Source organism: Protopterus annectens, chromosome 2.part0, assembly GCF_019279795.1.
Source record: "Protopterus annectens isolate FY-2018-M chromosome 2.part0, PAN1.0, whole genome shotgun sequence".
NCBI classification, from domain to species: Eukaryota; Metazoa; Chordata; order Ceratodontiformes; family Protopteridae; genus Protopterus; species Protopterus annectens.
The window spans coordinates 876,650,606-876,722,694 of NC_056728.1; positions in this window are offsets into that span (position 1 = coordinate 876,650,606).

Genomic DNA, 72,089 nt, shown 5'->3' on the forward strand with positions numbered 1-72,089 from the left:
ATTAATTTGTGCATTGAAATAATTAAGTAATGTGACATGCTATTGATCTAATTCTCTTGTTTTTGTCTCCCCCATCCTATCTCGCTTTTATATATATATATATATATATATATATATATATATACAGGCAGCACAGATACCCAGCACATCAGGGTCACAATCTGTCAACTTTGCCTCCACAACCCCTGTACTACCTGATCCACCAGTGTCAAGTAACTCTGCCAGGCTAGGCTGCTGGTGCAGTGGTACCCTCCAAGAGCAGTAGTAGTGGAGGTGGTAATTTTTTTCACCCCATCAGGAGTTGACAGGGCTGGTGGAGTACATTATGGAGAGGGACCTTGGTACCCGAATCAACAGGATTGAAAAGGTTCTGTGTCATATTGCCAAAACAATGCCACACTCAGCACTGACCCAGGCAACAGACATGGGAGACAGTGATGACAGTTTTGAAGGTGAGGACTAAATTCTCAATGTTCTCAAAGTGGCAAAAGCTGAAGATTTTAATTTCAGCTGCGCTAGCAACATTCACTTTGTACAAATGTGCTGAAATCATCTGCTCTGTGGGAATACAGAGTGAAGGAAGAGTAAATGCTCTGCTGTGAAACAGTTCCTCTAACAGTTCTTAGGCTACTGGATGCAATCAACTACAAGTTACTATGTAGTGTGCTAAGATCATTTCCCTCTCTGTAAAATCATGATTTTTTGCAGTGTCACAGGTTTGATTACAGCTGTATGTCAAATTATCATTTCATGACATTGTATCTATGTAGCATATATTTAACTGCAGACATCTGTATTTATCTTGACTTACAACATTTCAGTAATATACCATTTGAATAGTGCAGAAAGAAAGCATTTGCAAAAACATTCCATCACCAACAGGCAGACTTATTAAACCACCCTCATCCTGCTTATGTCTTAATCTTGTTTCTATTCTCCTGCACCTTTTTGGTCCCTACAGCAAGCATTTTATTGTACAGATCATGACAGATTAATAATCAGCAACACACCATAAAAATGGTCCTAAAGGAACCATGAACAATATTGTTGCTATTTCTCGCTCCATCTCTCTCTCTTGCTCTCCATTCTCACCCCTTCTGCTTCAGTAAATTGTCACTGCCCCTTTATGTGATTTAAAGTACACAAAGTAAGGAGTTCCTTTGTGGTGTGATGAGATCATGCTTAGATTAGCAGACTGATATTTTGCATACTTTCAAGAGTTCTAATCCAGGCATTATCAAACTGTTCTTGATTGGCTGACTGACTATTCTATGTGTACCTCTTGCATGCATATTGTTTTGAGCCACCATTATCCCATTTCTGTCATAATCTACATGGATCCTGCCTCACTACCCCCCCCCATCTAGGTATCATCCTCCTCTGTGCCCTCAATCTTTTTTATCTGCATTTACATAATGTCTGGCACCGAGCAGCACTTGCAACTTAGGGGAAATGGAGGTGCACAGCTTATGTCAAAATCTTGTGAGCTTTTGCTTTCATACACATTACTTTGTTGCCCTTCATGGTACTGTGCCTAGCCTTGCTGTGCTATGCACAGTCAGGCTAATCTCTTAAACAGGCTGAAGAGTTGCATGCGCATCACATATGACGTTCCAACTGCAAATGTTCTTAGGTTGCATATTGCCCAGATATTCCTGCCTTCATGACAAATCTGCAAATGATCACGAAACAAGCAAGTTGGTCACAAGTACCTGAAACTGCACTGATAAACCAAAAAAAGGTACAAGCCAGATAGCCAGTCCCAGATGATTGTTTATTCCACAAATCCACAAACCAACACTGATGAATCACACTGCAAACCAAAGAACATTAACGTAGTATAAAATATCCTAACATTTTTGTCGCATTACTTCATCAGATGAATACCACAATCAAAATTGACTGTTTAAATAGAAGTTTAAAATGCTAACATCCAATGAAAATACAAAAACAATTAAAACCTTGTTAAAATTGTGACGTGTTTGAAATATTTTGTTAAATGCTAAAAATATACCATATATGTACGTATTTAAAAGAACTGAGAATATTATTCTAAAAACTGAATGTTCACTGTCAGGACCTAATCAATAAAATCAATAAAATAATAAAGAATTGAATAATATGTAAATCTTGCTCTTATACTTGGTGGCTTTGCAGTTGCCTGCCCCTACTGTGACACACCTCCCAGTCTAGTGTCATTAGCTCATTCTGCCTAATACAGAGAGAACATTTGATAAGGCCTTCTGTTCCTCCTTTTTCCCTTTCAAAAAGTAAAACAAAACTTTTTTTTTTTTTTTTTTCGCCTGAACCTTCTTGTGTTCTGACTGTCCTTCTCAAACATTTTGGAAATATACAGTATATTTCAGAGCATTTGTTATAACTGTATTTGCTATAACTGATTTAAGTATTTTTTTCTGGCTTTTTGATTATTTACTGCTTAGCGAATGCATTTTCGCCTGTTTATACAGCTCTGCATTCTATTTAAACTGTTTTTGTGTTGATTAACTGTTTTTCACTTTTAAAAAGTTATTTGTTGCTTAATTTTACCTGTAGGCTAACAAACTCAAGTGCGCTAGCCGTTTAAAAGCATTTATAGCATTTACTGTCTGTTTTTCCTCTGTTTTCTGCAAAAAAGACAAAAACAAAAAAACAAAAAAATCTTGTTTTCCCGCCTTACTGAACTAGAATAGTTCAGTCTTCAGAGTTTGCTGATCTCTGGGCTTTGTCTTGGTTCCTGTGCTATTCCATATCCTTATTTGGATAAAAGGAAGCTTCTTTGTTCACCAGGGGGAGTGGGGAGCACTGAGCAGCCTATTTGTCCCTAGAGGAATGGTACCAGCCAGAAACTTGTAGTCTATTGGCCATTTTGGGTCAATTCCTAGCTCTTTTCAACCCCCTGCTATAAAGCCCACTTTAGCGTGCTTTTTCGCTTGTATTCAACTCAGCACAGCTCCTCGTGGTGTCCTGCAGAGTTCTACAAGCAGCAGAGAGCAAAAGAGTGACTTTTTCCTGATTTAAGTATTTTTTCTGGCTTTTCGATTATTTACTGCTTAGCGACTGCATTTTCGCCTGTTTATACAGCTCTGCATTCTATTTAAACTGTTTTTGTGTTGATTAACTGTTTTACACTTTTAAAAAGTTATTTGTTGCTTAATTTTACCTGTAGGCTAACACACTCAAGTGCGCTAGCCGTTTAAAAGCATTTATAGCATTTACTGTCTGTTTTTCCTCTGTTTTCTGCAAAAAAGAAAAAAAAAAAAAAATCTTGTTTTCCCGCCTTACTGAACTAGAATAGTCCAGTCTTCACAGTTTGCTGATCTCTGGGCTTTGTCTTTGTTCCTCTGCTATTCCATATCCTTATTTGGATAAAAGGAAGCGTCTTTGTTCACCAGTGGGAGTGGGGAGCACTGAGCAGCCTATTTGTCCCTAGAGGAGTGGTTCCAGACAGAAACTTGTAGTCTATTGGCCATTTTGGGTCAATTCCTAGCTCTTTTCAACCCCCTGCTATAAAGCCCACTTTAGTGTGCTTTTTCGCTTGTATTCAACTCAGCACAGCTCCGCGTGGTGTCCTGCAGAGTTCTACAAGCATCAGAGAGCAAAAGAGTGACTTTTTCCTGATATAAGTATTTTTTTCTGGCTTTTTGATTATTTACTGCTTAGCAACTGCATTTTTGCCTGTTTATACAGCTCTGCATTCTATTTAAACTGTTTTTGTGTTGATTAACTGTTTTGCACTTTTAAAAAGTTATTTGTTGCTTAATTTTACCTGTAGGCTAACACACTCAAGTGCGCTAGCTGTTTAAAAGCATTTATAGCATTTACTGTCTGTTTTTCCTCTGTTTTCTGCAAAAACAAACAAAAAAAAAAAATTTTGTTTTCTCGCCTTACTGAACTAGAATAGTCCAGTCTTCAGAGTTTGCTGATCTCTGGGCTTTGTCTTGGTTCCTGTGCTATTCCATATCCTTATTTGGATAAAATGAAGCGTCTTTGTTCACCAGTGGGAGTGGGGAGCACTGAGCAGCCTATTTGTCCCTAGAGGAGTGGTTCCAGCCAGAAACTTGTAGTCTATTGGCCATTTTGGGTCAATTCCTAGCTCTTTTCAGCCCCCTGTAATAAAGCCCGCTTTAGCACACTTTTTCGCTTGTATTCAACTCAGCACCACTCCTCATGGTGTCCTGCAGAGTTCTACAAGCAGCAGAGAGCAAAAGATTGACTTTTTCCTGATTTAAGTATTTTTTTTCTGGCTTTCTGATTATTTACTGCTTAGCGACTGCATTTTCACCTGTTTATATAGCTCTGCATTCTATTTAAACTGTTTTTGTGTTGATTAACTGTTTTGCACCTTTAAAAAAGTTATTTGTTGCTTAATTTTACCTGTAGGCTAACACACTCAAGTGCGCTAGCCGTTTAAAAGCATTTATAGCATTTACTGTCTGTTTTTCCTCTGTTTTCTGCAAAAAAATATCTTGTTTTCCTGCCTTACTGAACTAGAATAGTCCAGTCTTCAGAGTTTGCTGATCTCTGGGCTTTGGCTTGGTTCCTGTGCTATTCCGTATCCTTATTTGGATAAAGGGAAGCTTCTTTGTTCACCAGTGGGAGTGGGGAGCACTGAGCAGCCTATTTGTCCCTAGAGCAGTGGTTCCAGCCAGAAACTTGTAGTCTATTGGCCATTTTGGGTAAATTCCTAGCTCTTTTCAACCCCCTGCTATAAAGCCCACTTTAGCGTGCTTTTGCGTGATTTAGCGCGGAGTTGCCCATAGAGCACCATCAGGCAGCGCCGGTTAAACAAGGTTAAACTATTTCTGGCCCGTAAAGTCTGCTCTTCAATTTTTCCCTTAAAACTTCTCTACTTGCAATCTAAGCAGTCTATTCTCTATCTCAAAAGCTCAGCACTTGCTCCTAAAGCACTTTTATATAGGTAAAGTACTTGTATACTAAACAAAGTACTACATTAGCCTAGAATCCCCTTGAGTACCCATTTCCTTATAGGTCCCTTCTGACTCAGTTACACAGCAAACTTTTTCACTTTTTTTAGCATGTTGAAGGGTCAGTTGCTAGCGTCCTCTCCTGTTCAGCTGGTGAATCTGGGCATCTTGAAGCAATGTTACAATTGCCTCATGTACACAGACAACCCACTCCTTCTCCCACAAAACACAAATACATGTGAGAGATGCAACTATATAGCCAAACTGGAGGCTGAGCTCTCTCAACTCAGGACTGACAAGACCAGACAGGAGGAGAAGGAAACCACGCACACCACAAACCCAGTTTCCCATAGAACTATCACAACTGCAAAACAAACACATAAACACACAGACATACTCGGAGGCACTGATCAAAAATCTACCAAAACTACAGAGGCCTCCAAAGCAGACACCCAAGCAACTGCCACCTCAAGACATAAGACATGCAACACATAGTTCTCAAAGTCAGTGTGCTAAACAGTCACAGCCCTTAAGGCCAAACACAATGCCAGACACACTTCTAATAGGTGACTCCATAGTCAGACACACTGACGTCCCACTCACCAGACTGAACAAGGAAAAGAACACAGTAAGCTGCCTGTCGGGCGCTAGAATCCACCACATAACACAAGCACTCAGGTCACTCCACAGCAAGTACAAGTATGACTCAGTCATTGTCCATGCCGGTGTGAACGACCTGAGATGTACCTCCCTGGACTACATGAAAAGAGACATAGAGGAGCTCTCAGATTATGTAGCCCAGGCCGGTATGACCCTGACCATGAGCAGTATCCTACCCTCACCAAGAATGATGCCACAATACAGAGGCAAAATGATCAGCTTTAATAATTGGCTTAATTACTGGTGTCATTCTAAGGGGATCCAATGTCTGTCTGCCTGGGATGACATGCTTGACAAGCCACGCTGCTTCGCAAGGGACGGCTTGCACCTGTCACCTCTGGGCTTCCAGATATTGGCAAAGGCTCTGCCACCCCCATAGTGCCTTTTTAGGCAAGGCTCAAATGATAAACCTACCACCCTAGAAAACAAAAATGGAAAAAAACTAAGGGTAATACTGCTCAATGCCAGAAGTCTAAACCTCAAGATGCACGCCCTTGAAGCCCTCCTCAGTATGGAGAACATCGATGTCTGTGCTGTGACTGAAACCTGGTTCAAGGCTCCTGAGAGCACCCCAGCACTATCAGGTTATACCTCATATCATGCGTCCGCCCCAAAATCTGGACCGAACCACAAAAGGAGGGGGAGTATCCATATTCATAAAGGATACCCACACCTCCAGGTTAGTGGCAACGCACAAAGCATCGGAGACCATCCAGGTGCAATTAACCATGGGTAAAACTGCCCTACAGTTTGTAGCATGCTACAGACCACCCTCTCAAACTCAAGAAACCCACACAGCCTTCCTGAAGACACTGGAGAGTATGAATGTCTCTCCAAACACCATCATATTGGGTGACTTCAACTACCCAAACATAGACTGGGAACATTACTCAAGCCCCAACACCCTAGCCCAAAGGTTCCTGGAGTTCATAAACTCAAATGCTATGGAACAACTAGTCACCATTCCCACAAGAGGAGAAAATATACTAGACCTGATCATCACAAACATGGGGACAAAATGCTCCACACCGGAAGTATATCCCTCATTGGTGAGATCAGACCATAAATTAATCTCACTGGAGATCCACATCCGCCCCAACCCCAGCAAAAGACCACAGTGAAGAACTTCTCAAAAGCAAACTTCACACTTCTTAAGACTGGAGTGGTATCCTTCAAGGCCCCGAGCCAGTGGAAACCACAACCCACGCTGCTGAAACCCTTACAAATGCCTTCTACGAGCACCTCCAGGAATGTATGGATCAAGCAATCCCTAATAAAATCAAGACCCTTTCCACCAAAGGCAGGCGCCGGTCTGGTGGACCCCAGCCATAAACAAACTCTACAACAAGAGGAGAAAGCTACTACATGACAGAGCAAAATCCCTAAAAGAGAAGGCATCTCTGATCAATACTAGCACAAAAACTACAATAACTCGTAAATTCATCCAAGGCCAACTTTGAGAGAAAAATCGCTAAAGACACAAAAGACAATCATAAGGCCTTCTTTAGCTATGTTAGAAACCTGGGTGGAAACTCCCAGATATGCTCAGAATTAGTCCAAAATGATACAAAAATCACTGAACCCACAGACATTGCCAACATACTGGCAGACAGGTTCAGTGCAAATTTCTCCTCCCTCCCCCAAAAGGAGAAATATCTATCCCACCAGAGTCTAGCCTCCCAAACATCTCAGATGCCCAGGTGAGAGCTGCTCTCTCTAAAGCAAAAAACACAGCATCAATGGGACCGGACGGTGTCCCCAGCTGTGTGCTACATGAACTCAATGAGGAACTAAACCCACACATAAGGCTGCTGTTTAATCTTAGCCTTACTACAGGATACGTACCCAAAGAATGGCAAACGGCAACTGTGGTCCCACTCCACAAAGGCGGTGCTTCTACGGACCCTGGAAATTACCGCCCCATAAGCTTGATGAGCCTTGTCTGCAAGGCTATGGAGAGGATCATAATGGATCTCATAAATAAAGACATTGGGGACCTACAGACACTGGATCCTACCCAATTTGGCTTTGTCAAGGGCAGATCCTGCCTCTTGAACTTGGTCGACTTTTTCGAAACAGTCACTAAGGCCATTGATGAGGGTAAGGCAGTTCACACAGCCTACCTTGACCTAGCAAAAGCGTTCGATACAATACCCCACTCGGGCATCATAGAAAAGCTCACCAGCTTAGATGTAAACCCATATGTCACAAGATGGGTTGCAAACTGGCTCAAGGACAGAACCCACAGGGTTAGAGTTGCTGGTGCCATGTCAGACTCTAAGCCGGTCACGAGCGGTGTCCCACAGGGCTCAGTCCTGGGCCCCTCTTGTTCGGCATTTATTTTTCTGAAGTACAGGCAAACATAGGGGATTGTGGCTGACAAAATTTGCAGATGACTGCAAACTGGGCACCATAATTGACACTCCATCAGACACAGACATCCTCCAGAGAGGTCTCATAGAAATGGATAACTGGTGCCAGAGCCATGGCCTTAAGCTAAATGCCAAAAATGTATAGTCATACCCTTTGGGAAAAACAAGGTAACCCTAATTACCACATAGGTGGTAATCCATTAAACATGGAAGAAGTTATCAGGGACCTGGGGACCCAAGTTGACAGTAACCTCTCTTTTGACACTCACATTGCCAAAGTGGTTAGGAAGACCTTCTACATTGCCCACCTGATCATGAAGGAATTCACATCCAGATCAGGAGAGGTCATTGTACCCTGTACTCTTCACTTATCAGACCAATGATTGAGTACAACGCCCCATTCGGAATGTACCTTACCCGACACCTGCAGCAGTTGGAAAGACCCCAAAAGTTCCTCACCAAAAGGATAAAGGGGCTCAAACATATGTCATACGCTGCCCGACTGAAGAAACTCCAGCTCTATTCAGTCGCATACCGTCTGCTCAGAGGTGATCTGTGCCTGACATACAAGGCCATGTCCAACCCGGAATTAATGGACATGCTCCACCTCAAAAAATCCAAATCCACCAGAGCCATGAGAGCAAGAGACTTAAACCTCAACATGGATATAAATAGGATGTGCTGGAGGGACAGATTCATCACCCAGAGACTCCCTACACTATGGAACAGAATCCCAGTCCATGTGAGGCAGAGCCCCTCACTGACTCTGTTCAAGAGAAATCTTGATGAGTGGATGGAAGATCGTAGGTTTACCCCGGGAATCATCTCTGTGTCACTGCTGGACAGAGGCACAGCAAACTAATGGGTATAGTATTCTCATCCTAAGGGGTGGTGAAAGCCACACACACTCTGGCTAGGCTTATAAATGCCCTAGGGCAGATAGCCTAGTATGAACCTATGAACCTATGAACCTATAAGTATATGCAATGAAAACAGCTCCATCTTTGGTGAAAGTAAAAAGCATTCTTAGAACATGAATATACTTTTCCAATATTTCCCTGAGTTGTGATATGGATAACAAAAGTGAAAGCCATAACTGTTCAGTACTAAATCCTTAAAACATATTATGAACAAATTTAATGTTGAAACCTTTATATATAGTGTGTGTGTGTGTGTGTGTGTGTGTGTGTGTGTGTGTGTGTGTGTGTGTGTGTGTGTGTGTGTGTGTGTGTGTGTGTGTGTTTATTTTTTTTTTTTATAGATTGTTGCTGATAACACAGGGAGCTAGACTGACCACTGTGGCTCGGTTCACCATACCTCCACAGGTGGCTGCAATGTCACCACCACAGGCAGCACAGATACCCAGCACATCAGGGTCACAACCTGTCAACGTTGCCTCCACAACCCCTGTACTACCTGATCCACCAGTGTCAAGTAACTCTGCCAGGCTAGGCTGCTGGTGCAGTGGTACCCTCCAAGAGCAGTAGTAGTGGAGGTGGTAATTTTTTTTCACCCCGTCAGTAGTTGACAGGGCTGGTGGAGTACATTATGGAGAGGGACCTTGGTACCCGAATCAACAGGATTGAAAAGGTTCTGTGTCATATTGCCAAAACAATGCCACACTCAGCACTGACCCAGGCAACAGACATGGGAGACAGTGATGACAGTTTTGAAGGTGAGGACTAAATTCTCAATGTTCTCAAAGTGGCAAAAGCTGAAGATTTTAATTTCAGCTGCACTAGCAACATTCACTTTGTACAAATGTGCTGAAATCATCTGCTCTGTGGGAATACAGAGTGAAGGAAGAGTAAATGTTCTGCTGTGAAACAGTTCCTCTAACAGTTCTTAGGCTACTGGATGCAATCAACTACAAGTTATTATGTAGTGTGCTGAGATCATTTCCCCCTCTGTAAAATCATGATTTTTTGCAGTGTCACAGGTTTGATTACAGCTGTATGTCAAATTATCATTTCATGACATTTTATCTATGTAGCATATATTTAACTGCAGACATCTGTATTTATCTTGACTTACAACATTTCAGTAATATACCATTTGAATAGTGCAGAAAGAAAGCATTTGCAAAAACATTCCATCACCAACAGGCAGACTTATTAAACCACCCTCATCTTGCTTATGTCTTAATCTTGTTTCTATTCTCCTGCACCTTTTTGGTCCCTACAGCAAGCATTTTATTGTACAGATCATGACAGATTAATAATCAGCAACACACCATAAAAATGGTCCTAAAGGAACCATGAACAATATTGTTGCTATTTCTCGCTCCATCTCTCTCTCTTGCTCTCCATTCTCACCCCTTCTGCTTCAGTAAATTGTCACTGCCCCTTTATGTGATTTAAAGTACACAAAGTAAGGAGTTCCTTTGTGGTGTGATGAGATCATGCTTAGATTAGCAGACTGATATTTTGCATACTTTCAAGAGTTCTAATCCAGGCATTATCAAACTGTTCTTGATTGGCTGACTGACTATTCTATGTGTACCTCTTGCATGCATATTGTTTTGAGCCACCATTATCCCATTTCTGTCATAATCTACATGGATCCTGCCTCACTACCCCCCCCCCCCATCTAGGTATCATCCTCCTCTGTGCCCTCAGTCTTTTTTATCTGCATTTACATAATGTCTGGCACCGAGCAGCGCTTGCAACTTATGGGAAATGGAGGTGCACAGCTTATGTCAAAATCTTGTGAGCTTTTGCTTTCATACACATTACTTTGTTGCCCTTCATGGTATTGTGCCTAGCCTTGCTGTGCTATGCACAGTCAGGCTAATCTCTTAAACAGGCTGAAGAGTTGCATGCACATCACATATGACGTTCCAACTGCAAATGTTCTTAGGTTGCATATTGCCCAGATATTCCTGCCTTCATGACAAATCTGCAAATGATGATACATAACACCTTAACATAACAAATATCTGTTCTGCATTGGATTATTTTATACTGCTAGTTGTAACATACACCTTATGTGATGTTACAATTGCCATTACTGTGATGAAACCTGATCCTACATTCTCCCTTGCCTCATTTGTCAATTGTTCACCTCTTCCCACCCCTTCTGTGTCATCAAATAAACCTCCTAAATTTAAAACTGTTTCCATAAACCATGTTTCCACCAGCAATAACATGCTTGGTCCCTCATGTATATCATAACACACCTGCAACATACATATAAAGATTGAAGAACTGCGACTGTCATGACAAATGTGTAAATTATGACACCAGAATCATATTTGTTATGCATTCCATCAAATTCAGACATGGTTGTATATGTATACTACTTAATTGTGCAAACGTCAGCACAGAACACCACAGAGTACAATTCCCATTCTAAGTTCAACACCTGAAGATCTGATTATATGTATAGTGATACTTTGCCATCAGCAGACCTAGTGAGCTTTTCAGCACTGTGCTTTAGGGAGAGAGCTAATAAAAAGTTACAACAAAGGATTATGTGAGTATGTGGTACAACTTCTGTATGTGTAACTGCAATTTTTAAATGGGAAATATCTGCATTTCACAGTGATGTTGCCTCAGTTAATAAAGTCTGTTAATGTATGTCTGCCAGCAATGGATATACTTGTGACTTTGATGCAATGAAGTGCAACCTTTTCAGATACAATCCATTACTGTTATTCAGAAGTGCACTGTCATAGTCATAAAGTGTTTGTTTGTATTGTCAATGCACATTTTCCAAGCATGAGCCAAGATAAGTGACACTGGCATGCTTAATGGTTAATATTTGCATGCAATCATTCCAGGAAGAACTGTCATGAATGCCTGACTGACAATCCATTGTTTTACAAATTGTGATTGGCATTGACACCCTACTGTGAAACAAGGTACATGTCCCTCACAGTAATACAATGCACATGAATGACACTATATAGATGTTAGCATAGAAGTATGTAATTACATGGAACAAGCACAGCGATGTTCCCTTGGCCTGTCCAAACACATGCATTTGTTCCCAAATCTGTGATGTACAGCAGCTGACGCTAAAAACAGTGATGTCTTAATATTTACAAATGTGCATTTTCGTAAAGTTAAAGTCAGATTTCTCTTGTGGTGCTCACGAGTTATACTGTGTTCTCTATATTGTATAACTATATAGGTTGGAGATTCTAATTTGACATTCGAAAACTTGTGTGTGTGTGTTTGTGTGTGTGTGTGTGTGTGTGTGTGTGTGTTTCTATGACAGGTAAATAAAGCCTCAACAACAGAAATGCTGTGTCCATTTCCACACAGGAGAAGAATTTAACTTTAGACACAGTTCCTTCTGCATTTTATCCCACTTTTACCACAGGCATCTTCTCAGCAACACACTGATGAGGTCATCCTGTCAAAATGTGCTTTTTACCCTTCAGACTCAGACTTCTTCTGTGGTGCTTGCAGCTAATACTGTGTTCTATAGATTGTGTACCTAGATAAGCAGGAGGCCCAAATCTGACTGGGGTGCACTTGTAAGCGTAGCTTCAATGTCAAGTACTTACAGATTCCTGAACAGAGGTGACGTATATACTTCCACTCGGGAAGATTCCCCCATCCCCTTATCCTGCTATTATCACAAATGTCTTCTCTGTGTCACACTGATGAGGCTATCCTGTCAAAACTGCACTCTCTACTTTTCACAGTGAGACTTCTCCTGTGGGGCTTCTAACATTTCTAAATTCTGTAGATTGTGTAAGTAGAGGATGTTCAAATCCAACACTGGTTAACTACTGAGATTGTGTATACTGTCATGTACAATTGGCTCTGTGATAACATTATTAATAACATTATTCCTTGCTGACATTGGACCTGAATGCTTCTCTGTATGATTTATTGTAAATGTTATCTTATAACTGTTTGTTTAGTTGCAAGTATGAATTCTTAACTGTTGTATGTAAAATTTATAAACTCACTGTGGAGCTTTTCTCCCCGGGTCTCCATTGAAAATGAGCCAAAGCTCAGTTGGACTAACTCGGTCAACAAATGTAAAATACATAAATAATAAATAATAAATAAACATCCCAATATAAGGTTCCACTTAGAAGATGTACTTTTCACTAGCAGAGAGCTGCCCTATAAATTTCTCTTACACCCAGGCACTATCCAGTTTAGAAACACATTGGTTACATTGTGGTATAAAAATGAACTACATCACAGTCGCAGCATGATTTATCCTGTGCTGCTGGCTGCTAATACTGTGCTCTTCAGACTGTATAACTGAAGATGAGGAAAGCTGGAATCCAGCAGTGATTGATTACTGTCAGAGTGTGTATTTGTCATGACTGACCACTGTGAGTGTGTGTTTGTAGTATGTATAGATGTGTAATGTTACTGTGGTTTTCAATTACTTTCTTTTTTAGAAGAACATGACCATATTAAACAATATTGTGGTCATCCTTTCAAAAATGCATTGTCACAACAGTAAACCAGCATCTCATGTGGCACATGTAATTCAGGCAGTGTTCTGTACCTTGTGATCTTAGGTAGTCTGTTCAAATTCAGCCATTATTCCTCCGGCTCGCTTTTGTTAGTATGATTGTGAATGTGCATGTAGATAGCAATATTGTCACCCATCTATCTACTGTGTACATGTATAGCTGTGGGTTCCTATTACAAGAATTTCTGCTCATTTTTCATACAGAAATGCTTTATTGGATAATAATGATGCCACTGGATGGTATTTGGCTTTCCCTGAGAAAAGTACTAAGGCTTTTCCTGTAACGTGATAAATGAGACAATGTTCTGTGCGCTGTTACCTTAGTAAGGCATGTTTTCAAATCTGTGATTATCTGCACACATTGTACATGATTGCCATTCTCTTGTTACAATGATGTCTGCATTACACATCATATGTTTTTGGGTATACCTGGCAGCAGGCAATGTTGTGTGAGAAACAGACGTAGCCACATTCTTTTAAAGAAATTACAAGCACACATATCCCCTGCAGTGATAACATAATGTCACTACTTCAAATACCGAAATATCTCACAATTTTAGCAACACTTGTACCATGACATATTCATTCCTCACAACATCATACAGCTTTTATCACACAGTCAAGTAAACAAATCCCACACTGACTGACTGTAAACATTGTTTGTCCTTGTGCTGTTATGCATCATGACATCCACAACTGTTATAATGTGTGCAATTATAGTAAGAGAAGCCTCCCCCATCCTTTTTATCTTGTACAAAGTGTATTCAACACAATCATATGATATAATGACTTCTCATAGGTGGAGTCCTACAGTTCTGTTAAGACTTCTACTGTGGGACATGTATACATGTCATTAATTGATGGACTTATATAGCTTACTGTTCAATTCCAGCAAAGGGCAATATTATGAGTGTACTGCCATTATGCAAACAATACTGCATCAAGTTATTATTCTCAAGTGTTACTTTGGAGAAAGAAATATAAACTAATTTTGTAATATCCTGCCAGTAAAACAGTTGCTGTCCTTCCTTATCACTGATGCAGTATTCATTATTCATGGGATATCCTGCCAAGGTTAGACTAATGTCTGGCCAGCATACCAAAGCCTTTACACCTATAAGGTGTCAAACATCAGATGTATGACCTACGCTCAAGGTATAAGGTACATATGTGACATATGGAAGCCTAATCCTCAGAACTTCTTTGACACCAGTCCAAACGCTACTTTCATCTACTGACCTTTCTAAAGAAAAGTGCCCTGTTGGGGCTCCTTCCTTTTTTTTTTTTTCTCCTTTTAGTTTGTTTTATGTCATCCAGGAAGGGTAAATGTTAATGTGGTAGGCAGATTCCCCATAAAGACAGACATGAGAAGTGCCTTTTTTGTTTAGGTGCTATGCATGACAATATTGAGATATTTGTCAGCCATTTGGCACTAAAACTCTCCACGGTCATTTGTTTTCCCTTTCTATTTATCTGGGAAACCAACATCTGAAGTTATTGACCCAGAGTACCATGCTGAAATCTGCATGCACAAAGTTGAGGTGCATTTTAAAGAATACAGATAAAAGAGCAGGCACTGAACATGCTACTGTCCAGCCTCCACTGAAAATTTCCATTGGGATAGATGAAGGACCTGAGGACCATCTGGTGCTGATGCCTGTTTCCTCTGCCACAACCCAGCTGGAGGCTGACACAGAGCTGCCAACTCACATGTCCACTGAGGCTGTGCATACATCTGGTACAGATATAGATGGGGAACCATAGCTGATTATATCTGAAGGGCCTAGGAGGATTCCCCAAAATTTAGTTAGGGAAGCGGTGCCTGGTACCCTGATTGAATCCAGGCAGGGGTCTGACCCTCGTAAATATGTCAAGACAGATGTTCCTTTAAAAAAAAAACAGAAAACCAAACATGTGACTACTGTGGCTAAGGATCCTGACAAAGAGGGGCAGGACTTTACTCAAGGGCTGTTTAATGCCCTCATGGCTCAGAAACCCCCTCAGGAATTGCCTATCCCTTGCTGCTGTTGCTGCTCCCTTGTCATCCATCCATCTAGAAGACCTGGGAATTCTGATTCTTTTAATGAGTAGTTTGACTCTGGTGAACAAATCTGTCAAAGAAGATTCATTGCCCCCAACTCTTCTTTTAAGGAATTATCCTTTTGGGATACCATAGTCCATATGATGGAACACTTTAAGTGGGATTATTCCCAAGTCTCAGAGGTTCAATAGAAGTATTATGAACTCTTGCAAATGGATTCTCCAAGACCTTCTGCAGTCCTTCCTCTTTTAGCTGCCTTGTTGCACACATTTACAACAGCTTTTCAAGCTTCTGATTTTCAACCTGTGACCTCCTAAGAAGCCAGACAGATTTTATAAAGTGCCTGAGATCACGCATTCTTTTGTAAAAGTCCATCATCTGATCCTGCTGTGGTTTCCATGTCCATGGAGAAACCTTCCAAACTACTTTCCTCTTCTAGTCTGCTGCCTTCTGATAAGGGTAGCTGTGCTATGGAAAGATATGGAAAAAGTCTATACTTCTGCTACTTTGGCTTTTAGGACCATCAATTATCAGGCCCACATGACTAGATATGTCCTGACTCTTCTCTCCCAGCTTGGGGGGGGGGGTCTGGCATTACTGATTCAGACAGTAAGACTTCTGGTCTCTCTTTTTTGAATTCTGCCTCTCAGGTAGCTTGCCATTTGATTAAATGCAGCTGATGCTTCTTCCAGAGCAGCTACATCTGGTTCTGTTGTGAGAAGATATTCCTGGTTGCTCTTGCAGGCTTTACCTGATGACATTAATGCCAAATGTTTGGATTCTCCCTTAGACAACCAGAATCCTTTTGGCACTGCTGCTGCAGAATTGTTTAAAACACTGCAGGATAAGGGCAGGATTATCAAGACCGCAAACATGTTTTTTTTTTTTATTTCTCCAGTACCTAAGTTCCAACTAAACTATCCTTCAAAATCTTCTTTTGTCAATAGGCAGCCTATACAACCTGCTAGAAGTAAGAGGATTTATATGCCGATTTTCCCAGATTAACCACTCAAAATTCTAGAGGCCAAAAACCTTCTTCTCCTGATAAATCTGGCTCTGTCTGACGTTCAGCCTCCCCTGCCCTTGGCCAGATTCCCCTGTCGCTCAGGCTAACCTTTTTCCTTTCTTATTTGACATCAGATAACCACAGATGTCTGGATTCTCTCCATTATCCAAACAGTTATTTTATGGCTTAGAGATTCCTTCCTCCATTTTCTGGCCTTCCTCAGCCTCCTCCTTGGCAGCTCATTCATTTTCCTCTGGTCCTGTGGGATCTGATGAATCAGGGAACCATACAACCTGTTCCCTTGTCTCAACAGGAAACAAGTTTTTATTCCAGAAGGTTTCTTGTACACAGGAAGGAGGGGTTGTGGAGGCCAATTTTAGACCTGTCCTATCTCAACACCTTTCTCAAGGTCCCTTCCTTCAGGATGTTGTCTATTCAGACCCTTTTTGCTGTTTTACTTCCATAGGCTTTTCTAGTCTCCATGGATTTGAAGGATGCTTACCATCATATTACTTTTCAACTTCTCTTCAGGACTTGTTTGTGTTTCTCTGTTTCTTCCTCTCCTTATCAGTTCTCTGCTTTGTCTAGTGGTATTTACCAAATGTCTGGCTCATGTAGTAGCTATTTGTAAACTTCATAGAATTCAAATATTCCCTTATCTAGATGACCTTCAGATTCAAATCTCCCACTTAGCAGCTCCTGTTTCAGAATCTACACTTTTCTCTGCTTCTCCTGTGCATTGTGGGATTCACTCACAATCTCAAAAAGTCAGTGTTGACTCCCTCTCAGGACCAAATGGTTTTGAGTTGCTGGATTTAATCTTTACCAATGCTGGCTTGTCTTTTACCTCCCAAGGTCTTCTGTTTGACTGCTTATTTCCAGTCTCTTCTTCCTCTTCCAGTTCTTCCTGTATGGGAATTTTTCCAAGCCCTGGGGTTCATGGCATCCACCATTCCCATGGTTCCTTTTGCCAAATTCCACATGAGGAAATTTCAATGGTATCTAAAGACTGTTTGGCTCTAGCACTGCCACCCTCTGGCATTTCTAGTCTCTCTTTTACCTATGTCCCAAACCTGATCTTCACTGGTGGATTCAGCAGATCTCCCTTAATCCAGTTTTGACTTTTCAGGTTCAACGTCCTACTTCAGATCTGTACACAAATGCTTCTCATCAGGGTTGAGGAGCCTCCTCCAATAATCTGAAAGGTCAGGGTCTCTGCTTTCATCAATAGATGTCAGACCACATCAATAGCAAAGAGATGAGGGCTCTAATCCTAGCTCTTTAAACATTTCAATCCCTTTTGAGTTTCAGATCCTCTAAAGTATTTACAGACAATACCAAAGTCATGTGGTACATCAACAAGCAGGCGGGCACAAAGTCTTACCTTCTTTGCAGGCTGGCTCTCCAGGCTTGGGAATTTGCAATACAGCATCACTTGTTTATTAAGTCTGTTTACATTCCTTCAGAGCTCAATTTAGTTGCAGACAATCTGAGCAAGTCCAGTGCATATCATCATGAATAGATGCTTCACAGGTAGATGTTTCTGGACATTGTACATTGGTGGAGTACTCTTCAAGTGTTTTTTTTTTTTTGTTGTCTTCACTATGAACAGACAACTTGCTCAGTTCTGTTCTAGACTTCCAAGTCCTTTGGTTTGTAAAGTGAACATCATGTCCTTTTCTTCGAAGGGGATGGTCCTATATACCTATCTTCCTCTTCTTCTACTACCCAGGATCTTGAACAAGATCATGGGAGCCTCACCCAAAATCTTGCTGGTGACTCCTTTTTGGCCAAGACAGCACTGGTTCTCCCTTCTGTTTCACCTGGCCATGGGCAGTCATCTCACATTACCTTACAGGATGGATCTCCTCACACAAGACAAGTGGTATCTCATTCACTCTCACTTGTCCACACTCAAGCTGACACTTTGGGTGATAGGGTTTTGATTCCTTTCAGTAACCAATTTTCTGAGGACATGCTTTGGGTTTTGTAAGAAGGCAGAAAACCCACTACTAGAAAATCCAAAGTGGCTAAATGGATGAGACTTTCGGTTTGGTGTCTCAAGTATGACCAGGACCCTTTTTCTGTGGTGGTCCCTATGGTCCTTTCTTATTTGTTTGAGTTGATCAATACTGGTGTGACACTGGCCCAGCAATCAAGGAGCCTCAATACTCACCACTAACAGCAGTGAGGGGCATTCATATAGGGAAAGGATAACAAAGACACACACAGTAAAGTACAATTTCCCTTAAGAGCACACAGAGATCACAGTCAGTCTGGGGCTGATTTCTCCCTTCCACTCCAGGTCCCCAATAAGACTCCCCACTGGCACAGCTATAAGGTCCAGATCTCAGCCAACTGGACAAGCTAAAACCTCCAGCACCCTCTCTGTCCAACCAGTGCTTTGTGTCCCTGCCCAAGTAGCTGACACATGTGAGATTATCAGCGGATATAGCTCCAGGTTTAAATGTGGGTGTTTCATTAAAACCTGTGTTGGTTAAGTTACAACACACTAAACTGAAATGATTTATTTCAAGTTATTTTTAAATATATGTTGTTATAATTGTGTCTTTAAGATTTTTTATGAGTTTTTTATGATTCATTTATCATATGACCTTGGCTGCGGGTCATGTGATGTGTTGGGCTTGTATTTAAAGCATGATTTTACTATGCCTGTTGTCTATTATTGAAAAAGGGTTCTTATACCTGAAAGCTTTGTGTTGTTGATAAAGGTGTTTTCTACTCAACTGGTGTCGTCAAGTAGCTGACACACACACACACACTTTGAGAAAAGAGTTTATACAACCACACAGACACTCCTGGGGAAGGTTGGCACAGGTTCTCCAGCTGTGCCCCTTTTACCCAGACTATAAGGTAGAAATTCCTGCCACCACCCAGATAATATTTATCAGCTATTCAAAGGCCCTTAAAAGGGTGTTCAATTATTACTGTGCAATATTATTATCCAAATGGTAAGTGTGACTGAACAGTCAAGGCTTATTAGAGTGACTTGGTACGGTATCACTATATACACGCAATGTACTTTTAGAGCTTAAATGATCTGTACACAAAACAACCACAGTTGAAATGTTTAAAAATATTTAATAATAAGTAATAAAAACACAAGACAATACTTCTTACTACACAGTGCCAGTCAAGAGTTCAGAGATCACAGAGAAATACTTAAAATAATACGTTAGAAAAGTTCTAACATCAATACAGAAAAACACTTTGTCTGATCTTCCTAATTCCTAGTTATATCTAAGAGAAAACACAGTTCTAAATAACTTACATATAGAACAGGCAGAGTGGTGAGTTGAATGTTCTCAAGACAAAATGTTCTGAGCTCTCTGATTCTCTCTCTTTACATTGATAACACAGAGCTGCTTCACATGACATCATTCTTCACACTTCTCTGGTGTTCCCAGGCTAACAGAAACTACATTTACATTCTTTACACCTGGTCAGAAACCAGAGCAATAAAGGACATTTATACATGCAAATTCTAGCCATTAACTCTGGTCTTAAACAATAGGCAGGATGCCTCCCTCTAGACATATCAGCTCCGAATTGTGACATCAAAGACAGTCATGAAATGCTTGACTTAGCTTTCTTAAGGCAGAATGCACTGTTGTTACATTTTTGCAGTTCAATATCCAATGCAGTCTTTTCACATTTAAGAGAACAAGCCTGTGGCTTACATTAATATTTACAAATGACAAAATTATCTACAAAATTCTATCTGGCTAGGCTGGCAGCCTACACCTATCTTCACAACTGGTTTGACATTTTCTTCTGTTAATGCTCATTTGTCAGCAATTTCTGCCTGTCTACCTTGGCTTCTAGTTTAGAAGTCAAAGTATTCCTAAAAAGGTGGCCTTAATATCAGGTTCCCCATGTAAGCCTATTCCTCCTTTTTGGGATCTTAATTTTGTTCTTTAAAAATTTACTCAGTCACTTTTTGAGCCTGCTTTTTCTTCTTCCCTGCCACATTGCACTGTTTTGTTCATGGCTCTTACTTCTGCCAAAAGTTTCTGAACTCAATACCCTCAAAGAGGTTCCTCCTTTTTTTGTTTTTCTCCAAAGACAGGGTGTCTCTTCATATTAATCTTTCTTTTATGACCGAGGTGATTAATGATTTGTCCTTTAATCAATCAAGTCATCTTCCCTCCTTTTTTCTTTCTCTATAATCTGCTAGTAAGAAGATACTATAGAATTTGGATTTACATAGATAAAAAGCATCAGAAGATATAAGCAACTTTTTGTTTCCTTGCATGTTAGGAAATTGGGTTTGGCAGTGCCTAAGTAAACCTTCTCCTCCTGAATCTCTAAGGCCATTTACTTTTGTTATTCTTTTCATGGCAAGCATCTTTCCTCTTCAGTTTGTGCTCATTCTACCAGGGCAGTAACCTCTTCTGATGCTTTTTTCAATCTGGATACTAGGTCCATCCTGGAAGTTGTTACTTAGTCTTCTGTTCACACTTTTACCAAAAATTATAAGTTGGATGTCATTTCTAGGGACAGGGTAGGATTTGCCAGGACTATCCTTCATGGGTTTCTGGAGGGCTCTTCTCTGCCTTCATACTCAAATATTTTACAGTAGCTTTTGTACTCTGAAACAGTAAAGAAAACTGCAACAGTGATAAGGAAGGACATAGCACAGTTGTATAAGATTTTACCATAACAGCATCCTTTAGTATTCAGCCCCTCCATCCTGCCCCTTTTTTATTTTTCTGGGCTCTACTGCTGACCAAGGGGTTTTCTCTTATATCCTTATTTCATTCTGTTTTCCTTCATGGGTGGGCATGTTATTGTTTCTCTAGGGTTGCTCTGGTTCTCCTAGAGCATTTCATGTCTGAGGATTAGGCTCCTTTATGTCACATATGTACCTTATACCTTGTGTGTACGTCATACAGTTCAGCTATATAGGGAGAATTGCAGCAGACACTAAAAACAACCACAAAGCCTTCTATAGTTATATCAAGAATCTCCACGGCAATACCCAGGTTTGCTCTGAGTTACTGTAGAATGGTACCTCCTATACTGAGCCAACAGATATTGCCAACATAATGGCCGACAGAGTCAGTGCCAACTTTACGCCCCCCAAAGGACCAATCACAATACCGGAGGAATGCCAGGCACCCAGCATTACTGCAGTACAGGTTAAAGCTGCATTGTCCAAGGCCAAGAATACAGCTTCCATGTGACCTGAGAATATCCCTGGATGTGTTCTACATGAACTACAAAGTGAATTGGCACCACATCTGTGTGCCCTGTTCAATCACAGCCTCACCTCAGGCTTTATCCCTACTGAATGGTACATTGCAACAGTCACCCCTCCACATAAAGGGGGAGCAACTACAGACCCTGGGAATTATTGCTCCATTAGCCTGACGAGTCTAATATGTAAGGCTATGGAGTGCATCATCATGGACCTAATTAACAAGGTTATAGGGAATCTCCAAACTCTAGATCCCACACAATTTGGTCTTGTGAAAGGCAGATCATGCCTGCTCAACCTTCTTTGAGTCAGTCACCAGAGCTGTGGATGAGGGCAAGGCAGTTCATGCAGCCTACCTCAATTTGACCAAGGCCTTTGATACCATTCCCCACTCAAGGAATTATTGATAAGCTCACCAAACTAGGCATCAACCCCTAAATCACTAGATGGGTTGCAAATTGGCTCACAGATAGAACCCACAGTGTGAAAGTAGTGGACTCAAAGTCAGACTGTCCAATAGTCACGAGTGGAATCCCACAAGGATCGGTCTTGGGTCCTCTCCTGTTTGGCATCTACTTCTCAGAAGTCCAAACCAACACAGAGGGACTCTGGCTGATGAAGTACACAGATGACTGCAAGCTGGGAGCCATTATTAATTCCCAAGTGATGTAGACAGCCTACAGAAAGGCCCCACTGAGACCAATGACTGGTGTCGAAACCATGGCGTTAAGCTTAATGCCAAAAAATGTGTTGTCATCCCCTTTGGGAAAAACTCAGTTCCCACTAACTACCACATCGATGGGAGCCCACTGAACTTTGAAGGTGTTATAAGAGATCTGGGGACACAGGTTGATAGCAACCTCTCCTTCGACCACCACATTGCCACTGTAGTCAGAAAGTCCTTCTATGTGGCAGATCTCATTACCAAGGGTTTTGCATCCAGGAAGAAAGAGGTCATCATCTTTCTCTACCCTTCCCTCATTAGGCCAATCATTAGGTATAATGCCCCATTTGGCATGTACCTCACTAGATACATGCAACAGCTGGAACGGCCACAAAAGTATCTCATGAAGAGGATCCTAGGCCTTAAACACATGTCCTACATGGACAGACTCAAAAATTCCAACTATTCTCTGCCTCATATCGTCTACTATGAGGCAATCTCTGCTTGAATTATAAAGCTATGTCTGACCCAGATCTGTTAGAAATGCTACATCTAAAAAAATCCCAATCCCTCCACACCACACACTCCAGAGACCTAAATCTCATTACCACAATCAACAGAACATGCTGGAGGGACAGGTTCATAACCCAGAGACTGTCCATGCTCTGGAATAGACTCCCATACATGTCAAGCAGTGCACCTCACTGGCTCTCTTCAAGAGAAATCTTGATGAGTGGATGGGAACTAGAAAGTTCACACCGGGGATCACTCCAGTGGCTCTACTTGATAGAGGCACTGGGAACTAATGTCAGGCAGCACAATGCCATGGCACTTCGATGGGCTAGGCTTGTAAAGGTTCCAGGGCCATTAGCCTAGTATACACCTATGAACCTATACATCTGATGTTCGATGCCAGGAAGGTGTAAAGGCTTTGGTATGCTGGCTGAGTGTTAGGCTACCCATAGCAGGCTGTCGAAGAGTAAAGAATACTGCAACAGTGAGAAGTAGGACACCTACTGTTTTGGTAAGATCTCACACAGCTGTACTTTCTGTGAATGTGATGGTGTGAGTGCTCCCTTGCAACATGCATCCAGGCATAAGTTGTAATGCATATCTACACAGATGCAGTGTGCTAAACAACAGGAACAGCTTCCTTGGCAAAAAAACACTGATGCTGTACTGCTCACAGTTGTGTGAACATTAATATAGTTATCTCCCTGTCATCATTCTGACAAAATCATATTGTACAACTTATCATCCAATGTCCTTTATTACTTCACACAATAATTTCATGCTGTCCTTCTGATGAGATCTTAAACTGAGCCCCCCCCATCTGCTTGGGTTGGTGGTAGCTCAGTTGGATATAAAAGTTCAGACGACACCTATTGAATAGAGTAGGGGAAGCTGCCTGATGCCCTGGCCATGTTTTCCCTTGTAGTATAAATACCACCTTGGGTCTCCCATGAAAAGAGGCTACTAGCCTAGTGGGACTAACCCGGTCAGCAAAAGATAAATAAATAAATTTATTTGTGACAATATCCGTTGCTATGTTGTGTGGCAGATGTAGTCAATACACAGCTCTGTAGAGTGTGTATTGTGATAGGCAAGGGTTTGAAGAGTGTCAGATGACTGTGTCAGACAGGAGTGACTTAAGCAAAGAAAGTATTTATGGCACAGTCAGAGGGAAACATTTTTAAGGCATCACCCTCTGCGATAGGAGATCCATTCCCATTACAATAGGGAAGTGCTGAAAGCCCTTCAGTTGTGTTCACCATGATACACACATGGTATGCTTATCTCTGTGGTGTCACAGGTTGATACGCACCTTTCTGATGTCTGTCCTTAGATGTGTTTGAGTTTGGAAAGATGCAAATGTTGAGTATGTCACTGATTGCTCACAGGTGTTACTTAATTTCTAAGAATGCACTGTATTGCATATCTTCCTCCAAACATTTATGTATTACTGAAATTGTTTTCTTCACACTGTACAGCTTTATAGGACATGAGGACTTATATTACTGCATGGCATTATACAAATTCATCATAAAGTGTAACTGGGCCTGTGTTAGGAAACTTGTGTATTTGTGTTGTTTGCATACTGTCATGGCACTGTTTGCTACAATTTATTGCAAGCATGCCCAGTATAATCATGTAGTCGTTGCGCCCCATTTACGAATGGAGACCTTGAATTACTGAAACATCATCAGATTTGTCTGGTCATTTGTCACTCATGTATTTTGAGTGTTATATTACTGTTTAAGATGTACATTAATGTACAGCACATGCTTGTCTAATACACATTTCAAGGTAATATACTCCAGTCTATGGTTACAAAATTACAACAATTGACAAAACATGTCCCTTTCTGATGTGCATGGCACAAGAGCTGTAGGGCTCAGTTTTTCTTATTTATACACGATGAAGTGGAGAATACATCACTACTGTCAGTTAGTGCACATACTTTCCCTGTATATACATGTCATATTGAATAACTGTAGCCTATGAGAACAGACCCTAATGTATTCACTACCCTTGCTTGTTATCTTGGCATGTTATCAACATCCATATCCCATTTATTTCCCTTTGTTATAATGGTGCATTATGTCTCTGTCACATCCATTGTTAGTAAGTCCATTTTTAATTATGTGCATGGGTCAAGGATTGTGAACAGAATTAAATATTATTACATCAATATGGAAGTAGTGATGTTTAAAATGTTTCTTTGTGACATAATAACATTTGATTGCATAAACTGAGTACATTTCTCTGTTTACCCTCTCCTTACATATGTTTGCACTATTAGCACTGTATTTTGTGTACATTCTCCCCACTTAATGTCATCTGCATTTTAATTCTCATAATCAATTTGCCCTTCCTTCATATAAACTGTCTCTGAATGCTCGGAGAATAGGTTTGCTTATAGCAAGCCATGTTGTTTACACTGTGTGCTTGTGCTTCCCTGCACTGTTTCATGGTTGCCAACACTGCTGCTGACCATGAAACTGTGTTTGTAAATATGGGAAAACAATAACCAGTATGCACGAACGCTACTGCTCTTAGTGCTAATGTGCTGTTATTGTGTAGGCTTCATGCCACAATTGTTAATGAATTCCATGGGTAATCCCAAGCTGTTTTCCTAAGTATGAAAGTTGCTGCATCATTGATAAAGATTAGGATGACTAAGTATGATTTAACTCTTAGGTTAAAGATGCTGGTATCATTTACTGTGTTAATTAGAAAGGGTCTCACCATATGTGAAGAACAGAATGAGTTTAGGTTTGTCCATTATGATAGTTAAGCTATTGTCATAGCTAGTTGGATTTCGCACCTTTGTTACAAGTTGTTTGATTAGCATATTCATTTAATCATTGGGTATGTTTATTTGATGCTGGGTAGTTAAAAATTCTTGGATTTTTTTTTTATCCTGGAGTTTAGTAAAGAAACTCTCATATTCCAAGAATGTACTAATGCATATAGTAGATTACTACAATATTATATAATATAATTTATATTTCATACCACTGATATAAATCATAAGGTACGCGTGCGCGCACACACACACACACACACACACACACACACACACACACACCTCTGCATAGACACTGTTAGAATCAGAGAAGTGAAAAAAATCTTTACAAATGCTGAAACACTGTGAACATCCCATCAGACCTGCAACAATGACAGTACATATATGTTTAAACAATGATATGCATTTCAGATCTTTAAACCAGGTTTCAGTAATGGAACAGATATCAACATCCTCCAAGCAGAAAAAAATCTAAATCACACATCGTTGCTTTTATTAATCATACATAATTGTGTTATTTCTAACTGTAAGGTGTTTTGAGCTTTAGAGAAGTGTTGGCAAATATATTATGACTAATTATAAACTGAACATGTTTAGATGCTCAATTACACAAATGAATCGGGCATTCCTGTGTCAACAAGAGGCTGCAGGAGCTTAAGTAATATTTTCAAAGTAGAAGTCTCATAAGGTCTGTCAATTTTTCAGCCATGTTATCAAGCTCACTTTTTTGAGAAAAAGTTCATCAGTGAGCATTAGAAAGGAGGCCATGCAAAAGCAATGGAAAAAAGGCAGAGATGATCGCAGGGCAGCAGAAAGTTTTGTTTTGGGTCCAAACTAATATAGTAACAGGACCTCTGCTAGAGGGTAAGCTGCAAGACAAAAGAACATGCAACTACCTGAGACAAGATGCCCTGGAGCTGGATTATCCATCGTATTACATTTTTAATCTAGCTGGAACCTAGCTACTATAAAATGTAAAAATAGACATTCTAGTGTGGAGTACATTAATTCTGGGACTTCTCCCTAAAACTAAGTTTTAGCTCAACTATTCTGTGAAATTGCATCTGGGAAGAAGTCTTTCATCTCCAAAACTATGAACACTTGGCACTTTTTCTGCATTTTCAGAGAATTTTAATCATGTTCCTCATATCAGAGCCAATGTCTTAGGTGTTCTTGATATGGATATCAAGATTTACCTCTCAAGCTTCACTTTGCTCTGCTCTTGTATTTACTGTCTATCCTATCTCCCTGCAACTAACTATCAACTTTCAACAGCTCCTGTACACATTTAGAAGGTCTACCAGAACCACCTTAGCCTTTCCCTGAGCTCAAAGTCTCCCACATCCATGCTGGTGAAGACATTGGGTATACTGGTGCCCAAGCCCCCTGTCAGCCTGTGGCAGTATTACAATCTTCACAATGGCTACTTCCAAGAGATTCATGTGTGCTTCCTTACATGTACAGTCTCCTGACACTTGCATCTCCTGATAAAGTGGTAAACCACATCCACGTTGGGGATACTGGTGCAGCTTCATACTACTGCTATGGAGAATACCCCAGTCCCCTGTAACCCTGTGACAACCTTAAAATCTGTACAATGGCTACTTCCAAGAGATTCATGTGCAGTCTCTCGACACGTGCATCCCCAGATAAAGTGGCAAGCCACTTACAGCATTAAGCTTTCCCATCTTTTGGTGCTGTTATTGCAGTGAGCCAAGGTAGCTTTATTCCCCCAGGATGGGCAAGTTGGCATTGACCACTCACTCCAGTCCATCCCACCAGGTACCACCAGTAGCTGTGCTGCTAGTCAAAGATGGGTCATCTGGGGTGTAGGCAGGGCAATATCCCTCTGTGCCATGGGGCTGGGCAGCTTTGCTTTGCTGTTAAGGTGAATTTCTTGGCATCCTTATCTCAAACATATACCAAGTTAGTTGTGATTAGAAATCTAATCATAAATATCTACGTTTACATGCATTCCCCAACTAACAATCATGCAAGTGATGGTAGAAATCTTGCTATTAGAAATAAAGCTCTTGGAACAGCAAGGTAAGGCTTAAGCATTTTCTTTAAAAGAAAACTAATATGATCTCCGTAGCCGTCTCCACCCCGAGGCAGTTAGTCTCAATGGGGACATTTAAATATTCTTATGCAGATTTGATAAGCCATATAGAACAGATAACAGAAAATTTGTGGCATAAAAAAATCTAAAATTTAATTTGAAATATTGTGCCATAAAAGAATATCATATATGTACAGCCATTGATCCTTTCAAACGTTTTACAGTTTTGCAAAAAAAAAAAAAAAAAGTATTAATGTAATTAACTACATTCATAACAATAAACCCAATTCCCTTATCAGCAAGTCTCATTTCCAATGATGCATCAGGTTTCCAATGCACTATTTGTATCAAACTGTAATGCAAACAAACTGCATCTATTGCTGAACAGAAGCCTGTTTTGAATAGCAGTGTGACAGGTTTTAACATATGTGGCCTATTCAGAGTTACACAGCATACGTCATAGTTTGTGGGTGGCACTGCTAGATCTAGTAGATGTAGTTAGCTTATAGCTCATTATCTTTAATAACATTGCCAGCTAACCTAATAGTACTGTTTGCAGCACCATGTCTTTGCATATTTGTAAAATGTAACTCTTCTAAGAAATATTTTATGATCAACAAAATATCATTTAATGTGAAAAAACTTCCTCAAGATATCAATGGAAACAGTACTGGACTGCAGAATTCAGTAGCAGACGTCCATGGATCTATAAAGGAATCATAACATCTGTAAGGGATTCAAAATACATAGTACATAATACACATTCAGATTTAGGTATCAGAAAATTCTTATGGTACTTCTATTGTATTGCACTGATGACCCTTGCAAAAGCATATCATATTTCAGTAATTTCTGAAGAAATAATCTGGATTCAGACTTCAAACACAGCCAGCGAATATCATGTAATATTGCTAAAGAAAAATCTGAAAAAGGCAAAGCAGTACATTAAAGAACAGTAGTTATTTTTAAAAATATATGTGAATGGTTTGCTAAAATACAAATTACACAAGAGATTTAACTAATAATTCAGTATCAGAAATCATTGAAGTACACCTAAATAAAATCATGTTAATGTGACTATCAAAGAATGAATTTATTTACAAGCTATGTTTTTACTGCAATCTGCAGCCAGTGTGGAGTTAAGGAAAACAATAGCAGCAAATAAATTAAGCCAGAATGCATTCTGTCTGACCATAATATCCAGGCAAATGAATAGTATAAGTGGCAGTTGGACTATAGGACACATCTGATTTCCAAAATGTACCTACCGGGAGTATCTAAGCCAGAATTCAGAAAATAATCCTTTACCCTAAGTTGATACCATAATATAAACAAAAAATAATTGATTTCAACAATTATCTGGTGTCATTCTAATGGGCTCCCGTACCTGTCAGCCTGAGATGACAGGGTAGATAAACCACTCTGCTTTGCCAGAGATAGTCTTCATCAGTCACCTCTGGGATGCTGGCTAAGGCCACACAGTGCCTTTTTTAGGCAATGTCACAACAACAAAATTCCTGACATAAAAATATCATCAAAAATCAACCTCACCCTTGGATGGGTAACTGTAAATTCACCCCAGGGGTTCCACCTGTGTCCCTCTTGGACAGGGGCAAATGGTGCTGATCCTGGAAATAAGGGTAGAACTTGGTTACGCTTGTAAGGGCCCTAGGATCATTAGCCAATTAACTTCCTATGATCCTATGATCAAGGTTATGCTGCTAAATAATAGGAGTCTAAACCTAAAACTGCACTTGTTAGATTATATGTATTTAGACAATTATAATAGTGCATATACACTTCTGCTTACTAGTATATATGTAGTAAAATACAGACATTTAAATGTATGTACATTTCTGTTTGTTACCATATATACACTAAAGGGTTAAACTTTCCTTAGAAATATGCATGGTTCGGCATCCAAATCTATGTGATACAAATGTTCTGTAACTGGTACAGTTTCAAGGAGAAATGCTGATAAGAATGACTTCTTAAATTCCTGAGAACCAGGTGCAAAGATGACTGGAAACAGCAACACTCCTAGGATGAACAACTCCCTAAGTTAAAATTGTCACATAACTCACCTTGAAACAGAACACAATGAACAGACTGCATGACATCAGACAAATTCCAAAAGTATTAACATTGAAAGACTGATTTCATGGACAGGATCCGTATGGCACAGAAAAGTGTATAAAAAAAGACAGTGACTGAATGGTGTTAGATCTGATTTTTGTTAGATCTGGTACATGTAGGAACATATTTGTTCTGAGGTAGATGGAAATCTATCATCCATACTTGCACTGAGAAACTAAACCTGAGACAAAACTGTAACAGTAGTATTATGTGTCATCTGTTACATAGATAAGTTATTTTATTAGTAACTGTGCATAAGTTAATACGGGTCTATATTATAAGATTGACGTTTGAAAACATCGAACAACATATGGTCGACACCATATGGTCGATGTCTTCAAACATCGAACTTATAAAAAGACAAAGAAATAAATAAAAGAAGAAAGTACCCTAATGGGTTTAAGCAGGGGGGCAAGCGCCCCTGCACCCACCACACCCCCCACTACTTAAATATACCAACTCCGAGACTGCACTACATTGCAGTAAATGGAAATCTTCCCTTACAGAGATTTCCGTTTACGCACTCAAGATTCTGAGCATTCCGATATTCTCGTGTCGACAATGTCAGATTCAACATTGTCGGCTTTCGAGAATATAATATAGACCCGTTAATACAGTGCTCAGAAAGTTAACAGCCTAAAAGGCTCAGTACATTAATCAGACTTTGGTTGCAGCAGCACAAACATCTGCATTTCCTTTTTCAGCGCTCACTGGAAGTAGCCCTCACCTTAGAAGATGCTGGCTTCTGTGCAATAGCAGATACTTGGTTTAAGGCCATGTAAAGCACTCCAGCCATACTAGGTTATAGTGCCTTCCATAAATTCGGATCACAAACTGAAAGTGTGAGAACTAAAGGAAGTGGAGTATCAATATTCATCAAAGATGAATACAACTCTAGTTTGGTTAAACAAAATTATTCCCTTGAACTAATCCAAGTCCAATAGACTGTAGGCAAGACCCCTCTCCAAGTTATTGCCAGTTATAGGACTCCCTCCATGAACCAGGATACCCATACTGCACACTTGGATCTACTTGAATCACTCAATATATAAGCAAAAACCCTGGATTTAGGTAACTTTAACTACCCGTAGGTTCATAGGTATGTACTAGGCTAATGGCCCTGGGGCCTTTACAAGCCTAGCCCAGAGAAGTGCCCTGGCATTATGCCACTTGCCATTAGTTCCCAGTGCCTCTATCAAGTAGAGCCACTGGAGTGATCCCCGGGGTGAACCTTCTATTTCTCATCCACTCATCAAGATTTCTCTTGAAGTGGGCTAGTGAGGTGCTCTGCTTAACATGTTTGGGAAGTCTGTTCCAGAGCATGGGCAGTCTCTCGGTGATGAACCTGTCCCTCCAGCATGTTCTGTTGATTGTGGTAATGAGGCTGTGGTCTCTGGAGCATGTGGTGTGGAGGGATTGGGATTTCTTTAGTTGTAGCATTTCTAACAGAGCTGGGTCAGCCATGGCTTTGTAAGTCAAGCAGAGATCACCTCTTAGTAAACAATATGAGACAGAGAATAGCTGGAGTTTTCTGAGTCCTCTTCGTGAGGTACTTTTGTGGCCTCTCCAGCTGTTGCAGGTGTCTAATGAGGTACATGCCAAATGGGGAATTATACTCTATGATTGGTCTAATGAGGGAAGAGTAGAGAGAAATTATTACCTCTTTCTGGATGCAAAACTCTTGGTAATGAGATGTGCCACATAAAAGGACTTTCTGACCACATTGGCAATGGGGTGGTCAAAGGACAGGTGGCTGTCAACCTGTGTCCCCAGATCTCTTATAACACCCTAAATTTTCAGTGGGCTCCCATCAATGTGGTAATTAATGGGAAATTAGTTTTTCCCAAAGGGGATGACAACGCATTTTTTTGGCATTAAGCTTAAGGCCATGGTTTTGACACCAGTCAGTGGTCTCAGTGAGGCCTTTCTGTAGGATGTCTGCATCACTTGGGGAGTTAATAATGGCTCTCAGCTTGCAGTCATCTGTGAATTTGGTCAGCCAGAGTCCCACCGTGTTTGCCTGTTCTTCTGAGAAGTAGATGCCAAGCAGGAAAGGACCCAGGACCAATCCCTGTGGGACTCCACTCATGACTGGTCAGCAGACTGACTCGGAGTCCGCTACTTTCACACTGTGAGTTCTATTTGTGAGCCAATTTGCAACCCACCTTATGATATAGGGGTTGATGCCTAGTTTGCTGAGTTTATCAATAATTCCTGAGTGAGGAATGGTATCAAAGGCCTTGGCCAGATTGAGTAAAGCTGTATGAACTGCCTTACCTTCATCCACCACTCTGGTGACTGACTCAAAGAAGTCAACCAGGTTGGGTATGATCTACCTTTCACAAAACTAAACTGAGTGGGATCTAGAGTTTGGAGATTCCCTATATCCTTGTTAATTAGGTCCATGATGATGTGCTCCATAGCCTCACATATCAGACTCATCAGGCTAATGGGGCAATAATTTCCAGGGTCTGTAGTCGATCCTCCTTTATGGAGAGGGTTGACTGTAGCAGTGCACCATTTGGTAGGGACAAAGCCTGAGCTGAGGCTGTGAGTGAACAGAGCACACAAATGTAGTGCCAGTTCACTTTGTAATTCATGTAGAACACAGCCAGGGATATTGTCGGGTCCCATGAATGCTGTATTCTTGGCCTTAGACAATGCAGCTTTAACCTGTGCTGCAGTAATGCTGGGTGCCTGGCATTCTTCCAGCATTGAGATTGGTCCTCTGGGGGGGGGGTGGTAAAGTTGGCACTGAATCTATCAGCCAGTATGTTGGCAATATCTGTTGGCTCAGTATAGGAAGTACCATTGTGCAGTAACTCCGAGCAAATCTGGGCATTGCCATGGAGATTCTTGATATAACTATAGAAGGCTTTGTGGTTGTTTTTAGTGTCTGCCACAATTCTGCCTTCAAAGCTGGCTTTGGAGGTTTTGATGACAGATCTCAACTTTTTGTTGAGGCTAATAAGGGAATTTTTCTACTATTTGTATTTCACCTTTTTCTGCAAGAGTTTCTTCCTTCTGTTGTAGAGTTTATTAACGGCAGAGGACCACTAGACTGACTTCCTTTTTTGGAGGAGAGCATCTTGGATCTGTTGGGTATGGCTAGTTCTATGCATTTATGTACATGTTCATACAGTGCATTGGTGTATGATTTGGCAGTCATGCATCTATTTTCCATTGGCATGGGTGCCATGAAGTTAGCCACCTCTGTTTTTAGTCCAAAATCAGCTTTGGAGAAGTTTTTCATGGTGGATACCTTTGCAGGGGGTGTGGGTGAGATGTGAATTTCCATGGTGATTAGTTTGTGGTCAGATCTAACCAGGAAGGAATTGGCTATTGGTGTAGAGCAACAGTTGCCCATGTTAGTAATAACCAGGTCAAGGATGTTGGTTCCTCAAGTGGGAATAAGAATGAGCTGGCCCAGGGCATTGGAACTGATGAATTCCAGGAAGCATTGGACAAGTGCACTGGTGCATGAGTAGTTTTCCCAGCTGATGGAGGGGTAGTTGAAGTCACCTAGTATGAGAGTGTTGGGTTGGATCCTAATAGTTTCCAGGGTGCTTAAGGAATGTGGTGTGAGAGTCTTGACACATGGCTGGGGACCTATAGCAGGCTATGATCTGAATCGCCATCTTACTGAATGTTAGTTGTACCTGGAGTATCTCAGATGCGTTATGCTGGGCTACTAGTCTGGAGGTGTGCATATCCTTTATGAATATGAAAGCACCACCACCTTTGGAGCTTCAGTCCATGTTCTGTGGCCGAAAGGTGTGGAATGAGTTATAGCCTGGTACTGCAAGGGTGCTTTCTGCTGCTTTCAACCAGGTCTCCGTTACAACACAAATGTCGATGTTTTCCATTTTGAGGAGTGCTTCTTGAGATTTAGACTCCTAGCATTGAGCAGCATGACCCTCAGATTGCATTTATTTATAGCTGTTATGGTGGTAATTTGGTGTTTGGAACACCACCTAAAAAAGGCACTATATGGGGTGGCAAAAGTCAGTACCCAGAAACCCAGGGGTGACAGATGCAGGCCATTCTTGGCAAAGCATTGAGGTCTGTTAATCATGTCATCCCACGCAGACAGATACTGGATCCCCTTAGAATGACACCACAAACCTAGCCAATTGCTTGAAGTCAATAATTTTCTGTTTGTACTGTGGTATCATTCTGGGCAATTGTAGGATGCTGCTCAGGGTTAGGGTCATACCTGCCTGGGCCAGATAATCCAAGAGCTACATCATGTCTCTTTTCATGTACTCCCGGGAAGTGCATCTCAAGTCCTTCACACCCACATGGACAATGACAGAGTCATGCTTGTACTTGTTGTGGAGTGACCTGAGTGCGTGTGTTATGTGTCGGTTTCTGGCACCTGATAGACAGCTGACTGTTACCTTCTACTTATTCAACCTAGTGAGTGGGACATCAGTGTGCCTCACTATTGAGTCACCTATGATTATTGTATTGGGCAAGCTATTTTGCCTTAGGGGTTTAGGTTGAGGGGCACACTGTGTAGGTGAGATATGTGTCTTGTGGTTTGTGCTGTGTTGTGGTGGTGGAGTGTGTTTCTGCCTTGGAGGTCTCTGCTGTTTGGGCAGATTTCTATTGAGAGCCTCCATGAAGGTGGTTGTGTGGTTTGTGTTTTTATGTGAGGGCTTTTGTTATAGTAGAAAGTGAAGAGATAGAAGATAATGAGATAATTCAAGGTTCAGAAGCTAAAGGGGTGGGCCTTTACTAAGTTCTCACTATAAACAGTAAAATGAGCTGATGTAATGTGACTGGGGGAAGTGTCCAGTATCAACTTTATACCAGAGGCGGGCAACTCAAAGCCACCAAGACTTAAGACTACCACAACAACTGGACAGGTGGGTGGGAAAAAACAGTTGTACAGATTACAGAGGTATGTATTAAACAGAAGTGCAGAAGACAATTGAAAACAGACACTTATCTTTTTTCAATATCACAGCAGGTCAGTAAGCCAGTCTCTCTGCAGCTTTGAACAGCTTGAGCAAACAAGTATATCTGATTTAAAACACTGGCTATTAAGGGAAGAGAAACAGAAACCAGCCCAATTATCCAATCAAAAAAACAGTTTTGCAGGAATGCCCTTAGCTAGATTAAACCAGTCTGATTTACTTCCTGCCAGAAACAAACAGCTAGGCCCCTCTAGACAAAGATTTCACTGTAAGCTGAAAGGGTCACAACAGTAACAAATATTCAGCGCTATCACACAACAAAAAGTAGACAAAAACAGATGCACCAATTGCAAAAACAGTTATACAGATTACACAGATATGTATTAAAACAGAGTGCAGAAGGCAATTGAAAATAAACACTTATCTTTTTCCAATATCACAGCAGGGCAGTAGGCCAGTCTCTCTGCAGCTTTGATCAGCTTGAGCAAACAATCCATTCATAGACTGGGTACATTATAAATGTACTAACACACTTGCCCAAAGGTTCTTGGACTTCATCAGCTCCAATGCCCTGGACCAGTTGGTTGGCAATCCCACAAGGCAACCAAACATTCTGGATCTGGTGCTCACTAACATGGGTAATAGTTACACCACCCCATGTGTGCAGCCCTCTCTAGTGAGGTATGATCATAATTCAGTCTCATTAGAAGTAACAGTAACATCTGATACCCCATTAACAGCAACTAGACTAAAAAAATTTCTCCAAAGCCAATTACAATCTAATATGTGACAGCATTAATAACTTCATAGCCCCTGCCATCACTGATGACATGGACGTCTATACTGGGATTTACACCAATGCCTTGTATAAGCATCCATACAAATGTATCGATGCAGCTATACCTGATAGGACCAAAACAAGATCCTCAAGAAAGAACAAGCCTGCCTGGTGGACATTCGCTATTAACAGGTTATACAATAAGAGAAAGAAATTGCTGTCCAGGAGCAGGAAGGAATGGTCTCTGAACTGGAAACATTCCCTCCTTGGCTCAAACAAGCAAATAAGACACCTCATAAGGCATTTCAAAGCTATCTATGAATTCAAATTAGCCTCTTTTGCTAAGGATAACCATAAGGCCTTCTTTAGCTACGTCAGAAACCTTAAAGAAAAAACCCAGATCTGCACAGAAGTGTGGCCACATATACTGAACCCTTAGAAATAGCCAACCTGCTAGCTGAGAGGTTAAGTGAAAACTTCTCCCCCCTGTCCCTGTCACATATCCCCTAAAGCATCACTACCACCTGCCCTTCACCTAGTATCTCTAAGGAGCAGGTCATAAATGCTCTCCCCAAAGATAAAAACACATCCTATTTGTTACCTGATAATATTCCAGGCTACGTTCTAAATGGATTAAAACAGGAACTAGCTGCACCACTGGGTACTCTTTTTAACCACAGTTGAACACTGGTTTTGTACCTGCTGAGTTGAAAACAGCAGCTGTCATCCCATTACATAAAGGAGGCACATCCACTGACCCTGGGAACTATAGATCCATAAGCCTGACCAGCCTAATCTGCAAGGCTATGGAAAGAATAATCATGGACCTTATCAACAAATATATAGGAGACCTCCAAATGCTTGACCTGACCCAGTTTAGCTTCATTAAAGGGAGATACTGCCTCTTGAACTTGGTGGACTTCTTTGAGACAGTCACCAAAGCCCTGGATGAAGGCAAATCCGTGCATACAACTTACCTGGATTTGGCCAAGGCCTTTGGCACTATTCCCCACTCAGGCATCATTGATAAACTCACCCAGCTGGAAAGCAACCCATATATTGTCAAGTGGGTTGCAAACTGGCTCACTGATAGAATGGACATAGTTAAAATAGGTGACTCTACCTCCACCAGCAGACACATAACCAGTGGTGTTCCACAGGGATCACTGCTGGGGCCCCTATTGTTTGGAATCTACTTCTCGGATGTATAGGCTAAAACAAAGGCCTATGGCTGACAAAGTTTTCTGATGATTGCAAACTGGTTGCAGTCATCAAGTCCCCAAATGATGTCACCATCCTACAAGAGGGACTTACATAGACAAATGACTGGTGCCAAAGTGATGGGCTAAAACTCAATGCAAAAAAAATGCATTATCATCCAATTCAGCAAGGCCGACATCCCTGCAGATTGCCATATTAATAACAACACCCGAAGCATGCAATCAGTGGTGAGAGATTTAGGCAGAGGTAGACAGCAACCTTCCCTTTGACCACCATGTCCCCACAGTTATAAGAAAGACTTTCTATGGCACCCACCTCATAACTAAGAGCATTGCATCCAGAACAGAAGACGTTATAACCCCCCTGTACTTCTCACTCATCAGACCAATAATAGAGTGCAATGCTACCTTTGGTATGTACCTTACCAGGTACCTGCAGCAACTGGAAAGACCTCAAAGGTTTCTTACAAAGAAAATTCAGTGTCTTCAGCATATGTCATATGTTGACAGACTGAAATCCCTGTCACTATACTTTGTGTCTTATAGACTACTCAGAGGCAATCTCTGCCTTGCATATAAAGCAATCTCAGATCCTGCTCTAATGGGAATACACATTCGTAAATCAAATGGTATAAGATGCACTCACTCTAGGGAACTCAACCTAGTATGTGACATCAACAGGACTTGCTGGAGAGACAGCTATGTCTCACAGAGGTTATCTCTCCCCTCAAACAAACTTTTAATTCAGGTGAAGCAGAGACCCTCACTGATCCTATTTAAGCGTAATTTAGATGACTGGATGGGAAACCGCAAATTCACCCTGGGAGTTTCATCTGTGTCCTTCTTGGACATGATCAGTAGTTGTTGACTTAGTTCCGCTTAATGCCTTGAAATTCTTGGAAACAGTGGTTGTACTTGGCTAGGCTTGTAAGGGCTCTAGGACCATTAGCCTAGTAACCTCCTATGGTCCTATGAATATATAACTTAAAGTGAGAAAATGAGGGGAAAAAATTTAAGATTTGTGGAAGCCATATATATATATATATATATATATATATATATATATATATATATATATATATATATATGTGTGTGTGTATGTATGTATATTGAAAGATATATATACATACACACACTAACACACACACACACACACACACACACACACACACACACACACACACACACACACACACACACACACACACACACACACACACACACTACGTTCACGTGCTCTCTGAAAGCAGCAATTCAATTTAAAAAAAATGGTGTTAGAGGAGAATTTCTGTTTACTGATACTGGTTTTAGATATTTCTTCTATATGTGACAAAATATCATGGTTCAAAGGAGCAAGAAACTAATCTATAGAGGTACTTACTAAGCATGCAGCCCAGGAGGCCATTGAGGAGCTTAGCCCAGATCACAACAGGACCAGAGCACTGTCATGTCAAGTGATTAGCTCCCTCATGCACAATAGGCAAAAACGGACTGAGGAAATTAAACCCTACGTAACAGAAAGCACCTTAGAAATTTAATCCAGTGCACTAACTGCCTGACTAGAATAACATGCTGCAGACTTATAAAAGAACTTCACATTTTGAGCATGCTTTGAAGAAATAACACTGGATTCAGACATAAAGCATTATCAACAAAGCTTACATAAAATTTCTGCTATATAAATGGCATTGTAATACGAAGCACTTGTCAGTTTATTGCTACCTGTCTCTCTTTTCACAGGATAGTCCTGTCTTGGCAGTTGTATCCTATAAAAACATGAAAAAACAAATGCCTTGATATCTTAGGAAAAAAATATTTCTTCCTTCCAAAAACTGCAGTATAATTATAACACCGTATCATGGTAATATTTATACCTTGTTAACTGATGTACAGCACTGATCCACATGCATCCTTTTCAGCCTCAGTGAAGGAGCACTGTCTGATTAAGTGACTTGTTCAGAGTCATACAGTTAGGCAAATGTACACTGAGGAAATTAAACCTTGGACTATTAGAAAAAACTTGTTAACAGCTCATAGCCTTTATCCTCTGCATTAGCTACCAGACAGTAGCATCCAAGCCTACCGGAACAGTTAAAATTCACAAATGGGACGTACAATTATGATATTAAACTGAAATATGTCTTTTGTACTAGTTGTGGAAATGGTCTTCTGTTTAAGAACTGATGTTTACATATAAAATGTCCCATATGGGTATCTGTAGCCATAGATATAGATATAGGGGTCTACCTGATAATGCCGACATGCCAAAACACAGACAACGAAATAACTGACACCACAAAACCGAAAGTTCAAAAACACGACACTTCACATGCCCGACAAACCACAATCCCGACAATCAACAAAACAAATACCTTTTCCGAAAAACACACACACAACACAAGCACACCAAACACCTTACAAACCTACACTAAACCTTACATATGCACTAACCTAAAGACAAACCCCAACCCTAAGGTCCATCACTATCGCACACTTACCTTACCCGCACCCTAACTCACTTAATCCTACCCTAACCCTAAAGTCCATCACTATCGCCTTACTCGCACCCTAATCCTAACTCAATTAACCCGCCCCTAAACTTAAATTCCGTCACTATCGCACACTTACCTGACCCGCACCCTAACCCTAATGTCCACTATCACACACTTACCTTATCCACACCATGACCCTAACGTCTGTCCCTACCACACACTTACCTTAACATGTCGGTGTTCTCAGCGTCGGGATTTTCAACTGTCGGTCTTCTCCATTGTCGATCTTCCGGTGTCGGTGTTCTCGTTGTCGGCATTTGAAGCTTTCGGTTAAATCAGGTAGACCCAGATACAGATATAGATATATAGATATAGATATGGATATAGATATACCCACACACATTGACAGAGATAAATAGATAGATAGATAGATAGATAGATAGATAGATAGATAGATAGATAGATAGATAGATAGATAGATAGATTATTCTTTTTGTCCCATTTTTAAAGAAAATTTACTCATCAGAGCTGCAGCGGTTCCCACATAGTTTCTGCTGCAATTCCAAGGATCATCTCTCTGATTCTCAGAATGGAAAGACAGTGAAAAAGGAAAACATATACTATGTCCAAGGTCATGGTACTCATGAGTATTTCCCCCTACTCTAAGGTAGAGCAGACTTTCAATTACCATACAATAGAAGCAATGATACTGGTGCAGGAAGCATTTCTGCTAGCTACACTAAAGCACTTTAAAGAAATAACAGCAAATTTCACAGTTTATTGTTATGATAATTTATTATTCTTTTACATTCAGGGTTCATAAAATTGAGTCGTATAACTGGTATAGGAAGCTGTTGTCAAAGTATTCACTCAAGTGCTTACACCAACAAGCTGCCTTTTCTGATACGTTGGAGAGAAAAAAGAAGTTATGTACTCATCATAACATTCCATCAGTATTGTCCATTTTCATTATTCTTATCTGATGGGTTTGGATCCGAATGTTAGATCTGACTCTGCTATTGCAAAAGTGGTGGCAACGTAGAACTCTTAAGCTTCTGCCTTACCCAGAATGCACCAACTCCAAATACCTCAGATCTTGTTTGCTGGCTATAGAATAAAGAAATAACTGTCATACAAATAGACATAAATGTAAATATAGAAAAAAAAGGCTAGACAAGGCCTTATCTGGAACTTTATCATGCTTGGAGTATACAGGAATTTTATATCCACTCGGTCTTCCAGAAAATCATAAGGATGGGGGTTGGTGGGAGGGGAGTTGAGGAAGAATGAAAATGGACAACACAAATGGAATGCTATGGTAAGCACATAACTTCTTTATCAGATGTTATCAATTTTCATTCTGTCCCCAACTGATGGGACAGAGTCCCCAGCTAGCTAAAACCCCAGGTGGACTCAAGGAAGGATATTCCTAAGTACCATTGAGCCAAATGAGGCTCTATTGCTTGATACCACATCTAATTTGTAATAAGTGATAAAGGTATGGGGAGAAGTCCAAGTTGCTGCCGCACATATTTCACCATCAAAGCTCTGGAATGAAAAATAGAGAAAGTTGCTATGGACCTGGTTGAATGAGCACGTATCTGCCTTGGTAAAGGAATATTCAGTTTTTTTGTAAATAAAGGTAATACAGCCTGTAAGCCATCTAGCTAGGGTGATTTTGGACACTGGTTTACCCAGTCTCACATCTGCAGATGAAATAAATAACCGATCTGTAGTTCTGATATCTTTTGTTCTATGTAGATAGAAGCACAGTTGCCTATGAATATCCAATAGATGAAGTAAGTATTCATCTTTGTTCAAGTAATTTGGAAAGAAAACTGGTAAACTGATTGACTGGTTAATATGGGATTCTGATACTATTTTGGGCAAAAAGGATGCATTAGTGCATAGTGTAACCCTATCTTTATGAAAAATTAGATATGGGAGCTTCACAGATAAGGCCTGAAGTTCTGAAATTTGTTTGGCAGAAGTAATGGCCAATGACAATAACGTTTTCCAAGAAATAAATTTAAGACTACAGTCATCTGTGGTTCAAATGGTGAATGGATGAAGGCTTGCAGTACTAGATTAAGATCAGAGGGGTAAGATCTTTAAATGGAGGTTTCAGCAGGGGCAGCTCGTGCTATTGGACTGCAGGACTGCAGCTCCCCCCAGCTGTAAAAAAGAAAGAAAAGAAAAGAAAACCAGCTGTAAAAAGGAAAGAAAACAATAAAAACAAATGCGAGTCCCAGAACTTCACTCATGCTCACTCACTGCGTTTCCCAATATCCTGACTGCTGGTGAACCAGTCCGGAGCATGCACCCAGAATCCGGACTACTGGTGAGACAGTCCAGATTAGGAAGACAGCATTCAACAGCAGAGATCCCACAGGTCTATGCAGTTACAACTGCATAGACTGGAAGGCGATCAGACTGCAATGTCTGCAGGTTGGGTAGCAGCTTACTGTCGTGGGAAGGGGAAGGACTTTGCTCTCATGGGCTTTTTAGTGTAGGAATGGATGAACTTTGCAGTAATGGAAGGTAACTGGGCTTTTACTGCAGGAATGCAATGGACTTTGCAACAATGGAGCTGGGCTAGCATTTTATCAACAGACTTTGCTACTCAGGTAGGGTGTGTGTGTGTGTGTGTGTGTGTGTGTGTGTGTGTGTGTGTGTGTGTGTGTGTGTGTGTGTGTGTAACACTTTGTTACACAGGTAAGGTGTGTGTGTGTGTGTGTGACTTTGCTTCAGGTAGGGTGTGTGTGTGACTTTGCTACTCGGGTAGGGTGTGTGTATGTGTGTGTGTGTGTGTGTGTGTGTGTGTGTGTGTGTGTGTGTGTGTGTGTGACTTTGCTGCTTGAGTAGGGTGTGTGTGTGTGTGTGTGTGTGTGAAATGCTCTAGTTAAATATACCTGGTGGCTAGAGAGAATTCAGGAAATATACCTGGTGGCTAGACTCAAACCCTGTACCTTGGGAGTAGGTAGCAAGAGCTTGAATTCCTTACCCACCACTACTTGTAAACTTTTTGCTTCATATTTTTGTTCTTGTGAAATTTGTAGTTTTCTGGATTTTTAATTCATTAAATGATGACAGGTATTTGAATTTCAGATTTCATATTCTTCAGAAAGTACATGGTAACACAAAACCTTTTAGTCTAGCAATGTTCTGTTTATAAGATCAATATTTGAAATGTGTCCCTATTTTTGGGGCTGTATTCCCCCATTATTGGCTTTGTCCAGGTTTTTTGTGCTAAGAGGTTGACAGCTATGGTGAGAACTGAATTCACCGAATATGTTTGGGAGCTGTATTACCCCATTATTGGCTTTGTCTAGGTGTTTTTTGCTAAGAGGTTGAGAGCTATGATGAGAACTGAATTCACTAAATGATAGCCATTTAAGTTTCAGCCTACCTGTCTTTCCAGAAACAGCTGATGTGGCATAATGATATGTTGCTCTGACTGTAGTACACAGGGTCCTAGGTTCAAAACTTGGCAGTGAAATGCATGGTGGTAATACAGCATTTTATTCTACCAACTTTCCAAGATCATGCAAGCAATGTTTAAAACATATCCCTAGTTTTTGGGCTTTTGCCCTCCTCCAATAAATGTTAGTTGTTTCTAGATTTCTTGTCCTTGAAAGTTGAGAGATACTCTTGAGTGTCGGGTAGATTTTACAAAGAGCTGAGAGCTTGAAGATAAGCTTAATGCTGCTTATGCTGAATCTTTTGTTGATGCAGAAGGCTGTGGGTTCTACTCCCACAGTATATAGATGCATTGCTGATACTGTACTGTGTTGTACTTTTAAAGGGGGTGGATGCTGCAGTCCTGAGAATATCCTCTTTGGCAGAGATACCTAGTAACGATGAACCTGTTATCAGTTTGTCATCCATTCCCTATTGCAATATTACTAGCTTATCATTTTTTAATGTAATTTTTTTTATTTATTTTATCAAAGAACACATGTATGTTTCCTGTGCAAGGGGCCTATGATTTGAAAACAGCCCAGAGTTAATCTTTATTTGCCACTGGCCAGATGTATTTTCTTTGAATGTGGGTTTCAATGCTGTTTCAATGAATGTGAGTTTCAAGGGCAGAGGAGTTTTAATGCTAAGTCTATTTTCATTGTGAGACTTGCATTGCTTTTTTAGCAGATTTCTATTAGCGTTTGTGAAATAAAATGGAAAATAAAACTTTTAAATGAAATCCAAATCATCGTAAAAGTAAAGAAGTATGCACATTACAGTGTTTATGGTAAATGGGGGTGAAATAGCCAAGTAATGGGACATTGGAATAGCTGCAGGGGGAGGCCCCATTCAACCATGATTTTGTGAGGGGGGGAGAGCGGCAAACTAAGACAGCCCCAGCTGAACTATACTTCTCAACTGTCCAGATTTTTGCTTTTTATTTAAGGATTTATCCTCATAAAATTTGTATTTTTCTGGCAAATCATTTAGGAATGAAGTCACTAAATAATGAAAGACATTGAGTTTCAGACTTCATATTCTTCAGAAAGAATGCATGCAAAAGCAAGACTTGTTGTTCTGTCAACTAAGTTTATACAAGAGCAATTTTTAGCACTGTTTATATGTTCCCCCAATGTGTTTGGCCTTGTCCAGATTTCCTGCATTAAGAGGATGAGAGCTACATGCAAATAAATCACTTTATACAATTAGCTATATCAAAACCTCTCAACTGTCCCCAATTTTGGCTCAAAATGTTGCTCTCCCACTAATACTCCCTCCACAAAAGGCAAATTTGGAAGAAAACCTGGAGGGTTTACAATTAATAAATAATTGTAATGATCATTGTTATAGATTACTTTTAATTTCAAAAATGCATGTAAGTTCTCTTATTTTGTCAGCTGCTCAAGTTAATAGTTCTAATATTTAAAAAGTGTCCCTTCTTTGACAGGTCTCCAGCTGTACTGTATGGCTATTTTATATTTTTACATAACATTTTTGGTCCATTTTTCATACAATTGTGGTTTTCTGGCAAATTAGTGGCAAATCATTAAAAATTGAAGTTGGAAAATAATGACAGACACTTGAGTTTCAGATTTCATACCCTATTCTATTATCTTTCTAAGTTTATAAGAGCAATATTTAAAAATTGTTCTTATTTTTCGGCCTTTGTCCCACTTCTGTTTATGACTTTGTCCAGATTTCTTGCTCTGAGGTTGAGAGGTATGACAAATGAGTCAGGGTCATCACCATCAGCCAGAGACATTTCAAATTGTGACATACTTGTTGTGCCCCACTCCCCCACGCAGTGACTCCAGATGTGTCCAAGCAAGGCAAGGAGCAGTTATGCAGTGTAAGTGTGCAGAGTATCCCCTCCCATGAAAGGTAAACATAAGTACTACAGTGGCTTTTCATCTGTCCTGATTTTGCAGAATGTTCCGGTTTTCTGTCATATTTTATACTGTTGATTTATGCTTCTTCTTATTCAGAAAATGCATGTTGTTGCAGTACCTGTTGGTGTGTGTTTAAGTTGCAATGCTTTAATGACCATCAGGTAAGCTTGTCTGAGACTGTAAGATGCAAGTAAGCTTTAATAAGCATATTGTTAACGAATTACCAGCATTGAAAGCCTTTTTGTTGTTGCCATGCAGAGAATATTTACATAGCTAGATAGTCTATAAGCCTTAGGTATTGAAATGCATATGACAATATTTGTAATAAAGAATAGGATTACAGTATTTTCAGAAGCTTATTACATTTGTTGCAGACTTGCAGTCATCTTTGCAGGCTTTACCCATAAACTATACTGAATGCCAATCTATCATATTTGGACCATAACATGTGCAGTAATCCTTTAAGCAATTTATTTTGAGCTTGTTTCTTGTTTGCTGTTCATTTTTTACTTTGATCATGTTTTCCCCATGAAACAAGTAGATAGTTGTTGTCAGGCAGCAGGTCTTTTTTGGATAAGAAACATTTTTACAAGTGGGGGTATCACAGAGATTGCTACTTTTAGAATGTTACTTGGTACTTTTATAACACTGAATATAAATTATCCAAATAAAAATCCATGAATATTGCAGCATGGCATCAGCTAGATAAAACTTTAATACTGACAAAGAACACACAGAGAAAAAAACAAAGTAGGTCAGTAAGCGCTTTCACATGGATCCACCATGCTTTGTCAGACTGTCATAACATCACCCAAATTGATCATCTATTTAAAGTAAAAGCCTTCTACAGGTTCTATTAATTATTAAATCAATTGTTATAGCAACAACTTCTATCAATTAATGTCCACATCCTTCACTTACAGCCTAAGTAAAAAGCTGAGTACTTAAAAGTAAAAGCATTTCAAATAGTTAATTAGTCACACTATAAAACATTATATGTATATAACTTACTTATACAATTTTAAATAAGTAATCTATATTAAAAACTATATAAAAATATATTAAAAAATATATATTTCCTTTTAATATATAAATAATCAACAAATAATTAGTTTATCAGCTTCCTATCTTTAAGAAAAAGGCTTCAAACTAACAGAATCATTTAACCCAAAACTTTTATCGGCTTGTAGCCATATTATACATTTTTGTTCAGCTTTTTCGGTAGTATTCTTAATGTCTCTCATCCTTATATCTGGATGTATAACTTGCATCACAGTGAACTGAAACATATGTTTCTTTCCTGCCTGTATGGTGTGTTTGGCCAGTGCCCTTCTTGTATCTTCTATTCGTGTATAGTACAAGTGCTCTCTAATTCTATCTTTTAACTACCGATTAGTTTTACCTACATAAAAATTAGGGCACTGTGTGCAATGGGCCAGATAAACAACATTACTTGTACTACAACTGGCAGAGCATGAGAACTTAAATTCTCTCAATGTCTCAGGATGAACAAAAACTTGGTTTACATGTATATAGCTGCAATAATTGCACTTACTGCAACTATATGTACCTGTTCTGCTCTGCCTAACATTTTCCATTGGTGTTCCTGTTTTGTCACATAAACGTCTCTTAAGTGATCGCATATTCTTATATGTAACTGTAGGTTTATCACCTACCACATCCTTCACCTTCTCATTGATAGTCAAAATATGCCAATTTCTAAATAGAATATCCATAATTGCTTTATTATCTGAGGTGTAGGGAATACATACCCTGCATTTATTATGATCACAATTCCTCTTATTTTTCTTTCTTTGGACGGATCCATGTGAAAAATACGGTTGTCCGATTCCCTGCCTTTGTTCTCTAACACTCTCAATGGTTTCTTGACATAAACCTATACTATACCCTCTTTGTGTGAATAAAGCCTGTATCTCTTGTTCTTGTTTAGAATAAATGGTGCCATCGTTAGTTAACCTGGATACCCGTAAAGTTTGTCCTCTTAATATGTTTTTAAAAATATGTTAGGGGTGCATGCTGCTTTTTTCAAGTAAATTATTTTTCTTACACTTCTTCTTAAAGGGCATAGTTAATAATCACCTATCAACCAACATAAGTTTGACATCTAAAAAATCTATTTCAATAGTTGATTTATGTAAAGTAAATTTTAGGAAACGTAGTTCCCTGTAAATATTCTATATACTCTATAAGGTTGGATTCTAAACCTCTCCATATGAAAAAAATATCATCCACGAATGGTAATAACTCAATAAATATCTAGTATACTGTTCATTTGTATGTGCCAAGGTTCCCTCCCAGTGTGCCATCACTATGTTGGCATAAATGTTGGCACATGGAATATCCATAGCTACCCCAGCTTATTGATGATAAATAACTCCATCATGCATAAAGATATTATTTAACAGAACTCCATCAACATACATTGTGTACTGATATCATTCCTACTGAAACTATTATGTCGACCCAGAAATTCTCTCATATACTTTATCCCAATGTCATTGGGTATGCAAGTGAATGGAGAGAAAATATCTAGGGTAACAAAAATCACAGTTTGTTCAAGTGGCTGCATCTCTGTATCTCTATATAATGATGTAAAAAAATTCTCTCTATCTAATAATACAGTCTGTATATTAAGTAACAAGGGATGTAATATTTTTTCCAAGTAAATGGAAATAGGTTCAGTTAACCATCCATTGCCCAATACTATCGGTCTATATGGTGGATCAACAACTGATTTATGTACCTTAGGATATTAAAAATAGAAACGACAGGTGTCTCAATGAGAAAATATTCATACAGTTCTTTTGTAATATATCTACATGCCAAACTATCCATAAGTTTGTTATGTACTGCAGATATGATATTTTTTACTTCTATTGTTGTTATCTTAAGATATGTATTAATATCTGCCAGCAAAAGTTTCAAAGCTCTGTCATAATATGAACTATTGATTATGACTATTCCTCTGCCTTTATTGGCTGGACATATTTTTATATCTTGACTGCTCTCTAATTCATTAAGAGCTATATTTTCCGCTGCTGTCAAATTATAAAATCTCTTGTTGTTAAAATTACTACAAGTTATACAAGTCAACTAAATCATGCTCACATGCTCTAAAAAAAGTTTCTACATGTGTGTCAAGATTGGGTACATAAGTGCTTTGTTTTCTAAAGTTAAGGCATTGTTCAGTTTGTGGAAACAACATTTTCAGCATTACATTTCTGCAAAACATTTTTAAATCTACTACAGTGTCACACAAATTACTCCTTGCCACTGGAATAAAAGAAAGTCCCTTACTTAGTACTTTCAGCTGATATTCTGATAACATAAAATCTGAATGGTTATAAACTAAGTGGTCTTTTGTGTCCAAAACCTCTTCATTGTCTGGACATTGTTGTGTTTGCTCGAGGATTTGCATCGTTTCCGGCCTCGGCGCTCTGATCTCATTCTCTCTTAATGGTTTGTTATGGGCAGTGGGAAAGTTAAAAAACTTGCATTCCCTAAATGCTTAGAACCTTCTTTTAGTCTTACTGCCAGTTCAATGTGGATTTCATTAGCAGAAGTCTCCTTTTCCTCTTGATTACTAATGCCTGCACCTCAACAGTTCTCTTTGTTGTCTCTGTTGTCTTCACTGGAGGGCCTACACTTTCTGTATTCATATGTCCCACTTCCGTGTTATTATGAATTACTGTCTCTTGTATATTAGCATTGCCATGGTTACCGAACACATTATTATTATCTTGCCTTCTCAGCCAAGAGAAGACATTGCCTGCTTTAAAGTCTCTGATGTCTCTCTCTATTTTGGCAGTCTTTTGAGTTTGCAATTTTTTATCTACCAAAGTGGCATCTGAAACTGCCTCTTCTATGACTTTGTCGGCAATCTGTTGTGTAAACGTTTCATATAGGGAACGCTTCAGCACATCTAGTTCCCTCAATAAGTCTCTTTTTAGACCATTGTGTGCTCAGTTAGCATTTTGATGTAGCTGAAGCTTGTCTCCATATTCAACTGCTGCCACTTTGTCAACAGTTCTGGATAAAGATCGCTGTATGTCGGCATTTTTACAATTCTTACTCCATGAGGTATCACTTTAAAGTGAAGGCAAGCCTTAAAGTGCCTTCTCTGCCACTATCTTTTCAGTTTAATTAAGCCATCTTCAAGTTCTCTACTCATTTTTATATATTCCTGCACGTCATAATCAGCATTGCCTTTATCACCAGTCCCATTGCTTAGTTCCAAAAATAACAATGGGTTGGTGTCAATGTTTATAAATTTCAAAAACAAATTAATGTCTTTAGTAAATCCAATTCAATAGCTCATTCTGAAGCCATGCTCCCTGGTAGTGCAAAAACAAGCACAAATGAAAAAAAGATGTCACTGTCAGGAATAAAGCTTCTTCATTTTAGTCCATAAAAATCCAAATAAAAATCCACAAATACAGCAGCACAGCTTTAGCTAGATAAAACTTTAATACTGACAAAGAACACACAGAGGAAAAAATTAATTAGGTCAGTAAGCGCTTTCACATGGATCCACCATGCTTCCTCAAACTGTTATAACATCATCCACACTGATCATCTATTTAAAGTAAAAGCCTTCTACAAGTTCTATTAATTATTAAATCAATTGTCATAGCAACAACTTCTATCAATTAATGTCCACATCCTTCACTTACATATAACAAGTGTTTTATAGTGTGACTGTATAACTATTTGAAATGCTTTTACTTTTAAGTACTTAGCTTTTTGCTTAGGCTGTAAGTGAAGGATCAATGTGGGTGATGTTATGACAGTCTGAGGAAGCATGGTGGATCCATGTGAAAGCACTGACCTACTTTGTTTTTTTCTCTGTGTGTTCTTTGTCAATATTAAGGTTTTATCTAGCTGAAGCCGTGCTGCTGTATTAATGGATTTTTATTTTGCTTTTTATGGACTGACACGAAGAAGCTTTATTCCCGACAGTGACATCTTTTTTTTTCATTTGAATATAAATTATAATTAGAACCACAGTTTAAGCAGAAGTTTGAGATGAGTGCTGCTTATTTTTTTATACTTCATTTTGACTGGCCTTCCAGTAATGTATTTAAAAAGTAATTTATTTTTTCATGCCTCACAACTCTTTTGTTTCCATTTAGATATTAAGTAAGCTGTCATGTAGCCAATGCATTGAAATATTTTTTTTCTTCTACAATTCATTTTGTCTTGATTGGCTCTCATAATGACAGTTTGGCAGTGGCACCCAGGGCAGGTATTTAATTAAAGTCCCAGTTTTTGTGTTTTTTGGCATTGCTTCACCCCTTTCTAATTGGCCACACCCCTTCATATTAGCCCCACCCATTCAGTTGTCTCTTGCAGCCCAGCTTTGATTTGAAGCCACCAGCTGCCACTGGGTTTCAAAAGGAGTGTGCCTCACATAAAGGTTTACAAAGTTTATGAGAAGTGAGTGACAAGCCATCAACTCCACTATGGAAAATAGAAATTGCTGCCAACTGAACTTTAACTGTTGAAGCACTGGCTGCTTGACTAAAAGGTATCAAGAAGTCAAGAATGTAGTGAATCAGGGCAGAAAATGGGTCAATATCATGTTGAACAGCCCAGTGTATGAATCTGTTCCATTTACTGGCATAAAGCTTCCTTGTTGATGGTTTAACTTATTTACTCTGGAGCAGCTCAGAAAATGGTGCCTGCTTACTTCCACCATAGGAACAACAGTGCAGCCTGAGCTCATTTTCAGATAATCCATTTGTAATATCATACAGAAAACAAATATTCATAACTCTTTATCCATAAGAGCTAGACTAAAAATGTAAATGCGAAAGTTGTTCAGCCAACACTGAACTTTCCAATAGTATAAATGTTGATAGTGTGTATCTAAGTCATTATTAAATATTTGTCACGGAATGCAGATATTATGTATATTTTTTTACCTTTTTGGTAAAACAAATCACAATATCTTGGTGAATGTACCAAGTAGACCCATACAATTTGTAATTAATTTGTTTGTATGAATGTCAGTGTTTAAATGATACCTTAACCATTATCGTGTGATCGTCACCATACTCCCTTGTGAAGATATGGGCATAATAATGAGAAATGTGTCAAATGTATAATTTTCATAATCCTACAAGACAAAACAAACTGTAATATCTGTACATGTGTACAGCAAACAAACACAGTTCTTTTACCATATTGTAAGGAGTAATACTGCCTTCAAAATGAGGTATTACTTAGCACATTGACATGCTCCCTAGCAAAATTATTTACCAAACTAAAAAAGTCATAATTTTCAAAACCTAAGTCCTACACAGACTGTGATATCTGTGCATGTTTACAGCATACAGACACAGTTCTTTTACAGTGTTGTAAGTACTAATATAGTCTTCAAAATGAGGGATTAATTAACACATTGGCATGTTCCCTAGCAAAGTTATTTACCAAAATATGCAAAAATATCACAATTTTCGTAACATAAGACCTAAATAAACGGTGATATCTGTACATGTGTACAGCATACAGACACAGATCTTTTACCATGTTGTAAGTACTAACACTGTCTTCAAAACAAGGGATTACTTAGCACATTGACATATTCCCTAGCAAAGTTATTTACCTAAATATGAAAAAATCATAATTTCCATCACCTAGGTCCTAAACAAACTGTGATATCTATACATGTGTACAGCATACAGACACAGTTATTTTACCACGTTGTAAGTACTAATATTATCGTCAAAATGAGGGATTACTTAGAATATTGAAATGTTCCCTAGATCATTATTTACTGAGATATGAAAAAAGTCATCATTTTCATAACCTAAGTCCTACACAAGCTGTGATATCCATACATAAATACAGCACACAGACACAGTTATTTTACCATGTTGTAAGTACTAATACTGTCTTCAAAATGAGGGATTACTTAGCATGATGTCATGTTCCCTAGCAAAGTTACAGTAAAAAATGTTTTCATGAAATGTAATAGACTTTCACTTACCATACTGCTCCTACTTGGCCATGGTTGTTTTCCATCTTTTGTCACTAGGTACATGTTGCCAGTATATCATGCATTGCTGCCATCACTCCATTGTGCAGATCAGTCAAGAACAGGTCAATGCCATCTTCATTTAGATGAACTCTATCATTTCTGAAAAGGTGAACATCTTCTGCAGTGATGCTTTTATGGCTGACTGCTGATCTGCCAGCCCTGTGCATTAAGCCATGCATGAACCCATTCTGTAGCTGGCTGCCCATTAGCTGTTTGCATGTCTCCAGTTCTGGTGAGGAATTATGTTAGTCCACACAAAATGACAATGTGGCCACCAATACTGCATGCGTTCAAAAATACCCCTTTTTTTGTAAACCTTAGCTCTCCAAGTGGATGAGTGATGACATCATTCCCTCCAATGTGCAAGACAAGAATGTCAGGCTCAGGATAGATGGAACACTTCTCTTCCAACAACTGCAGGAGTCCACCCCAGTGCACCTCTCTTCTTGCAATTCAGTGTATCTTCACACTAGATGTGGGGAAGCTCAAGTTGCAGTATTTGTTTTTTCTGGAGGCATGGCTGGCAGCCCAGTGAACATAGGAATGGCCATACACCCACACTCTCACTTGATGTTCCCTTGCTCTTGAAGCCATGTCATTGTCACAAGGTAGAAGTACCTGCACAGGGAAGAAATGCAAGTTGGTTACTGATAATGTTTGAGGGATTTATTGCATTGCTACTACACACACACACACACACACACACACATATATATATATATATATATGTGTATATATATATATATATATATATATATATATATATATATATATATATATATATATATATATATATATATATATATATATATATATATATATATATATGGTCTATATTATATGAGCGAAAGTTTAAAAACACGAATGCTGTAAACAGTGAAAATGCATAACATTGAAACCTTTATTGTGGGGTGGCTCTGCCCCCCAAACCCCCTGCTAATTATATATATCAACTCTGAGATCGCACTACATAGGTTCATAGGTTCATAGGTAGGTACTAGGCTATTGGTCCTAGGGCCTATATAAGCCTAGCCAAATGGTACTCTGGCTTTTGCCACCCAAGAAAATTATTTTCCTGTACTCCTGTCAAGCAGAGCCACAGAAGTGATCCCCGGGGTGAATTTCCTATCTCGCATCCAATCATCAAGATTTTTCTTGAAGAGTGCTAATGAGGAAGTCTCTGGGACAGGAATCTATCCCTCCCGCATGTTCTGTTTATTGTGGTGACAAGGTTTAGATCCCTAGAGCATGTAGCTTGGAGGGATTGGGATTTCTTTAAGTGGAGCATGTCCAACAGCTCTGGGTTTGACATAGCTTTGTATGTTAGGCAGAGATCGCCTCTGAGTAGGCGATATGCGACAGAGTAAAGCTGGAGTTTTTTGAGACGGTCTGCATAGGGCATCTGTTTGAGGCCGGTAATCCTCTTTGTGAGGTATTTCTGCAGCCTTTCCAGTTGTTGTAGATGTCTTGTGAGGTGCATACCAAAAGGAGCATTGCACTCTATAATGCGTCTAATGAGTGATGAGTAGAGGAGAACAATTACCTCTTTTTTTCCTGGATGAGAAACCTCTTGTGATGAGGTGTGGCAATGTGATTATCAAAGGAGAGACTACGATCCACCTGTGTCCCAAGGTCTCTTATCACACTTTCAGTGTTAAGTTGATTACCACCTATGTGCTAGTTCATGGGTACAGAGTTTTTACCAAAATGGACGGCAATGCACTTTTTAGCATTGAGCCTGAGGCCATGGCTTTGACACCAGGGATCTGTCTCAGTGAGGCCCTTTTGTAGGATGTCCACATCATTAGGAGTTTTGATTATGGCTACTAGTTTGCAGTCATCTGCGAACTTTGTTAGCCAAAGACCTTCTGTGTTAGCCTGTACTTCAGAGAAGTAGATACCAAACAGGGAAGGACCCAGGAGTGAACCCTGTGGTACTCCACTTGTCACTGGTCTGAAGTTGGATTTAGAGTCTGCTACTTTCACAGTGTGGGTTCTGTCAGTGATCAATTGGCAACCCATCTTGTGACATAGGGATTTATGCCTAGTTTAGTGAGTTTATCTATACTTCCCGAGTGGGGGATGGTGTTGAAAGCCTTGGTGAGATCTAGACAGGCTGTGTGAACCACCTTACCCTCTTCTACGACTTTGGTGACCGCTTCAAAGAAGTCTATCAGGTTTAGGAGACATGATCTGCCTTTTACAAACCCGAACTGGGTAGGGTTCAGAGTTTGGAGATTACCAATGTCATTGTTTATAAGTTCCATGATGATACATTCCATAGCCTTGCAGACCAGGCTACAGTGAGGAAAGGGAAAATTTCCCGATCTTCACTGTTTTGCGATCTCACAAAACATATATCAATGTCCAGCATTTTCGCTGTTTACAGAGCTCGACATTTTAATCTTTCGTTTTTTTAATAGGGACCCTGTGTGTGTGTGTGTGTGTGTGTGTGTGTGTGTGTGTGTGTGTGTGTGTGTGTGTGTGTGTGTGTGTGTGTGTGTGTCTGTATAATATGCGTTACCTTGTTTGCCTGTTTGAATCTTCACTGCTATCCACATAGGCATTATTCTTTAGCTAAGATTCATTATTTGCAAAGCTGATGCAGAGGTACATACCAAACAACCAGGAAAACAGCAACTCACATACACTATCAGATTGGCAATAGGCACATATCACTGTAAACATATTCATTCTTTCCATAGCCAACATACTGCAAGAATGGATGCTGACAAAGGGATACAGAAAGAGAACATGTAAAGAGAAAAAGCAGGATCAGGACCACCACTCCACTAATGAACTCAGGACAGCATGGGACTTCTGTGGCACTTGAGGGCATCTGATGTATCCCATAGCTGTGCTGTCTATCCACTCAGACTGCTGATACCAGCACTGTTTCATGACCTCCTTCAATCTCAGCAGTCTGCCTTACCTCTGCCTTTTCTCTTTACATGTGTCCATTCAGCAATGGCCATAAAGAATCAAAGGGGAAAGTAATGTAATGTTTCTTGCCCTGACCTACATACATTTACTTTACCAGAGGGGAGGGAGAGTGACAGAAAAGTCACAGAAAGAGCACATGAGAAAAGAAAAAGACTTACTGAGACTTTTTCTTTTTGTAGATGTGCTTTTGGAAGGGGCCAGAAGGCATTGCAGTGACACCCTTGAAACCATGCATATCCAGGAAAACAGCACAATGGGACTGAGCTGAAGAGTCTCCAAGTTCCCCACTGCCATACAGAATGATCCTAAGATTCCTGGTGTTTAGGTGTAACACACACAGTACTCAACACCAGAGCTGAAGAGTCTCCAAGTTCCCCAGTGCCATATGAATACATAACTTGATTTCTCTTGTACATTGCATAGTGTGCCTTTCCTGCTGTAATCAATCCACAAGACCTTTATGGCCATGGTACTCCCTGAAGCATTCAACACAGAGGCTGATCTTCCAAGTTGGGCATCCCCATGATGGTTCAGCATGTTTACCCTTGCTGGCACAGTTTTTTGCATCTTGATTTCTGTTATTTTACTGGAAAGTGTAAGCCATGCTCAGATTTGCTCATGTCTTCTGGGGTTGTAATCTCAGTGCATCTTTATCTCTTCTTGTAACTGGCAAGGAGGTGCAAGCCTAAGTTCCTTCAAAACTGTAACTGTGTTGCTGGAATAGTGCATCCAGAGCATGACAGTCACTGGTGGTTGTTACTTTCATGAAATATAATGAAATCATTGACTATGGCCACATCCCATAAGAATGAGAACAAGTACAGCCACCATTTGCAGACCTTTCTGGCAATTGGATAATGTGTCCTGAGCAGATCTGCTTGGTCCACCCCATTCATGTAAGTGCTGTACAGGTTTACAACTGGTGGACATGGCACCAATGCCTTTGTTCCATCACGCTTTCTCCTGCATGTGCTGGAGTCTGACAAGGTTGGGTTACTGTTAATTGGCAGGAGAAATACTGGGTTGCTATCCTTCCATTTAGTAGCCAGCAGTGGTCCACTCTGCAACTGCTTGTAGTACTCTCAAGGTGCTTTACCAATGGCCTGTCTGTTGAATGTTAGAGGCCATCCTGACCGATTGGTACACATGATTCCACAGCAGTATAGACCATCTTGCAGCAATTTATGGGCCAGCAAGACAGAGGTAAAGAAGTTATCAAAGTAAATGTGATGCTTCTTGCCAATCAGTCTCGTAATTAAGTCAACCAAACTTGATGTGCCAGTCTGACCCCTGTGTTCTGCTCTGCTTTTCCAGTGTACACCTGGAATTCACACACATTGCGAGAGTCTGCCAACACCCACACCTTAATGCAATACCTCTCTGGCTTACCAGACATAAGCTGTCTAAATGTCAAACATCCACAGAAGCCGACCATGACTTTATCTTCAGCCACGTCATAATGCACATTGTACTGTGTCCTGTATGCATGAAGTACTGCATCCAGTATTGGCTGTACATGATGTAGCTTGTCATGACCCACAGAGCCCTGTGCTAGGCTCTAGTGGTTGTCGCTGCAGTGGAACTATTGTTGATATTTTTCAAACCTCTCTTGGGTCATGTAGGCAGCTATTGTGAAGTGAACATATACATGTTGTGTTTCACATAATGTACTGCCTGTATTCTGGAACATGTACAGTAGACATGTATATTCTGACACCTAGAAATGTGTGTATGTCTCCAGGACAAATAGGATTCCACTGCTTATCAACCTTGCCTACTGCAGCCTGTCTCTGTGCATCATATTGATTGGCTTCATTGGCAATAAGGGTGTACAGCTCCTCTGAGAACATCAAATTCATGAAGTGCATCTCTGTACTATCCGAGTCGAAGTTGGTTACAGGGCCTACTGGATCCACAAAGTCATCAATCTGTACTGTTGTGAGGCATTTTTCCCACATGATCTTACATAGTGGGCATGCTTGGCATACCTTACTGTATAGACTGGAACACTTTGAAATGGAAAGTCCCATACGGTTCAGGGATGGCGCTCTCTCAGTGTCAGCAGCAACGGTACTGCATGAACTTGTTAGTGAAGTACTTACAGACGTTCCATGCTGAGGCACAACCATATCCTTGCTTGACAAGGAGCTACTTTGACTCAGATCTAGTGGATTTTCTCCATCCCAATCCACATACTCTGGACTACTCTGAACCTCATGTACAGTGGGAGGCAAATCCACATCCTTGCCACCACTTGCACTGTCCTGGACTGTGGATGGCTTCATAGGTCTGCCACTAATATCCTGCCCATTCTTGAATGCAGATAGACAATTCATCCTCTGTGTCAAAATTGGAATGCACTGGGTGACCATTGGTGTGTGTGCCACCCTTCCTTAAGAGTGCAAGTGGTACCTCATCCTCACTGTCATGGTCAGTTTCTCCATTAGTGGTCAGGTCTGCTGTGGCATGTCATGGTGGTCTGTCTGGAATGTCTGGGAAAGGAGCATCATCTGTATCACAGGCAATGGCCTTTTCACTTACACATGTGAGTAGAATCTCATTATCTGTGTCGTAACTCTGGTTGGTATTACATAGTGGGTGGAGGTCCATACTCATGTCTGAACCATTGCTACTACCATCAAAGTCTGTTTTCTCACCCAAGTAAATGTTGCTTAATTTCTCCTCAACAGATGGCATCTTTATTGGGGATGTGACATCCATGCCCTGGCCCAGCAATCAAGGAGCCTCAGTCTTCACCACCAACACCAGAGAGGGCATCTCATATAGGAGAAAGGGTAACAAATACACACGGTAAAGTGCAATTTCCCTTAAGAGCACACATAGATTACAGTCAGTCTGGGGCTGGTTGCCCCCTTGCTCTCCAGGTCCCCAATAAGACTCCCCACTGGCATAGCTATAGGGTCCAGATCTCAGCCTATCTGGCAAGCTAACCTCCAGTACCCTCTCTGTCCAACCAGTGCTTCATGTCCCTGCCAAAGTAGCTGACACACACACTTTGAGATAAGCATTTATACAACTTCACAGACACTCCTGGAAAAGGCTGACACAGATTCTCCAGTTGTGCCCCTATACCCAGACTATACAGTGGTAATTACTGCCACCACCAGCTAATAATTATCAGCTACCCAAAGGCCCTTAAAATGGTGTCCAATTATTACTGTACAATATTATTATCCAATAGTAGTGCAACTAAACAGTCTTAAGGCTTATTAGAGTGGCTTTGCACAATAAACTCTATAAATATGCAATGTACTGTAGAGCTTAACTTATCTCTACATAAACCAGCAACAGTTGAAAAGAGTTTAAAAATATTTAATAATAATTACTAAAAACACAAGACAATACTACTACACCACAGTGCTAGTCAAGAGTTCCGAGATCACACAGCAACTTAAAATAATTCAGTAGTACAGTTCTGACATAACAGAAAAACACTTAGTCTAATCTTTAAAATTCCTGGCTACTTCTGGGAGAAAACACACTTCTAATATACTACTTACATAAAGAGAACATAAGGCAGTGCTGAGTTAGATGTCCAAGATCAAAATGCTTACAGTCTCTCTCTGAGCAATAGTTTTTAAAATCACTAACAAACATTTCTGCTGGGCTCTCCCAGATTACATCATTCTCATTTAGTTCCCATTATATCATTTCTTTGACACTTAGCCTGGAGTTCCCAGTCCAACAGGCTACATCATTTAGCAAGCTAACACCTGCTCAAAAAGCTACAGCAATAAATGACATTTCACATGTACACTATAGTAATTATTCCTTTAGTTAAAACAATAGAAAGAATGTGCTAGATCAGACAGGCTGACTCCGAGCTCTACAGATCAAAGGATAGATTTGAAATAATTTTAACTTCAAAAGAAAGATATGAAATGCTTGACTTAGTTTTCTTTACACCAGATGGCAATGTTGCTACCATCTTGAAGTTCAACATTTTAGTATTTTCTTTCATTTGAGAAACAAGCCTGTACTTTACATTTATATTTAAAAATGCCAGAATTATGTATCAAATTCTATTTGGCTAGGCTGGCAGCCTTCACCCTTCTCTACCAGTCTTCACAGGAGACATGTTGCTTTTCACTGGAAATTACAGCTGAAAAACACAACAGTATAGAACATTCTGTTATTTACCTGCAATAGGCAGCTGAAAAGCAGCACAGCAGAACACTATATAGTGACTGGGTGATCCAGGACATTACTACAAGATATGATGTTCAGTTGCAGTAGCTCACAAGAATATGAACCATAAGTCTTTCCCTATACCTAAATTCCACACATTGGAGCACCTTCTGTGTGAAGTCTGCATGTCCTCCCCACAGTCGAGTGACGTTTAAAGACATGCAGGTAGATGCGTGCGTGAATGGGTGTGCCTTCTTTGAAGGTTGGGCGTCGGGCTGGCAACTCGCCACCATAAAAATCCACTGCCAATCATTAGCAGACTGGAGTTCTGCTGTGGCGACTACTAACTGGGAAAAGACGAAAGACAAACAACGACAACAACAACTGACAGAGCCTGGAATATTTCCCAAAATATATGGTTGCTCCATGGTGGTAGTAGTGTGCATGTAATAACATTTATTTCACTGAGCCAACCGCTGAGTAGAATCAGAAACAGAAATAACAAAGTCAGAAATAACTAAATTATCTGGTCGATCCATATAAGACTTACTCCAAAAGTAGTAATTCATTTTATCTCACCTAATCATCCCTGTGGTTAGAATAAAACACAGAAGTGAAAAAGGTAGAAATATTGCCCCAAATATCTGGTTTAGCAAGGCCAAAAATCAACAATAAAATATATCTCACTAAGCCTTTCATCCCAGCCGAACATATTTTGACTACATGCTCAGTACTGTTTCTTGACCTAAATGCTGTAGCACACTCTTGTGTCTGTAAATACATATTTTTGTTATCATATCCTCATATCTGAAAATATGTTTTGTTTATGTCTTATGAACATGTCTTATGTGATCCTGTTCACCTGGGCTGTGCGTGCAAGTGGTCCATTGATATCTGTGCACTAGCCTGGTAAACATAAAGTAAATAAATAAAATGGCAAAATGGATTGTCCAATTCTACAAAAGCATTTCCGTGACACACTAATGTATTATTTCCCCCAGTAACCCCTTCAGTTGTGTGTGTTGCGTATGTACAAGCACCAAAATGACACAATAAACTATTTTGCCCAGTGGTCACTTCAGCAGTCTGACCATGTATGCAGAAGCACTTCTCTGATACATAATGAATTATTTCCCCAAGCAACATCTTCATTAGTATGTCCAGGTATACACCGCACCAATATGAAACATTCACCCAAGAGACCCCTTCCATAAAATGTTGATGTATGCACAAGCACAAAAATGATAGCTTTCCCCAAACAACCCTTCAGTAACATTTCCAGGCATGTACCTGCACCAAAATGAAACATTCATCCAAGAAACCCCCTATGTACAGGCAGATAATTGCTGCACATGACCTGTTGAGTAGACATTCAGTATAGTCCTGGTACAGGTGCTATGTAAGACTAAGTCATTACCATCTGTTAGGAAAAGACCAGAGTAATTCAGTAAAAGTAGTATAACACTTGTATATTACTGAGCCCCTTCACTCACCTAAATTCCACACAAGACTGACAAAGCCAGAAATATTGTTCAAGATATACGGTTGTTCAATGCTGGAATTAGCATACAAGTACCCTCTTATACATGTACTCACGTTTGGTCAACTAACTAGCAGTATTCAGTAGAAAAAAACTGTTTCAGATGATCTTACTCTGGAGAATCAAAACATATGTGCAGAACCTTTGGCTATATTTATCTGTTAGTGTTATCCAGCATTGCAACATTTTGACAGACTGTTATTTATCAGCAGTGTTCTTCAAGATAGTATTTGGATATTGTTAACATCTGTTCATTGCAAGTGCAGATATTTATTCCCATCTCATTATATTTGTTTACAGTTAATGCAAGTTTATGCCTGAAAGTTGGATACATAAAAATCTATATCATAATCATCTCTGAAAAATGAGCCAAAGATAACTTATGCTGTTTACACCACATTTGCACTAAATAAAATATTCTAATAAATAATAGACCAGGACAAAGAACAAGTTGTGGCACCATGCCATGACTATGCCAGCAAAGCTGCATTATATCACATAATATAGAGCCAGCTCTCAAGACAATAAAATGCCCAACTGGATAGATAGTTGTTTGCATCACATTAGGTAGGCACCTTTATTTGCATATAGCATCAGTCTATATAACCCCCGTTTTTGGTAGCGCCATCATACCATGCAAAATATATTCATTTCCCTAAGGCATCCAAAAAAACTGCTTGATATTAGGAGATCTGAACTTTCAGTAGGTAAGTGAATAATTCTTCCTGTATCATGCACAACTTGCAGCTACTTCTGCACAGGACTTCAGACTGTTTCTTGTACTTGATGCAGAATTTTTTAGTAGATGATCCAGAATTTACTAATTGCATACTTATTTCTGTCATGTTCAATTTCCCAACTTTTTCCTATTTTGTATTATTCATACATTGTAAACCAGAAAAATTAACTGGTCCACGGACCCTTTTCAGCAATGACCTGGGCTACAATGGCAAAGGCAGCAACTAGTCAGAAATTCACTTAATAACAAGTTAGAAATCCATGGTGTGAAGGGACATAACAGACACACACACACAGACACACACACACACACACACACACACACACACGCGCGTGCGCGCGCGTGTGCGCACACTCAATTTGGACATGCAGCATCTCAGCACAGGAATGGGATTATCCACAGGGTACTGGGCATTTTGCTAATAATGCTGACCTATACATTCTGTAAAGAGGCATCCTATTGTCTGTTTATCCACCTGTTAACTGGGGCTTTCAACTGCTTGAAATGCATTTCTGTGACAAACCATTATAACACATCATGGTAGCCAGTCCAACCATGGTCCAATTACACCACGGTTGATAGACTACACTCCTCTGTGCCATATAATGGTCATTCACAGAGGCCCATTCACAAATGTAGGCCTTACAAGTTTTTTTTATAACAGTTAATTCTCCTATAAACAGTGCTACAACAGTAAACATATGTATGGGTTTCCACCACTTATTATAACTAGTTACACCAAAAGAAAACACTGAAATCACAGCATCTTAGAGAGCAGTATGAGTTACAAAACCTGAATGGTGTTGAGCAGATCAAAAAAGTAAAGATATCAACAATTCCTTTCTCTGAAAGCACACATAGCAAGTTTATTTCACAAAATATGCCATCGTACACAGTGCAGAGTAGTCTGGTACCAGTAAAAGATAGATTTGAGAGATCACCCCCCCCCCACAAACAAAAAAGACACACACACACACACACACACACACACACACACACACACACACACACACACACACACACACACAGTCATTAATATTTAATGATTATATTAAAACTAACAAAGCAACATATTTTTGACAAACATCCAGCGGCGCATGAAATAATGTCATGGTTATAGCGCTACATAAATAGATGCATTTACCACACTCCCAAATAAATGTAGTGTATTGTTCAAAGGCTGACAGCTCTGAGTGTAATGGAAGATTTTACTATGTAACTTTTTTTGCATTATAATACCCTGTTTGCTTCAAAACATGGACAAATCTAGACACAGCTTTACAATGTTGTACTGTGGATATTTCATTTTCCTGGATTTGTCTGTGCGTAAAAAATAAAACCGCATATTTTACTGAGAAAGTATGTCATTAGACTAAAACTATTGTTCACAATAGTGTTATTCCACTCAGGCTTCAAAATAAGCCCAATAGCATTAAATGAAATTAATTAAATGCTTAATACAGTAAAGAATATAAATGTTACAGCCACATTACCGCATTATCTACTGTAATCCTATCCAGCAATATAAATCATCAACTATTACATTTAAGATGGTGTATATGGGAGAGTAATCCCAGAAGGGACAAACTGAACAACCCTGACCAAATGCACACTGATTGGTCAAGTGCTTGGTTGAAGAGCATTCGTGAATGTACAAAAATAGACCACGAGTAAGGTGAATTTTTATATGATACCTTAGGTTACCACACTTGCCATGTCTGACTCCGTTTTAGGAACATCAAATTGTAATAAACATAAACGAGATGAAATTTCAAAAGGGAAAAAATGTGCTAGTATGACCTGCAACTGACTGTCAACATATGCAATAAACTAAATATTAAAGCAATTAGAGTTTTTATTTCAATAACTGTCACAATTTAAATTGCTGCACTTTACTACAAAGCCAAAATATTTAAACTGGAAACAACTTTTTGCTGATTCACTTCACTTATCAGTCTTCTGTAAAGTATTAAATATGACAAAACCACAGAAGGAATTATGGCATGGGGGTGGGCATTACCAAAGCATATATTGTGTTTTGACTCGCTTGCATTTCCTATGATACTTTGATTCTATGATCCCATAACTACCTCACGCAATGTTCCAAACCCTGGATGAACTCATTTAGGTGTAGACTGCACTGGAAAATGAATGGATCTACCAGTGACTATCACCCCTGTCAGAAAGCCTTTGAACTCATGCAATCTGGATCACAGTCAGGGCTTCATTCCTCTGTGCCAAAGAGCTGGGATACATGCCTTTGTATCTTAACTCATTCAACTCCAGTGGCTCCTACATGTGTATGTCTGTAATAGATCAGCTGAGTGAATCTGTTGTGTTTGCGTTTTTTAAATACTGGACATTTAACACTATTGTACTGTTGAATATTTGATGACATTATATGCCAATGCAAGTACTGGACATTTAATACTAATATATTATAAGGGAATTGATGTACTGATATAAATACTGGACATGTAAGGATGTATGATATATGTTTTAATTGGCTGCTATTGTTCTATGCTATGAGCTTGGGTCATGATTGAAAAGGGTCATCTGACCAGTTCAACCATAGATCATCAAATAGTAAATAAATAAATAAATCTTTCACACAAGCACATCTGTCTATATTTATGTCAAAATTATAAAACCACATTAAATACATGTCACTGGAAGCTATCAGTTTAAAGTTTTCAAGATAGGTAACATAGCTGCCACTGATGCACAACCTTTGTCTGCAATGGTTGGAGAGCTATTAAGTGTGGCTAATACACTTAACTGTGAAAACAGTTATAATGTTCATATATAGATATATATATATATATATATATATATATATATATATATATATATATACATATATATATATATATATATATATATATATATATATATATATATATAGATATAAAAAAAGATATAAATAAATACTTTAAAAACAAGGCAACATGGACAGGACTGCCTGCCCTTGTATGAAAGCTCATAATTAGGTAAACAAAAATTCTTCTGACATAAGAGTTTAATCTGATATATTCAATTTGTTTTCAAAAAATAAAATAAAGCAAACAACTAAAGGGTGGTCTAATACAACTGAAAATATCTTAATGCATTGTGTAAACACATTCCCCGGGATTCATGAAGCTTGCGCCAGGCGCAGGTGTAGAGTCGGCAATCTAATACCAAATATGGCCACCGAGCGATTCAGGTGCGAGCTGTTTCCAGATGCACTACCTGCATACGCCACAGCAGCACAGCTCCCAGTGCATGTATGCTAATTACCCCATGTGCAGCAACGTAGCATGCAAATGAAGGTATATAGCGATTCAGGAAGTGGTGCAAGCATAGTGTAAGCATGCAGAAATGTAAACCGAAAAAAATGATTTACATTTTTTCAAACATAAAATCGGAGCCATGACAGCAGACCAAGCTCACGTATTATACTGTTAATATATGCCAATGGCTAAATATATAGCCATTGGCATAAAAAACATGCACAACATATAAAAAAAAACATTTAATGTCATGCCCACACTAACGCGAAGTAAAATCGCAGTGCATCTGTGAGCAAACGGGATCACAATGAAAATTTATTTATATGTAATAAAACTGCAATGTAACACATTTCATGAATTCCCCATAATAGTCAATGGCATGCATGCTACACCACACCATGGCACAAGGGTTGCTAAGGGGCTGTGACAGTGTTCTGCATGGTAACTAGGTATTAGTAGTCAATGCCATGCAAATGAGACAAGTAATACTGAATCACAAAAATCCCCGCCAATGTAAGGATGTACCTCACTGCGTAGCTGTACAACACAGAGGTGTAGCCTGGAGATAAAGATGACATCAAGAGAGGGGTGCGCCACCTTAGCTGTAATGTAAGCACATTGGAGCATTGCTAATCCGGTTTGTCTGTTGCTAAGCAAAGCCACAGGATAGGGGTGTGTTGAAGTAGCCATAGCTTTGCTTAGTTGAGAGCACACAAGGTAACTGAATGTGCATGTGAACGTGGATGAAAACATGCTCGAAACCCGGTAAACGGCTGTGCGCAGCATGCACTAGAGCTGAAACAGGAAGGATACGGGAAGAAAATAAGGAAAAGCTGCAGCATGGTAATTGGAGTACAAATGAGTAATTAACACCTAGGAACCCACAGTGGGCCATTGACAACAGCTAAAAAGGCTGCTAGCAGCTACCTGCAGAACAGGAAAGGGGAGGTGCCGTACTGCAAAGAAAAGAGAACTGTCACAGCAGAACAAAGCAAACTTGCAGTAGATCAGCTGCATAACACATTTCGCAACACAATCCTGGGCCTTGAAAGTACAAAACAAGAAAGCCAGCAGCTGGATGCATGCCTGACAATGGGAGGGGAATCGGGTTGAAAAGTGAAGTAAAGGGCAATAGATGAATCACAGCAGTCAAGTGTAATTCAACACCAAAGGCCCCACAATAGCAGCACCTGCTGTAAAATCCATAATTAAGATGCCCTGCAGCTGGAATCGCACATACACAGCCAATTATACCAGCAGCATCCATTGCACAATATAGTGTGAAAGCACCTCACACACACTTGTGTATTCCCAGACACTCTGCACCATTGGTGTATACAGATGGGGAACTTTTAATATGTACATGTTAGGGGCTGCCATAGCTTCAATTCACCAGCATGTGTTGGAGACTGAAGGTGGTGTGGAGGATGATGCTGACAACCATCTCAGACACCAGAGGAGTAGAAGAGTGTTCAGACCCAGGGTAACCTGCCAGGGGCTGCATGATCTGGAGATAGTACAGCATTACAGGGTGGACAAGGACGCCATACAGCAACTTGTTGAGCTGTGCCGGCCACGCCTCAGAGCCAGAAATAACAGAGGGGAACCCATCCCAGTGGACATGAAGGTATGTGTAAGCTTGAGAATACTAGCCACAGGGACCTTCCCACGGCCAACTGATGATATCATGGGGATCTCACAGGCATCAGCATACAGGGTACTCCACCAGTTCCTGGATGCCATGTTACCACATGCCAATGAGCACATATACTTCCCCCGAACACATGAGGAGTTGGCCAGCAATATGCATCTCTTCCACCATGTGGCAGACTACCCGGAGGTACTGGGTGCAATAGACTGCACGCACATACACATCAAGTCACCACCCAGTGAGCAGGGTAGGCGCTACATAAACAGCAAGGGATACCTCTCCATCAACTACCAGGTCATGTGCAATGCCCAGGACATTATTATGGATTTGTGTGCTGGCAGCCCTGGAAGCTATCACGACTCCCACATCTGGCATGCCTCACAGCTGTATCAGGTATTTGCCGGGGGGACATCCCATATGGCCACCTGGTGGGGGATGCTGGCTATGCACCGGAACCGTGGATGATGACTCCCATCAGAAATGCACACACACCCATGCAAGAACACCATAATGAGGCACACGCAGAAACCAGAATCATCATAGAGCATGTGTTTGGGATGAAATCACGGTTCCGTTGCTTGAACATATCTGGTGGAGCCTTGCAGTACTCTCCAGGTGTGTGAGCCCACATCTTCATAGTATGTGCCATGCTACACAATATGATCTTGTGGAAACAGCTGCAGCAGGGACAGAATGGTGAAGGCCCTCACAGCCCACCACCATTGCCAAGGCCCCACAGGCACAGAGGGACTCAGACCATGAACACCCTGTGCCAGCCCCAGTAGGCAGATGGAGGTGTGCCCAGTATGTCCATGCCTTGGCAAAGAGGGAACATATAGCACACACACTGACAGTATAGGCACCTATGGACTTACACCCTTCTCCACCTGCACACACAGTAAACATGGATGGCACACACACACGACCACCTGTAAATTGTCATGTATAGGTGGTCTACTGTGTGCATCCTACATAGGCAGCTCTCAACTATTGTACACACAACTGCCATTGGCACAAGGTAAGTCAATATCTGAACAGTAAATTAAGCTATCAGCATGTGTCAATACTGTATATATAGGTTCATAGGTACATAGGTAGGTACTTGCCTAACTGCCCGAGGCCATTCATAAGCCTAGCCAAAATGTGTCTGCTGTTGCCACCCCATTGATTAACTAACTGTCCTTCTGTGGAGCAGAGCAAATTTTGGGATCCCTGGGGTGTATCCACTGTTCCCCACCCACTATGCAAGGATTCCCTGGAGTGTTAGTAAGGGGCTCCGTATAATGTAATCAGGGATGTAGTTCCAGAGCATGGGGAGTACCCATAACAGGAATCTGTCACTCCAGCATCTTCCAGTTATGGTTGTGGCAAGGTGTAGCTCATTACAGTATGTGGCTCACTGTAACATGGATTCCCATAGGTGGAGCATATCCATTAAGCCTGACTTGGACACAACTTTGTTGGCCAGCAAATATCATCTCTGAGTAAACGATATGCCACTGAGTAATGCAAGAGTATATGCAGTCTGGCAGCATAGGACACATGTCTGAGGGCATTATTCCTTTTGGCAAGGTACCTTTGTGGCCCTTCCAGCTGTTGGATGTGTCTTCTGAGATACATCCAAAATGGGTTATCATACTCGATAATAGGATTGATGAGTGATGAGTAAAGCGGCACAATAACCTCAGTCTGTTTTGATGCGAACCCTTAAGTAATCTAATGGCCTACATAGATGGATGTCCTAACTACTTCGTAGATATGATTGTCAAAGGAGAGATCATTATCTAATGTAGTCCCCACATACCCATTACATCATCTGAATTATAGTGTCTGCCACTCATGTGTTAATATGTGTGTGTGTAGTTTCCCAAAATGGAAAGACCATGCAGTATGTGGCCTTTAGCTGGAGGCCATGACTCTGACACCCTGTGTTGGTCTATGTGAGGCCCGTTGAAGGACGTCTGTGACAGCTGGACTGTCAGTTATGGCTCCCAATTTGCAGTAATCGCCAAACACGGTCTGCTGTAGTCCACCTCTGTTAGCCTGTTCCTCTGAGAAGTATATGGCAAACAGTAGGGGTCCCAGGACTGAGTCCTGTGGGACACCAGCTGTGACTGGTCAAGAGTTGGACCTGGAGGCTGCTAGGCTTACCATGTGGGTTTTGAGTGTAAGCCTGTTGGCAAACCAACCTGTGATGTATGGGTGTATGTACTGGTTGGTGAGTGTAGAAATAATGCCCGAGTGGGGAATGGTGTCAAAACCCTTGCCGAGGTCCAGGTAGTATGTGTGAACTACCACACCCCACACCTAAAGCCTAGGTGACTGTAAGATGTCAAACAGGTTCAGTAGGCATGATCTGCACTCAATCAAGCTGACCTGGGTTAGGTCAAGTGTCTGGAGGTTACCATTGTCTATGTTAATGAGTGCAATGAGGATGCGCTCCATATTCGTGCAGATCAGGCTACTCAGGCTTATGGGGTGGTAGTTACCATGGTCAGTTGTGTCACCACCTTGGTGTTGTGGAATAGCTGTTGCCATGCACCATTGAATGGGCATGTAGCCTGTGTAGAGGCTGATGCTGAATTGCTATATTAGACGGGGGGTCACTTTGTCTTGTAGTGTCTGCAGGATGCAGTCTGGGACACCATCTGCCTCCACTGATGCTCTGTCATGACATTTGAAAGGGCCATTACCACCACCACTTCATCAGAACAGTTAATAATGGATACTGAAACCGTTTATATATATACCTTCACTCTGAAATCATTTGTTGTAGCCACGCCTCTCTGTTCTGATGAAGTCTAGTGACGAAAGCGCTTGACCTGTTTTGTGGATTATCACTACACAGTGGATTATTGATCTGCTTTTGTGGATAAAATTTGCACAGTCAACTATTTTATGTGGATCGAATAAAAGTGTTTTTTAACTTGTGGTTGTAGGTTATTGGCTCAAGGAGTGGTTCGTTAAACGTTATTTGGGCCTGGAAGTAAATACTCGAGTAGGTTATCCATTTAAGTGTAGGGTAGCCGACATTGACCAATAACAGGGTGTCTGGTAGGACTGTCATGTTTACCACTGTCTCCAGATAGTTGTAGTGGTGCTCCTGGGTCATGGAGGGTTATCTGTAGCAGCTCACAGTTTGCATTGCAGTCATGGCTGATGTTAGCTGCACATGGATGATCACAGAGGTATCATGTGCCCCACTAACTTGGAGGTGTAGGTATCCGCGATGAATTTGGATACACCCCCTCCATGTCTGTGCCAGTCCATGTTCAGTGGCTGAAATGTGTGTTATGGGTTGTAGTCTGGTAGTGCCGGTGTACTCACAGTAGCCTTATACAGGTCCCAGTCACAGAACAGATGTAGATGTTGTCCATACTGAGGGGTGCTGTGAGTGCATGCATGTTGTGAGTACTACCCCTGGTGTTGAGTAGCCTAGCGTATATATATATATATATATATATATATATATATATATATATATATATATATATATATATATATATATATATATATATATATATATATATATATATATATATATACATATATATATATATATATATATATATATATATATATATATATACATATATATATATATATATGCATGTCATTGGTGTGTGCACATAGATAGAAATATGTATATATATATATATATATATATATATATATATATATATATATATACAGTAACATCTATAGCCATGTATATATATATATATATATATATATATATATATATATATATATATATATAAACATCTATGAACACACTTTGTGACACAGAAGCATTCCAAATGGATAGAAGTGTACGCAAAACACATGTAGCTCTGGTATTATAACTATTAATATTAACCTAATTCCCCATAGAAGCAATGGTTACTGTGTATGTGGAGATTGGTGTGGGGGAGGACCGCTGGCTAATGGAATATGCATCAAGGAGGACCTATGTCGATGTTCATTACGTGAACTGGAGGGGTACACATGGAGTATGGGCACAATGTAAAAAGAACACAAAACAGGAACCATTCTCATCCATAATACACCCTGTCAGGTCACATTGCAACACTGACTTCAACAAACATATGAACATTAACAGGTATCATACATATGTACACCAACTGACTTACACATTTGTTTGCAGTAGTGAGGAATGGCTGTAGTACACTGTACATACTAAACACCATAAAAGTTGTACATATCTCAGATGCCTCCTTGGTAAAGCCAGTGACTGTGGTATTCATGGTCCTGGTTTCAAGACCTGTGAGGTAAAATGACCACTGCCAGGATTAGAACGTGCAACTATGTACACAATCTTCACAATAACCTACCACTAAGTTACATGAGATGTAACAACAGCAGTTGTGTATTTTGACAGGTTAAAACACAAAAGGGAGGATTGTGTGGAAATAGGACAAACCACCATGTACCCAATGAAAGGTGTATGCTATATATAGATACATGTATATATATATATATATATATATATATATATATAGAGAGAGAGAGAGGGAGAGAGAGAGAGATATGTCGATATATAGGGATATACATATATATGTAAATATATAGATAGGTTAACAACATCTACACAACCATGGAGGTACATATAAACAGGATACCTACCAAATACCGACAAGTGTAATCACGTGGCTTAAGGACCACAGTACCAAAACACCAGAAGCATGAGTTTTAAAATCCCAATGTTAAGGGACTTTTGGTTAGTGCTTCTGGTGTTGCGGTTCAGGTAGGTTACTGTGTGTAAGTGTGTTTCTGAGGGCTTTAGTGGGTGTAAGCGTGTGTTCTGAGTGTGTTGTGTGTTTCTGGGGGACTGTAACGTGTGGGTGTGGGTTTGCTTTGTGTGTCTGTTTGTGTGATCTCGGAGGTAGAATATTAAAGTAGGGGCACAGCCACCCACATGGGAGGTGTAGGGGGGCTTGCCCACCTACTCATATGTAGTGTAGGATGGTTTGTTTGGATGTGGTGGGTAGTGGTGTGTCTGTGTGTGCGTGTGTGTGTTCTGTGTTTGTGTTACTTTCGCGAGTTTGAGTGTTCGGTAATGTGGAGTTTGGGAGTCTGGGCCCAGTACTGTGGGTGTCGGAATTGTGCGCATTTGGGATTCCGTAGGTATCCCGTATACAGCAGTTGAAGTGTTCATATATGAGTATAACATGGACCATAGCAATCACACATTCTGCCAGGACCAAACTATATGAACAAAGGATATGGAGAGTATATGCCTATACACTATTACAAATATGTGCTATGGACATGAGCCAATGATAGGGTTACCACCTGCCCCACTTTGCGAGGGGCAGTCCCTCTTTGGGCAGTTGTGTCCTGACCAAAAATATTAAAAATGGCAAATGTCCTGAGACTGTAGGACATAATTATGTCCCATATTTTATGTAATAGTTGCATAAAATAGTTATTTCTGTATCTAAAATACCTAAATGTTACAAGAAACAGGATAAGCAACTAAACTGCTACAAAAACAAGCTTTTATTTAGGCACAAAAGTAAATTTCTATCCTTTGTACTGACCATGGGTATGTGCCGGCCTGTAAAATCTGATGTATGTCCCGAAAATGTCCCACTATGGCCATTTGAAAAGGTGGCAACCCTAACCAAAGAGGGTCAGTCACCAACACAACTCCAATGACTGCAAATACCTATGACAGAAATACACAGACAGCTTTCATGTAGCAACACTTTATTACATTCCGATGTATTGCCGAAAGGATTCAAGGATTAACATCACCTGCATGCTGTACATGAACCATTTAACAGTGCCTTAATGAATCAGCCTGCAATTACCATAGTATTAGTCCACTAAAGGATAGGTGTTCAAATAGGAAAGGAACCCTCACACACATATCAAATATGTACAAACGCAGTTCCTACACACCTGCACCTGCTATGTACACCTACCAACATCTCCCCCACACCCAAACCAATTACAATACATACTGTAATAATATCACAAATCATTCACTCACTGTACGACATCTGCAGAAGCCTTAACATACCTTGTCAGAGACACACTAACATGGCCCTACGTGAAATAGTTGCTGTTATACAATGGAACAGCTGCTGATGTTACAGGGCTTGCTTGCACTAATCCCGTT